At 32.2% G+C, this 72,089-nt stretch overlaps 1 protein-coding gene and 2 pseudogenes across 1 annotated transcript; all 3 read right to left on the bottom strand.

The window, feature by feature from the left end:
• LOC120089869 overlaps positions 1 to 11,186 on the bottom strand; it is a 12,677-nt pseudogene extending 1,491 nt beyond the window's left edge.
• A 26,276-nt stretch (positions 11,187 to 37,462) lies between these two features.
• On the bottom strand, positions 37,463 to 41,189 carry LOC120090669 (agamous-like MADS-box protein AGL62). Its single transcript, XM_039048387.1, has 3 exons — positions 40,943 to 41,189; positions 38,199 to 38,342; positions 37,463 to 37,653 (listed from the first exon to the last, which is right to left on the bottom strand). The coding sequence occupies exons 1-3, from the start codon at positions 41,187 to 41,189 to the stop codon at positions 37,463 to 37,465; spliced, it is 582 nt and encodes a 193-aa protein (XP_038904315.1).
• A 2,416-nt stretch (positions 41,190 to 43,605) lies between these two features.
• On the bottom strand, positions 43,606 to 44,772 carry LOC120090668 (annotated as a pseudogene).
• Between the last annotated feature and the right edge of the window lie 27,317 nt (positions 44,773 to 72,089).

Genomic DNA, 72,089 nt, shown 5'->3' with positions numbered 1-72,089 from the left:
AGAATACTCATCTAATTCGCCACTTCTTTGACAACTGAAAATAGTTTATCTTCACCAAAATTATAAATAGCAAAAACGTACAAACCAAATTTAAGACATTTTAACAAACAACCAACCACAGTACAGTCTGTCCATAGTACGTATTTTACAGTTTCATCTCTACTGTATATGACATCAAACTATAACGCCCATCACCAGCCTCACCAAAAAATTAAGTCAAACTTACAATCCAATATCTCCTCAAAATCTGATCAAAAGAGTCTAACGAATGCAGTGGCAAGTCTTGTGAAATGAGTCAGAAAGAGAATGGATTGAGGGAAAGGACATTGCAAGTTCGTCAATCTTTTTGAGGACGCAACTCAGGTTCCGCTTTCCCTTGGCTTACACCTTTCAGTGATCGGCCGTGTTCTCATATGTCTATGGTGAAATAGGGATGAACATGATGAAGGCAAGGTTGTTTCCATCTCTGGAAATACTTCTCGCTTTAATTAATATATTCTTCCAACCTTCTTTCAAGAGGCGGAATAACATCTTCACTTCTGCTTTCACAGGTGAAGATGCCGTCGAGCATGCTTTAGCTAAACTCAGACGATTTCCTTAACAAGGGTTAACTCACTCGCTTAATGTCACACCCCGCATCAGATTATCCTCCTAACCTGGACGGAATGGTGACTGTAGCAGTTACAACCCTTTTTCTGGCACTTACTGCCTATCTTACCTGTTAAAGATTGCTCAAAACCCTGAATACATTCAAATTAGCTCAGAACTTAACACATTTACATTACAGGGTTTCGCAGCATTATTCATACATGAATATTACAACTTAGTGAACCCCATCTAGAATACTAGTCACTAGTTAGACACATGTGTATTAGCTAATACCTATCTTCAATTACGCTTCCTTTAACCTGTTTTTTTGAGTGGCAGAGCAGTAGCAGAAAAGTCTTCTGGGAACTGACCGCTACTTGGAAATGAAAACATTTGAAAATGTGAGCTAGAAGCCCAGTGAGTGACTTAATAAAACGTAAAACTCATGCTTAAACTGAAAGCTTGAAAACATAATACTGGAACTTAAAATATACCAAGCAAACGTGTACATAAAACCTTTTAAAACATTGTATCTGCAACCTGAATCTTAGTTGAGAATGAACATTCACTGCTTTAATTCCCATCGTCAAGCCATGGCCAGGTGAGTCCTCTACTTCGACCTGTTCATGTTAAACTATGGCTAGAAGAGATCCCTACACCAATCTCTTTAAATATACCGATGGCATCTCAAGCAACATCCTTAAAACATAAACGTTGATAACAACCCTTAAACATCAATAATCATCATTGTTCCTTAGTTGAGAACGAGCATACACTGCTCTAGCTCCCAACGTCTATTATCGGCCAAGAGACCCATACCTTGTCCTCTCATTTAGACCTACCTACATACACATGGAGTTTGCTATGTACCGTCAACACCTTAGATACATTTATTCAGATACCTTCCCTACCTTCAGTATCCTTATTCATTATGTTTAGAAATACCAACACATGTACTTTGGCAACCTTAGGTATTTAAAACATAGTAAGTCAAGCTTCATTCAACCTTAGCTTTAACCCTAACGCATGTTTCATACTTTGTGAAATAAGTTGGCTTAAAACATATTGAACTAGCATGTAAAACCACTAGCATGCGTTAGACATGGTAAACATACTTGGAAAACTCATACATTAGTAAACATCATGTGTTGATAAACATTCGCATTAGAAATTTCAAACTATCCTTCTAGGCTAGAAGAATATACAACTGCCTTTATCCTTAGTTGAGAGTGAACTACTAGTTCTAACCCTCAACGTCAACCTTAGTCGAGGAAACCTCATTTTGCTCAGTCCCTCGACATTGTATTACCGATGTGCACGTGATTATAGCTGAGTACCGTCGTACCTTATGTACTTGACTAGGATACCTTCTCATTGTCCTTTAGTATCCTCAGGTACTTGACTAGGATACCTTCTCATTGTCCTTCAGTATCCTTAGGTACTTGACGAGGATACCTTCTCAAACGTCCTTCAGTATCGAGCTGCTAAGATACCTTCTCAAATGCCTTTCGGTATCAAGTTGGTCCAGTACCTTCTCGAATGTCCTTCGGTACCAAGTTGATCAGATACCTTCTCAAATGTCCTTCAGCATCTGGTTGGGCGGATACCTTCTCAAATGTCCTTCGATATCGCGTTTTAATTAAAACTAGTCATAAACATTTAGTTGAACACTAAGGCTTAGTGCTCAAATCATCATACTAGTTCATTCATCATACTAGATCATCATAAAAATGGAGTTACTTAAACATGCTGAAAGTATTTTGATAAAATAACATATTTAAATCATGCTTTACTTAGCATGAGAAACCATTTGACGAATACGTTGCTTGGCATTTCATTTAAACACTTAGCATGAGAAATATCTTCAAGAAATCACAGTTTCTAAATCATTAAAACAGTAAGTCATCACATAGTCACTCACAGCTCATTGGCCTCTTAATGGGTTATATGCCTCTCCTAGCTCTTCTTTACCTAAAAGAACATAATTCCCAGTTAAACTACTTAGAACTCTTAACAAAATACCTCATATAGTTCATTTATTAATGGAACTTTTATCAACAAAATCAGCATGACTAGCGATCACCCACATGAGCGAGATTTACCATTCCGAGCTAGATTTGGCACTTTCCAGCGAGATTTGGCGCAAAACCAGTGAGATCCAGTGCAAACCAATGAGATTCCTGTCCCTAGCAAGATCCACCTCTCGCTCTCGCTCACTCTCGCTTTTGAGCTGCCTACTTAATCTTCCTAAGTAGCTGTCTGCTTATGCCCAGATCCTTTGTTACAATTTCAAAAATTCATAACTCAAAATCCATCCCTCTTTTGAAGAAACCTCCTTCTACAAACATGTTTAGAATTGAGTTAGCAACATTACTTTGAAATTTCAGCTCAAAATTCCTCGTCGTTTAATCTAGAGATTCAAAAATTCATCATTGGCCCCAATTCAAACAGCTGACTGCTTGTTCAACAATTTCCAGTTCAACCTTCAAAATTATATAACTCGATTTCCAGGCCTCATCTTAAAAAGTTTCATTCTACAAAGTTGTTTATAACTGAGTTAAAAATATTACCTCAAGGTTTTAGCTCAAAACGCTTCGTAATTTGTCCTGGAGCTTCAATTTTTCACTGATGGACTAGATTCACCCAAGAAATGAACCCTTCGTGAGTTTTCCTTCCAGCAGCCCAACCACAAAAAATAGACACACAGAGCTTTTGAATGCCACTAAAATTACACAAATAGCCTAAGTAGTCTGTCCAAACCAACCCAATGAATTCGACCTTCTGGCTTATATTACCGTCCAAAATCCAGCATGAACCCTCCTTGTGCCACCTAACTCACTATTGGTGATGAAGGGCTAGGATTTAGCAAATTTCCTTTTGTAACTTCACTCACAATATTACTTCAGCACTACTCCTCATTAGATGGCATGGTTTCATTCATATGCTTATTATGCATTCCATCTTCTATCCTTCCTGAGACATGGCATTATTTAGCTCATTATAAGACATCACATTACTTAAAGTAATTAGGATTCGGGTTTTACACTTAATCCTTCCCCTTTACCCAGAGGATTAGTTACACATGATGAAGAAAATGGATACTGAATGTATGGAGAAGAACAGAGAGATGATGATGAATACGATAATGATATTAAAATCTAAAGATCAACATTTGTTACAGATAGTGAATGAAAGATTAGAGATGAACATAGTAGATAAATGGAAAATAAGAACAAATACGGGAAGAGTGTCAATATCTTGACACAGATCCCGATCGGAGACGATGTGCTTGCTAGCATGTGGTAAAAATGGAGTGCAAAGCTTCCCTTTCGGCCTTGCTTTCCAGGTAGAAGTGACCTTTTGTGCAGAGCTTCTTCTTCGGGAATGGAAATAATTGGTTGCTCAGAGACTTACCTCTCAGTCTTGTCTCGTCTTTCTCTCGAATTTTCTCTAAATTGTCTCTTCAGACCAACCTCTTTTCATTGAATTTGAGGCATCTATTTATAGACCTTGGCTCCTTCTGTATTAGTGGTCCCGCTCTGAAAATCTGATAATTCCTGCCATGGCTTGGTGAAAATTTTCGCTTTGCTCCATGATTTATTTGTCATAATCATACAACAGAAAAGCTGTACAATGTCAGAAGTCTTTGCGAATGCGTCGCTCTTTACATCTTCGATCGATCGTCGCATGCGGTGTAATTGTTTTGATCTTTTATTGATTGCCGCATGTGGTTGAAATGTGTTGATCATTTGAGTCCATGATTGATCGTCGCATGCACTGCAATTGCGTTGTTCTTTGTCGTTCTTGATTGATTGCCGCATGGAATGTGGATGCGGTGTTCATTTTTGTCCTCGAGCGATTATCGCATGCTGTGACCTATTTCCTGCAAAACCAAGACTTGGACATTTCATTTTGCCATCGCAATGGGGTTAGCGGGTGTGCTCACGACACTTTACAATTTTTGTATTTCTAAGCCAATTTCTATACTGTCGACGCAACTTTTCCTTCATTTTGCCGCATAATCTAAATAAAACAGTATAAATAACTTGTATTTCTACATGTTATCAGGAAGCTCCCACCAACATTGTGCCTATATATATAAAATATTAATTATGTGGTTGTTTATAATTTATTTACTTATTGATTGTTTATAATTTATTCACTTATACTTCTGAAGTCAATAGTAATTTAATAGGAATATTATAAGTTAGAACATTGCATATATTTTAAGGTTGGAGTTGTTTGTTTGATAAGGATTTCAATTTTTCAAAAATTATTCTTGTTTGCTTTAATTTTTTTTCCAAGACCATTTTCACCATATTTAAAAATGAAAAAAAAAAATTTGATATTTGATTTTGAAAATTAAGCTTACAAAGTTTACTTCTATACTTGGAATTTTTTTTCTTTTGTTACCTATTTTTTACTAATGTTTTGAAAAACTTCTCATTTATTTCTTTTTAAAATTTATTAAGGATTGAAATGATTCTTTGAAAATAATGAAACCGTTATAAACAAATTAGGAGAAAATGAAAACAAATTTCAAAGATCGAATAGTTATCAAATGAGGTTTAAAAGCTTTTGAATTTTGAAAACGGTTTAGTTTTAAAACAAACAAATAAAACACAAAATAGTTATCAAATGGAGGTTCTATAATACCTGATTTGCCTTCCGTAGTTTGTTCAACTCTTCACCATGCTTCCGCTCCATTTCTACTCGATTCAACACTTGAGTAAGTTGTGTATTCAATTCTCGAACATTGACATTCCAGTGAGCTTCAATTAACTACAGCGTACTAGAGCTTGGTGGAGGATTTCGAGTCACAAATCTCTTGATGAGGGCTTCAACGCAAAGGTGGCCAAAAGAGAAGACCTTCTTCTCAGGCAAAAAGATGATAATGGCAATCTTAGCACCGTAGAGCTCACTAGCTTTCTTGAAGAGGCCAGACCAGCGCTTCGAGAAGGTGACTTGAAGGTTTCTCTCATTTGGCATCTTTACCATCTCCACCTTTTGCCTCCCTTTGCTCTTCCTCATGATTTTTGAAAAATTAATAACGAGAAAGTTAAGAGAAAGAGAGAAAAAATGGTGTGAAAAATGTAAAGAAGAAAGATGTTTGTTTTAGAATGATGAATGTGTTGTGAATATGAATATATATATAGAGGAATTTGTGGTTGTGGTGCGTTGTACAAAGTAAATGATTTGGTTGTCAAAGAGATTTGTTATTAGCTTATTTATATTATATTATACCAACATGTTAATCTTATTTATATTTTGTTTGTTTTTGTTTGTATTTAAGTATAGTTTATTGTTATGTTTAAAAAGTTGATGTTTATGCTTTAATATTTTTAGTTTAATGCAAAATTATTGTGATTTTTTGAAATATATTTCTAATGATATTTGATTTTTTTAGTATTCACTTTGAAAATATAATTTAAAATAGTTTTAAAAGTTTAATTTATTATTATGTTAAAAAGTTGATGTTCATAAATCCTAATATTTTTAGTTTAATACAAAATTATTATGATTTTTTTAAATATATTTCTCATGATATTTTATTTTTTTAGTATTAAATTTGAAAAAAAAAATAGGTTTAAAAAGTTTATCTTATTGTTATGTTTAAAAAGTTGATGTTCAGAAACCTTAATATTTTTAGTTTAATACAAAATTATTGTGATTCTTTTAATATATTTCTCATGATATTTTATTTTTTTAGTATTAAATTTGAAAAAATAGGTTTAAAAATTTTATCTTATTGTTATATTTAAGAAGTTGATGTTTATAATTTAAAAAGTTTAATATTTTTAGTTTAATACAAAATTATTGTGATTTTTTTAATATATTTCTTATAATATATTATTTTTTTTTGTATTAAATTTGAAAAAAATAGTTTTAAAAAGTCCACCTTATTGTTTTGTTAAGTTGATGTTTATAGTTTAAAAACTTTAATATGTTTAGTTTAATAAAAAATTATTGTGATTTTTTGTATATATTTCTTATGATATTTGAAAAGTTTAATTTATTGTTATATTTAAAAATAGTTTTAAAAAGTTTATCTTATTGTGATTTTTATTGTAATTTTCTAAATATATTTCTTATATTTCTTATATATATATATATATATATTTCTTATTGTGATTTGTTTTTGTTTAAGTTTGATAATTAGTAGAACAATTAGTAATGTATTATTTATATTGTTTTTAGAAAATGGCGGACAAATGTTTGGGATTTATGTTGTTTACAAATGGTAATATGATTCATGGTATTGATGGACTTGACTATGACAAACCGCCAAGTGGGGGTTTTAGCATAAATGTGAAAAGTGGAATTATATTTAAACAATTCATTGAAATGGTTGGGATGTTACTTAGGGTAGATATGAGAACAAATCAGTTAGAAATAATATATAGACATCCTAACCTAGAACCATCAGGATTATTAAGGTTTATGTCATTCCCTATTCCAAATGCACAAGCTATGAACTTGATGTTCTCAGTCGCGATGCCACTCCCGAAATTAGTGCATTTGTATGTAAATGTAAATAGGATAGGGTTGGATATAAACTTGAATGCACCATTTAATCAGTTTGAAGATCCAACCCAATGTATTGATCTTGATCCGAAGTCAGTTGGATCGCCATGTGATAATGAAGATATGGCGACTAACAATCAGTATAGAGATTTCAGAATAGAAATAGACGATGAATTTGAAGAGTTGGATTCCGATGGTCGTAAACATGAGTTACCTTCAAATACATTCAACGATTTGGATATGAATGTACTAGATAACATTCGAGAACATGACCCAATTGTAGCCCCTGTGAACGTTGACAATACTCAGTTGCATAAAGGGATAATTTGTCAAGACAAAGAAATGCTATAACACGCGGTCAAATATTTTGCTATTAAATTTCACGCACTATATGAGGTTGCGAAATCGACACCGACGATTTGGAAAATTTGGTGTAAGAAGTGGGAAGAAGGTTGCAAATGGAAACTTCATGCAATAAAGAAAAAATCGCATGGCTTGTTCGAGATCACTAAGTATGATGAGCAACATACATGTTTTTATTCAGAATTGAGTCAGAGTCATGTGCAATTGGATTCATCAATGATTGCACTAGAGTTCTGTAATGGCATAAGATAAAAACCATCTATTAGCATGACCTAACTGCAGTCCAACATCAAATCAAAGTTTGGATATCATGTTCCTTACCATAGGGTATGAGAGGGCAAAAGAAAAGCATTGACTAAAGTGTTCGGTGATTGGGATGAGACTTACAAATTGTTACCCAGGTGGTTGTATATGGTTAAGCAGTCCAATCCTGAAGTGGAGAGTGAAAGAAATGTTTAGTGAAGGCCATGTTATCTTAACTTCTGTATTTTGGGCATTTGGTCCTCGTATAGAAGCTTTTAATAAATGTCGGCTGATAATTCAGATAGATGGTACCCACTTGTATGGCAATAATCGAGGAAAATTATTGATTGCTACATCAATTAATTCGAACGGGCATCTTCTTTCACTTGCATTTGTCGTTGCAGATGAAGAGTCTGCAGACTCATGGGGATGGTTCCTGAAACACTTGAGATAAATTGTAATACACGAAGAGGTGTGTTTAATTTTAGATCAACATGCTCGTCTTACATGTTGATCCATCATTGTTGAGAAAACCCGGTAGACCAAAAATTTCACGTTATCATAACGAGATGGATTGGAGAGAACTAGTCGCTCAACAACAACAATGTGGATTTTATAAATAGTTAGGCCATAATCGAAGAAACTGTACTTCGTTACTAAGATGGGCTCCAGATAGTTATGGATTGAGAAATAAATATATTTTTTTCATGTATATTTAATTAAGTGTAGATGATACATTTATTGTATACTCAATTTTTTTATTATAATTTATAAAGTTGTACATTATTCTTTTAATTAAGTTGTACATTATTTAATTGAGAAATAAATATTTTTTTATCATGTATATTTAATTAAGTGTAGATGATACTTTTATTGTATATTCAATTTTTTATTATAATTTAAAAAGTTGTATGTTTCTTCTAATTGAGAAAAAATCATGGCTTTAAACCCAGGAGTTGTATATTTCAAAAAGTCATCGGAGTGACAGTGAATCAAAAAGTTGTATATTCAATCATGGTTTTTTTTATCATCTACAAGACATAGAAGTGTTGTTAGGGTTACCTGTTGACAGTGAGTCAGTCATAGGAGTGATGTGTGATGTATGATGGCCTCTCATACTTTTGCAACTATGAGTTTGGGAGCGATTTCCAACAATGGCTCCACAGCTACAACATGTAAATGACGCTCAGGTAGTTGGACGAGCCTACGGTTCTCAGTATGTTATTTTAATTCAATTTAATTTTTATATTACTGATCTAGTTAATTCGGAATCTAAATTATCAATTTAAAAATTTAGGTGGCGAGACAAGTTTTGTGTGACTAGAACAACCATACATGTAGTCAGCCACTACAGATACATGTTTGATCTGCTTCAACCTAATCAGGTATATTAACACTGAACCAAATTGATTATTTTATACATATTTTTATTGTATTTGTCTTTAATGTTTTCCAATATAATATTTTGTGTTTCAGGTTATTTAGGAGCCCTACAAAATTATTATGCACACTTTGTCCAATTTCTATGGAATGGTCAAAGCATATGGCGGACGATAAGTCCTCTCACATGTTTTCACATTGGTGAGTGGCATCTTCCTAACAGAGTGGTGAGAAAATTCGGTTTTCAGTAGGATGTCCCATCGCCATGTAACACTGAATCCTTACTGCATGATATTAACTTAAGGATTGGAGATTGGTCCAAAAAAGTTACACATTTGGTAGTGCGATGGCACTATCGTGCAAGGTTTATTGTATGGGGGTTTCTATTGAACAATTTGACAAGGATGTCACTCAAGACTACATTCATTGGTATAATAATATGACAAGGCGCTACGTCACTAGTCCGGAAGCAACTGTGGGTCATCTGATAAATAATGAATATTATCTAATTATCTTTAATTTAAATGTATTTTAGATATTATCTAATTGGTTTATAATTCACAGAGATCGAACAACAGTAGACTTCGTGATGTTGCAAATGATCCGAACCAGGTTCTTGCTATATGCAGTGATAACTAGAACTATCTGGAGGAGATACATTATATGTACGATATACCTATTGTTCCTCCACCAGCTCCTAAACGTAGAGGACCTGTTCGGGAAGAGGATGAGTTCGATGAGGTTGCCCACAATGTGGAAGAGTTGCCCCCTGTGATGCAGACGCAAAGTTAAACTGATTATGTTAGTACGATGATGATGATGCCAACATTTGGTTCAAGACATTATGACTTAGAGGCTGGTCCATCTCTTCATACGTGCATGGACATGGTCGGGGTCGTGGATAGCATAATGAATATTTATATTATGAAGCGCCTGCAGAGGTACCAGAGCAATATAAAGAAGAACTAGAGCAGCCTCAAGTTTGAAGTCGACGACAACAACCAGCTCAAAATCGACGACGTCCGCCTTGTGGGGACACATTGATTTTTGTAATTATTTTTATATAAATGAGATATTTTAATTTACACTTTATTATTTTTATGAGATATTATTTTTTTTAATTTGTTATTTTTAGAGTTAAGTTAAGATGGTTTAAAAAATAATAAAATAAGAAAAAAAGAAAAAAAAAGGAAATTGTAGAGTGGAATATACTATATGAGAACATAATGGAAAATTTAAAAAAAAACATAGAAAAAATGAGTTCAAAATAATGGAAAATAAAAAAAATTTGCAGGTCGAATTTTCAGGAAGAATTGAATCTATAATTATCACCTACCTATAATTTAATATTCGAATTTATTATTTACCATGTTATTAGGTCAAGTGAGTTGTCATATAAAATTAGTTATGATGAGTGCGAACCGATTCTACATACATAAAAAAAACATACTATTATGTGTAAATGCTTAGATATCATCTTTTAATAATTTTATTAAAAATTTTCTATTTTAAAATTTATATTTATTTTTTCCTAAATTTCTGTTATTGGAAAACCACTTAAATCTTTAGTCAAGTTCTAAAAATAGTAACAATTTGTTAAAAATTAAAAGTGAATAACAAAACAACGAAATTCATAGATGCATTGAACGTTCTTGAGGAGTCTTTGTGTGTGTCTTCGAGGGTCTTCTATCTTCTAGAAGTGCAACTTCAGGATTCTTGTAAGTTTTCTACTTATTGATGAATTCTCTCTTAGCTCTCTAAATATAGAAAATGCTGACACTTGCAAATTAGAGAAGCTTCTCTATTTATAGAGCTCTGATGGGTTTCATGGGCTTGGGCCTGGCCTTGATTGGCCAATGGGCCTAATTTAATTAGACTTGGGTTTGGCCTTTGGGCCTAATTAATTGGACTTGGGTCTGGTTTTTGGGTCTAATTAATTGGACTTGGATCTGACCACCACAAAGTTTGTAGAGCTCGCTAGCTTTCTTAAAGAGGCCGGACCGACGCTTTGAGAAGGTGACCTGAAGGTTGCTCTCATTTGGCATCTTTACCATCTCCAACTTTTGCCTCCCTCTACTATTCCTCATGATTTTTTAGAAGTTAATAAAGAGAAAGTTAAGAGAAAGAGAGAAAAAATGGTATGAAAAATGTAAAGAAAAAAGATGTTTGTTTTAGAATGATGAATATACTGTGAATATGAATATATATATAGAGGAATTTGTGTTGGTGGTGAGTTGTACAAAGTAAATGATTTGGTTGTCAGAGAGATTTGACAACCAAATCATTTAATTTTAATTTAGGAGTTTTGGTAAAGTTGTTCAATGGCCAATTTTTACATTAATCCAACTTAGCAAAAATTGATTCTATTGAAAATTTAGAGAAAAAATTGTAGTTTATTTAATTAGTGGATAAATTAGCAATAGTTAATTTCAGTTTAAAATCTAATTTGGTGAGTAAAGTTTAGGGGAGAAATTTATATGGTTCTTACTTATTTTTAAATCAATAGGTAAGTGTTGACAGAGTTCACAAAGAGAAAAGGAGATAAAAAAAAAAAACGAATTGGAAATTCGATGCAATAAAGTAAATGTAACGTCTTGAGTTTTATATAAATTAATCTAAAAAATTACTTGTGGTACAGATGTTTTATATTTATTTATTTTTCCAATTTTCCATTCAAAAAATTTTATAATTCATTTAATACTCAACGATCTTAATTTAAAGATCAATGAAACAGAAAATGGTAGATTTTAAACAATTTAAATATAATAAAAATCATAGTATCGCGGAAAGGATTTTGAGTTTGATAAAATACTTAGAAGGAAAGAATTCAATCTATAATTATCACCTACCTATAATTTAATATTCGAATTTATTATTTATCATGTTATTAGGTCAAGTGAGTTGTCATGTAAAATTAGTCATGATGAGTGCGAACCAACTCTACATACATAAAAAAAACATACTATTCTGTGTAAATGCTTAGACCTCATTTGGTAATAATTTTATTAATAATTTTTTATTTTAAAATTTATATCTGTTTTTTCCTAAATTTCTGTTATTGGAAAACCACTTAAATATTTAGTCAAATTCTAAAAACAATAAAAAAATTTTAAAAATTAAAAGTGAATAACAAAACAACGAAATTCATAGATAAAAGTAATTATTCACACGAGATTTTCGGAGAAACGTGTGTCGTGGAGTTGAGCTTGGGTTGGTTTTGATGTTGAAGTTGATTTGATGCGCTTTGGTTCAATTTCTAATACTTGATCCTCTTATTCACTCTCGGTTAGGTGAATGTGCTTGACTTGAAGAAGGAAAGCACCAAACATTCTTGAAGTAGAAGTCTTGAAAGAGTCTTTGTGTCTTCAGGGATCTTCTATCTTCTAGGAGTGTAGTTATGAATTCTCTTTGCACTCTCTAAAGAAAATGCTGACCCTTACAAATGAGGAGGGGTTCTCTATTTATAGAGCTCCTGATGGGCTTCATGGGCTTGGGCCTGACCTTGATTGGCCATTGGGGGCTTAATTTAATTGAACTTGGGTCTGGCCTTTCGGCCTAATTAATTTCATTTAGTTCTGGCCTTTGGGTCTGTCACACTCTGCATCAGATTACCCTCCTAACCTGGATGGAATGGTGATTGCAGTAGTTACCAACCCTTTTGCTGGCACTTACTGCCTAACTTACCTTAAAATAATATTGAAACCCTGAATACATACATAATAATATAGAGCAAAAACAGTACAGGGTTTCGCACCATTGTTTTTACATAGATAACAACCTAGTGAGCCCTATCAAGAATACTAGTCACTAGACAGACACATGTGTACTAACTAATACAGGTCTTCGATTACGCTTCCTTCAATTTGTTTCTTTGAGTGGCAGAGCAGCAGAAAAGTCTTTTGGAAAATGACCGCTACCTGAAAGAAAACATTTGAAAACGTGAGCTAGAAGCCCAGTGAGTGGCTTAATAAAATATAAATCTCATGCTCAAAACTGAAAGCTAGGAATCATAATACTGAAACTAAAGTATACCAAGCAAACGTGTACATAAAACCTTTAAAACTATTGCATTTGAAACCTGAATCTTAGTTGAGAAGGAACATTCATTGCTCTAATTCCCAATACCAAACCATGGTCATATGAGACCTCTACTTCGACCTGTTCACATTAAACTATGGTTAAGAGATACCCCTACGTCGATTTCTTTCAATATGTCCATGAGCATCTCAAGCAATTTCCTTAAAGCATTAGCATTGATAACCACTCTTAAACACCATTAAAGTTCATTATTCTCTAGTTGAGAACAAGCATACATCGCTTTAGCTCCCAACATCTGTTATCGGCCAAAAGACCCACATTTCAGCCTTCTTTTGCTGGCGTATGGCCTAGGAGATCCATACTTGGCCTCTCCTTCAAAACTACCTACGTGTATGTGGAGGTTTCAATGTACCGTCAACACCTTAGGTACATTTATTCATATACCTTTCTTACCTTCAGTACCCCTCTTCATTGTGTTTAGGAATATCAACGCATGTACTTTAGCAATCTTAGGTATATAAACATAGCACACCAAGCTTAGTTTTAACCCTAACGCATGCTTCATACTCTATAAAATAAGTTGGCTTAAATTGTGTTGAATTAGCCTGTAAAACTATTAGCATGTGTTAGATATGGAAAACAGACTTGAAAAAACTCATATATTAGTAATATCATGCGTTGATAAACATTCATAAGCATTAGCAATTCCAAACTAACCTTTTAGTCTATGAGAAGATACGACTGCCTTTATCCTTAGTTGAGAGTGAACTACTAAATCTAACCCTCAACATCAATCTTAGTCGGGGAGAACTCTTTTGCTCAATCTCTCGACATCGTATTACCTACGTGCACGTGGTTATAACTGAGTACCGTCGTACCTTATGTACCTGACTAGGATACCTTCTCATTGTCCTTCAGTATCCTTAGGTACTTGACTAGGATACCTTCTCATTGTCCTTCAGTATCCTTAGGTACTTGACTAGGATATCTTCTCATTGTTCTTCAGTATCCTTAGATACTTCTGCTCAGATACCTTCTCAAACGTCCTTCAGTATCGAGCTGCTAAGATACCTTCTCAAATGTCTTTCAGTATCAAGTTGGTCCGGTACTTTCTCTATTGTCCTTCGGTACCAAGTTGGTCATATACCTTCTCAAATGTCCTTCGGTATCGCGTTTTAAATAAAACTAATCATAAACATTTAGTTGAACACTAAGGCTTAGTGCTCAAATTATCATATTAGTTCATTCATCATATTAGTTTATCATAAAAATGGAGTTACTTAATGTGAAACCCGAATCTTCAATTTCCTACTTAAGTAAGTGATTAAGGGGTTAATTAGGAGAAAGTTAAATCCTATGTTATATAAATAATCTAATAATTTTACAATTGTCATAATAACTATAATAATTGTCACCTTCTGTGGATCAATAATTAGTAAAAGTGAATGTAAACTATAATGGTTAGGTATTATAGTTATGATAACCATATTTGATCCTGGAATACGAGTAGAGAGAACCCTAAAAGGATAAAAAGAAGAGAAAACCTTGAAGACTTAAATCCTGAACAGTGAAGAAAGGATTGAAGAACTGAGAAAAATATAGAAAATTATTTGAGAAAATTCATGTGGAAGTTGCATGGAGATAAACCATATTCACAGTAGCTAACGAGATTGGAGAGAAAATGGAGAGAGCGAGATTGGAGAGAAAATGGGAGAAGAAATGGGAGAGAGTGAGAGCGGAGGCAGCGAGATTAATTTGAGCGAGATAATGGGTGAGAGCGAGATTGGCTGAGCGAGAGACTGGGAGAGAGCGAAGTTGAAGAGCCAAATGAGCGAGAAGGCTGGAGAAAGCGAGATCCTTAGCGAGAATGGAGAAAGCGAGAGTTTGAGCGAGAAATTTGGAGAGAGAGAGAGCAACCTGAATGCCTCATTCAAATGTCACGCCCACGCGATCAAAGGAAACCGCCTGTGCATCGAACGATCGGGCATTTATATGTTGAATTTGTCCACGATCTTATAGATTATGCATTGAAAACCCTAAATTGAATACAAATAAAGCTTGAAGATGTAAGGGCAAACGTCAATTAAAATTTAGGTTTTCGATTAAGGGAAATTCTTAAACCCTAAGAAATTGTGTTGGATGCATTTGGGAAGAACACATTTAACCAAGGTGAAGTCAGCTTACGTTGATAAAGGGAGAATTAAACATTTGGCCATGCAGTCAAGTAGGTATTGTCAACACCATAGAAGGTTTGGACGCCTATAAATAGAGCCGTTGGGATTTCATTTTCAAATCACAAATCATAAAATTCGTAAAAAGATGGGGAGAGTAGAGTGCATTGGACAGTGAGGGTGAAGGAGAATACTGACTTGAGACGAGAAGATCTCCTAATCTACTCGAGCGTTTGATGTAATTCCAAAGCCATCTGAAATATAAGAGAGTCTAGTTTTCATCGTGAGGATTCCGAAGAAGAAGCTCTAAGGAACTGGGCTGGAGAATGAGAAAAAGACAGAGGGGTCGAGCTATTTGGTAAGCTGGGCCAGTCTTGATTTTTGGATGATTCCGGCCAAACCATGAAGATTTATGAGCTAATATTTTATGGTAAGATTCTTGAGACATTTTAGAATAGTTTTGTAGAAGAAAGTATCTCAAAATAAGGTTTAGAACTATGAGTGATCTAAGCTATAAATTGGATTTGGATTCTAGGGGTAAAAAGGGAGCCTGAGGTAGAAAAGGGAACTATTAGAAAGGCTCCTAAGCAATTAAGGTGAGTGTTATAGTTTTGATAGTTAACATATGTCGTGAGTGTTATAGCTTTGATCATTAACACATATTGTGAATGTTATAGCGTTATAGTTTCGATATATCGTGAGTGCTAGTTTTCTTAGATAGTAAATGTATATTACGAGTATTCACTTAGCTTTATATTCTGATATTGGAATATATGCATCTGTAGATGCAAATTGCATACTTTGGTAATATGATGTTACCATGATATTGTTTGTGTGTGACTATGGAAACTGCGATTATGCCCAGGATGTGGTTAGCATGCTTAACAAAAGGTACTTGGCGGGAAAAATTAGTCGGCTTCGGTCGGCGGGAAATAATGGTCGGCTTCGGTCAGTGGGAAATAATAGTCGGTGACGACCAGTGGATAATATGGTAAAGTACCTAAGCATGATTAGTGGGATAAATAAAATGGTCGATGTGCACATTGGCGGGAATTGGGGTCATAGGAAGGTTTCCATAGATGATTGTATTGTTTGATGACATGATATGCATGCTACGTGTAGCTTTTGAGATAAAGATTATTGGTTGCATGATTATATCTTTGACTGTGCATGAGTTATAATGCGAGTGTTGGCATGTGATTGATTTCCCAAAAATGATGTTTTTCAAAATGATTTTCATCTTTAAAAGAACCACTCACTGGGCTTAGTAGATCACACTCTTCAAAATGTTTTCTTAATCCCCCCTCTCAGGTAGTGAAAGATGAGGAGTTTCAGGGTGCTACTAAGGTCAAGGTCTGCCACGTGCCCCAATTATACTTCCGGAGGGTTTTTACGGTTGTCGTTGTAAACTTCGTTATTAAGTCCTTAAGTTGTATAAACATTATATCACTGTCATAATAAAAGATAGGCCTACTTAATCCGTTATAGTAATCTTCTTGACTTAATCATTCTGTTGTGTATAAGTTATAATATGGTATCAGAGTTATTCTACAAGAATCATTAGGCAGTAAGTGTCAGCTCAAGGGTTGATAACTGCTGCAGTCGCATCCCTCTCCAAGGCTGAAAAGGTGGTCTGGGGGCGGGGTGTGACACTTAAACATGCTGAAAGTATTTGGAAAGGATAACATATTTAAATCATATCAATTCTATGGAAGACATGCTTTACTTAGCATGAGAGACAGTTTCAGAAATACGTTGCTTGACACTTCATTTAAACACTTAACATGAGAATAACTTCAAAGAAATCATAGTTTCTAACACTTCGCATGAGAAATAACTTCAAGGAATTCATAGTTTCTAAATCATTAAAACATTAATTCATCATATAGTCACTCACAGTTCGATGACCTCTTAATGGGTTATACGCTTCTTCTAGCTCTTCTTGGCCTGAAAGGATATAATTCCCCGTTAAACTACTTAGAATTCTTAGCAAAATACCTCAAATAGTTTATTTACTAATGGAACTTTCATCATCAAAGACTGCTTTACTAGCGAGATCCCCATGAACGAGGTCTGCGAGATCCCCATGAGCAACACCAGCGAGATCCCCTAGAGCGACACTAGCGAGATCTCCATGAGCGACACTAGCGAGATCTTCATGAGCGACACCAGTGAGATCTCCATGAGCGACACCAACGAGACTCATTACCAGCGATGCCAGCGATATCAGCTCAAATTCTAGCGAGATTTCTTTCATTAGCGAGATCCTCTTCATAAAATTAGCGAGATCTCCTTCATATTCTTCCTAAGCAGCTGTCTACTTATTCTTCCCAAGCAGCTGTCTGCTTATGTACAAGTTCTCTATTACAACTTTAAAAATTCATAACTCAAAATCCAGACCTCTTTTGAAGAAACTTCCTTCTACAAACATGTTTAGAATTGAGTTAACTTTCTTACCTCAAAATTTTAGCCACAAATTTTTTATAGTTTGGCCCAGAGCTCCCAATCTTCACCTCGGGCTCTTATTAACCCGAGATTTTGTCTCTTCTGTAATTTCATCACTTTCATTCTTCTTCTCCTGCTGTCTTGGAACAGTCTTTGTGTCTTCAAGGGTCTTGATGAATTCTCTCTGGGGTCTCTAAATTTAGAAAATGTTGACCCTTGCAAATTAGGGGAGCTTCTATATTTATAGAGCTCCTGATGGGCTTCTTGGGCATGAGACTGGCCTTGATTGGCCAATGGGCCTAGCCTTTGAGCCTAATTGAATTGGACTTGGGACATGACTTTTCGGCCTAATTAATTGGACTGGGGTCTGGCATTTTGGCCTAATTAACTGGACTTGGGTCTGAGCACCACAAAGTGTGCAGAGCTCACTAGCTTTCTTGAAGAGGCTGGACCGACGCTCCAAGAAGGTGACTTGAAGGTTGCTCTCATTTGGCATCTTTACCATCTCCACCTTTTGCCTCCCTCTGCTCTTTCTCATGATTTTTGAAAAATTAATAATGAGAAAGTTAAAGAGAAAGAGAAAAAAAAATGGTGTGAAAAATGTAAAGAAGAAAAATGTTTGTTTTAGAATGATGAGTGTATTGTGAGTATGAATACATAAGGAATTTGTGGTTGTGGTGAGTTGAACAAAGTAAATGATTTGGTTGTCAAAGAGATTTGTTATTAGCTTATTTATATTATATTATACCAACATGTTAATCTTATTTATATTTTGGTTGTTTTTGTTTGTATTTAAGTATAGTTTATTGTTATATTTAAAAAGTTGATGTTTATGCTTTAATATTTTTAGTTTAATGCAAAATTATTGTGATTTTTTGAAATATATTTCTAATGATATTTGATTTTTTTAGTATTCACTTTGAAAATATATTTTAAAATAGTTTTAAAAGTTTAATTTATTATTATGTTTAAAAAGTTGATGTTAATAAATCCTAATATTTTTAGTTTAATACAAAATTATTATGATTTTTTTAAATATATTTCTCATGATATTTTATTTTTTTAGTATTAAATTTGAAAAAAAAAATAGGTTTAAAAAGTTTATCTTATTGTTATGTTTAAAAAGTTGATGTTCAGAAACCTTAATATTTTTAGTTTAATACAAAATTATTGTGATTCTTTTAATATATTTCTCATGATATTTTATTTTTTTAGTATTAAATTTGAAAAAATAGGTTTAAAAATTTTATCTTATTGTTATATTTAAGAAGTTGATGTTTATAATTTAAAAAGTTTAATATTTTTAGTTTAATACAAAATTATTGTGATTTTTTTAATATATTTCTTATAATATATTATTTTTTTTTGTATTAAATTTGAAAAAAATAGTTTTAAAAAGTCCACCTTATTGTTTTGTTAAGTTGATGTTTATAGTTTAAAAACTTTAATATGTTTAGTTTAATAAAAAATTATTGTGATTTTTTGTATATATTTCTTATCATATTTGAAAAGTTTAATTTATTGTTATATTTAAAAATAGTTTTAAAAAGATTACCTTATTGTGATTTTTATTGTCATTTTTTAAATATATTTCTTATATTTCTTATTGTGATTTGTTTTATTTAAGTTTGATAATTAGTAGAACGATTAGTAATGTATTGTTTATTTTTTTTTAGAAAATGACAGATAAATGTTTGGGATTTATGTTGTTTACAAATGATAATATGATTGATGGTATTGATGGACTTGACTATGACAAACCACCAAGTGGGGATTTTAGCATAAATGTGAACAGTGGAATTGTATTTGAACAATTCATTGAAATGGTTGGGATGTCACTTAGTGTAGATATGAGAACAAATCAGTTAGAAATAATATATAGACATCCTAACCTAGAACCATCAGGATTAATAAGGTTTATGTCATTCCCTATTCCAAATGCACAAACTATGAACTTGATGTTCTCAGTCGCGATGCCACTCCCGAAATTAGTGCATTTGTATGTAAATGTAAATAGGATAAGGTTGGATATAAACTTGAATGCACCATTTAATCAGTTTGAAGATCCAACTCAATGTATTGATCTTGATCCGGAGTCAGTTGCATTGCCATGTGATAATGAAGATATGGCGGTTAACAATTAGTATAGAGATTTCAGAACAGAAACAGACGATGAATTTGAAGAGTTGGATTCCGATGGTTGTGAACATGAGTCAAATACATTCAACGATTTGGATATGAATGTACTAGATAGCATTCGAGAACATGACCCAATTGTAGCCCCTGTGGACGTTGACAATACTCAGTTGCATAAAGAGATGATTTGTCAAGACAAAGAAATGCTATAACACGCGGTCAAATGTTTTGCTATTAAATGTCACGCACCATATGAGGTTGCGAAATCGACACCGAAGATTTGGTAAATTTGGTGTAAGAAGTGGGAAGAAGGTTGCAAATGGAAACTTCATGCAATAAAGAAAAATCGCATGGCTTGTTTGAGATCACTAAGTATGATGAGCAACATACATGTTTTTATTCAGAACTGAGTCAGAGTCATGTGCAATTGAATTCATCAATGATTGCACTAGAGTTCTGTGATGTCGTAAGATAAAAACTATCTATCCCCAACTGCAGTCCAACATCAAATCAAAGTTTGGATATCATGTTCTTTACTATAGGGTATGAGAGGGCAAAAGAAAAGTGTTACTAAAGTGTTCGGTGATTGGGATGAGACTTACAAATTGTTACCCAGGTGGTTGTATATGGTTAAGTAGTCCAATCCTGAAACATGTAGAGTGGAGAGTGAAAGAAACATTTACTGAAGGTCATGTTATCCTAACTTCTGTATTTTGGGCCTTTAGTCCTCGTATAGAAGATTTTAATAAATGTCGGTCGATAATTCAGATATATGGTACCACTTGTATGGCAATAATCGAGGAAAATTATTGTTTGCTACATCAATTGATTTGAACGGGCATCTTCTTTCACTTACATTTTTTGTTGCAGATGAAGAGTCTGCAGACTCATGTGGATGGTTCCTGAAACACTTGGGATAAATTGTAACACATGAAGAGGTGTGTTTAATTTCAGATCGACATGCTCGTCTTACATGCTGATCCATCGTTGTTGAGATAACCCGGTAGACCAAAAAGTTCTCGTTCTCATAACGAGATGGATTGGAGAGAATCAATCACTCGACAACGGTGTAGATTTTGTAATCAATTAGGCCATAATCGAAGGAACTGTCCTTCGTTACTAAGACGGGCTCCAGATAGTTAAGGATTGAGAAATAAATATATATATTTTCATGTATATTTAATTAAGTATAGATGATACATTTATTGTATACTCAATTTTTTTATTATAATTTATCAAGTTGTACATTATTCTTTTAATTAAGTTGTACATTATTTAATTGAGAAATAAATACTTTTTTAATAATGTATATTTAATTAAGTGTAGATGATACTTTTATTGTATATTCAATTTTTTTTATTATAATTTATAAAATTATACATTATTCTTTTAATTAAGTTGTACATTATTTAATTGAGAAATAAATACTTTTTTATCATGTATATTTAATTAAGTGTAGATGATACTTTTATTGTATATTCAATTTTTTATTACAATTTAAAAAGTTGTATGTTTCTTCTAATCGAGAAAAAATCATGGCTTTAAACCCAGAACCTATTGATCCCAATGTTTTGTACAACCAGTCCATTCATCGATCATCTGTTGTACAACAAGATCGTACTACTGGAGAAATATTTTGCAGGCATCGAGAGGCAATTGTCCAGCGTACTATCCCACTCCACCTTCGAATACTACTGTTATTCCGTACATTTGGATTCATGGAGTTGCAAGATTAGGATTTATTCAATTGGACTGACATCTGATCACAACCTTGGTCGAGAGATGGAGGCCTAGGACGCATATATTTCATATGTTTATTGAAGAGTGCACTATCACTCTACAAGACATAGAAGTGTTGTTAGGGTTACCTGTTGACGGTGAGTCGGTCATCAGAGTGATGTATGATGTATGATGTATGATGGCCTCTCATACTTTTGCAACTATGGGTTTGGGAGCGATTTTCAACAATGGCTCTACAACTACAATATGTAAATGATGCCCAGTTAGCTGGACGAGCCTACAATTCTCGGTATGTTGTTTTAATTCAATTTAATTTTTATATGACTGATCTAGTTAATTCGGAATCTAAATTATCAATTTAAAAATTTAGGTGGCGAAACAGGTTTTGTGTGACTAGGACAACCATACATGTAATCAGCCACTACAGATACATGTTTGATCTGCTTCAACCTAATCAGGTTCATTAACATTGATTTGTCTTTACTATTTTCTAATATAATATTTTATGTTTCAGGTTATTTAGGAGCCATACAAAATTATTATGCACACTTTTTCCAATTTCTATAGGAATGGTCAAAACATATGGCGGACGATAAGTCCTCTCATATGTTTTCACATTGGTGAGTGGCATCTTCCTAACAGGGTGGTGAGACAATTCAGTTTTCAGTAGGATGTCCCATCGCCTTGTAATACTGAACCCCTACTACATGATATTAACTTAAGGATTGGTCCGAAAAAGTTGCACATTTGGTAGTGCGATGGCACTATCGTGCAAGGTTTATTGTAATGGGGGTTTCTATTGAATAATTTGACGAGGATGTCACTCAAGACTACATTCATTGGTATAATAATATCACAAGACACTACGTCACTCGTTCGGGAGCAGCTGTGGGTCATCTGGTAAATAAATGAATATTATCTAATTATTTTTTTAATTTAAATGTATTTTCGATATTATCTAATTGTTTTATAATTCATAAAGATCGAACAATAGTAGACTTCGTGATGTTGCAAATGATCCGAACCAGGTTCTTGCTATATGTAGTGACAACCAGAGCTATTTGGAGAAGATACATTGTATGTATGATATACCTATTTTTCCTCCACTAGCTCCTAGACGTAGAGGACCTGTTCGGGAAGAGGATGAATTCGATGAGATTGTCCACAATGTAGAAGAGTTGCCCCCTGTGATGTAGACGTAGAGTCAAACTGATTATGTTAGTCCGATGATGATGATGCTAGCATTTGGTTAAGGACATTATGACTCAGAGGCTGGTCCATTGTCTTCATACGTGCATGACATGGTCGGGGTCATGGAGAGCATAATGAATATTTATATTATGAAGCGCCTGTAGAGGTACCAGAGCAACATAAAGAAGAACCAGAGTAGCCTCAAGTTCGAAGTCGACGACGACAACCAGCTCGAAATCGACGACATCCGCCTTGTGGGACACATTGATTTCGTAATTATTTTTATATAAATGAGATATTTTAATTTACACTTTATTATTTTTATGAGATATTTTTTTTAATTTGTAATTTTTAGAGTTAAGATAAGATGGTTTAAAAAATAATAAAATAATAAAATAATAAAAAATTAGAAAATATAGAGTGGAATATACTATATGATAACATAATGGAAAATTAAAAAAAAAACATATAAAAAAAGAGTTCGAATTAATGGGAAATAAAAAAAAAGTTGGAGGTCGAATCATAAAATTTCGATCTAGGTTGGTCGAATTTTGAAGACTCGACGACTTAAAAAAAAAAAAAAAACTACAATATTTTTATAAATAGATTTCAATCAACAATATTTTTATACATACCTTTGAAAAGAACAATATAAGTCTAATTTTGCCTTCAAGTCACCCCTCAAAGAAATTATGCAAATAAATAATCTATACAAGATACAAGCTTCTTTTGTTTTTGTTTTGTTTTTTCTTTCTTATTTTTTTCATTCTATGTTTATTTTTTCAAATGAAGCATGATTTCTCTTCTTTTTAAAATTAATTAGAAAAACTTTGGTGTGTCTTTACTTGCTTTCTTGCTGTTAGTTCGTTTGTTGTTACAGTATTTGTCAATACTTTCTGTTTAATATCCGTGTTTCAAGTGACGAGTCATCTTATAACTTTTTCAAAAAGTTATTCTTGTTTACTCGTTATTTTTTTTTTACTAAGACTGTTTTCACCATAATTAAAAGAAAATAAAACTTTTGTTAAGTCTTTTTGAAAATTAAGCTTATAAAATTTGAAAACAGATCGGAGCTAAAATTTTAAAACAAATAAAACTTAATTTTCAAACAAATAAACATATAGGTGGAAGTAATGTATTAAAAGTTAATTTTGAAAAACCCAGATCTAAATTAGACATAAAATTGAATGTTCGGGGACATATAAGATATTTTTAGATTTCTAAGGCCAATTATAAAAATTAAAGATCAAGCATCACACTCCTCAACATTCATCAATCTTTTGAACAAAAACTTGAAAATCTAAATACGAAAATTGCAATTTAACCTAATATTGTTTCATACATTGTGAATTTTAGTTGTTTTTTCTCACTCTCATTAATTAATTTGAATTTTATAGACATGGTTAATGATTTATATATACATACTAAGAAATTATAGAAATATGTGGTTTAGGTTTGATAATTGATTAGTTGGATTTTCATTGAGGTTCTAAAAGTTAAAAAATAGTAAATCCATTACTAATTAAATAATTAGAAATTACTAATAATGATTAATATTAAGAAATTAAAAGTTACAATGGATCATTAAGTATTGAGATCTGGAAGTTACAAAATCTCATTTCCTTAATGCACGAAAAATAAGAAACCGAAATGCTATAAATATGTCAACAATTATCTAAACTTATAAGTTTTTTTTATCGAAATATTGTTAAATAAAAATAGTCACATGAGCTTGGGCCTAGCCTTGATTGGCCAATGGGTCTGGCCTTTGGACCTAATTTAATTGGACTTGGGCCTAACCTTTGAACCTAATTAATTGGACTTGAGTTTGACCTTTGAGTCGAATTAATTGGATTTGGGTCTGAGCACCACAAAGTTTGTAGAGCTCGCTAGCTTTCTTGAAGAGGCCGGACCGGCGCTTCAAGAAGGTGACCTGAAGGTTGCTCTCATTAGGCATCTTTACCATCTCCACCTTTTGCCTCCCTCTGCTATTCGTCATGATTTTTGAAAAATTAATAAAGAGAAAGTTAAGGAGAAAGAGAGAAAAAATGGTATGGAAAATGTAAAGAAGAAGGATGTTTGTTTTAGAATGATGAATGTGTTGTAAGTATGAATAAATATATATATAGAGAGGAATTTGTGTTGGTGGTGAGTAGTACAAAGTAAATGATTTGATTGTCAAAGAGATTTGACAACCAAATCATTTAATTTTAATTTAGGAGTTTTGGTAAAGTTATTCAATGACTAATTTTTACATTAATCCAACTTAGCAAAAATTGATTCTATTGAAAATTTAGAGAAAAAAATTGTAGTTTATTTAATTAGTGGATAAATTAGCAAAAGTTAATCTAAGTTTAAAATCTAATTTGGTGATTAAAGTTTAGGGAGAAATTTATGTTGTTCTTTCTTATTTTTAAATCAATAGGTAAATATTGACCGCGTTCACAAAGAGAAAAGGAGAGAGAGAAAAAACGAATTGGAAATATTATTTTCGTTTTGTTTTTCGATCTTTTTGTACATAGTTTATCGATGCAACAAAGTAAATGTAACGTCTTGAATTTTAAATAAATTAATCCAAAAAATTACTTGTGGTACAGATGTTTTATATTTATTTTTTTCCAACTTTCCATTTAAAATTTTGTATAATTCACTTAATACTCAGCGATTTTAATTTAAAGATCAATGAAGTAGAAAATGGTAGATTTTAAACAATTTAAATGTAATAAAAATCATAGTATTGCGGTAAGGATTTTGAGTTTGATAAAATACTTAGAGGGAAAGAATTCAATCTATAATTATCACCTACCTATAATTTAAAATTCGAATTTATTATTTACCATGTTATTAGGTCAAGTGAGTTGTCATGTAAAATTAGTCATGATGAGTGCGAACCGACTCTACATACATAAAAAAAAAACATATTATTCTGTGTAAATGCTTAGACCTCATTTGGTAATAATTTTAATAATTTTCTATTTTGGAATTTATATTTATTTTTTCCTAAATTTATGTTATTGGTTAAATATTTAGTCAAATTCTAAAAACAAAACAATTTGTTGAAAATTAAAAGTTAAAAACAAAACAACGAAATTCATAAATAAAAGTAATTGTTCACATGAGGTTTCTGGAGAAACGTGTTTCGTGGATTTGAGCTTCGTTTTTTAAAGAGTTTTTGTGTCTTCAAGGGTCTTCTATCTTCTAGGAGTGCAGTTGATTATTTCTTTTGGGCTCTCTAAAGGTAGAAAATGTTGATCAAGAGAACTTCTCTATTTATAGTTCTCCCTGATGGGCTTCATGGGCTTGGGCCTAACCTTGATTGCCAATGGGCCTGACCTTTGGGCTTAATTTAATTGGACTTGGTCTAGCCTTTGGGCCTAATTAATTGGATTTGAGTCTAGCCTTTGGCTTAATTAACTGGACTTGGGTTTGGCCTTTTGGAAAAACCAGCTGCTCAAGTTCGAAGTCGATGACGACAACCAACTCAAAATCGATGACGTCCGCCTTGTGGGACACATTGATTTTTGTAATTATTTTATATAAATGAGATATTTTAATTTACACATTATTACTTTTATGAGATATTATTATTTTTTATTTTTTTATTTTTAGAGTTAACTTAAGATGGTTTAAAAAATAATAAAATAATAAAAAAAGTGTAAAGTGGAATATACTATATAATAACATAATGGAAAATTAAAAAAAAAAATATTAGGTCGAATTAATGGAAAATAAAGAATATAGAGTGAAGGTCAAATCTTCAAAATTCAACCTAGGTCAAATTTTGAAGTCTCGACAACTTAAAAAAAAAAAAAACTACGATATTTTTATAAATAGTTTTCAAACAACAAAATTTTTTTAAATACTTTTGAAAACAACAATATTAGTCTAATTTTACCTTCAAGTCACCCTTCAAAGAAACTATGCAAATAAATAAATAACCACAATCGGTAAGAAAATACAAATATGTGACAAAAAAAAAGTTTAACCTTATTCTCAAGAATTATAGTTCTTTTAATATAGTTAGTTTTTATCTATACAAGATACAAACTTCTTTTGTTTTTGTTTTGTTTTTTCTTTCTTATTTTTTCCGTTCTATGTTTATTTTTTCAAACAAAGCTTGATTTATCTTCCTTTTAAAATTAATTAGAAAAACTTCAGTGTGTCTTTAATTGCTTTCTTGCCATTAGTTTTATTTGTTGTTACAGTGTTTGTCTATGTTTTCTTTTTAATATCCGTGTTTCCAGTGACGAGTCATCTTATATTTTTTCAAAAATTTATTTTTGTTCACTTGTTATTTTTTTTCTACTAGGACCATTTTCACCATAATTAAAAGAAAATAAAACTTTTGATAAGTCTTTGAAAATTAAGCTTATAAAATTTGAAAAACACATTGGAGCTAAATTTTTAAAACAAATAAAACTTAATTTTAAAACAAATAAACTTATAGGTGGAAGTAATGTATTAAAAGTTAATTTTGAAAAACCAAATCAGAGCTAAATTAGATATAAAATTGAATGTTTAGGGACATATAAGATATTTTTAGATTTCTATGGCCAAATATAAAATTTAAAGATCAAGCATCACACTTCTCAACATTCATGAATCTTTTGAACAAAATCTAGAAAATCTAAAGACTAGAACTGCAATTTAACCTAATATTGTTTCATACATTGTGAATTTTAGTTGTTCTTTTTTCACTCTAATTAATTAATATGAATTTGATAGACATGCTTAATGATTTATATATACATAAAAAGAAATTATAGAAATATGTGGTTTAGGTTTGATAATTGATTAGTTGGATTTGAGGTTCTAAAAGTTAAAAAATAGTAAATCCATTGCTAATTAAATAATTAGAAGTTACTAATAATGATTAATATTAGGAAATTAAAAGTTATAATGGATCATTAAGTATTGAGATTTGGGAGTTGGGAAATCTCATTTCGTTAATGGACGAAAAAAGGAAACCGAAATGCTATAAATATGCCAACAATTATCTAAACTAGTTTTTTTTTTAAGTCGAAATATTGTTAAATAGAAATAGTCTCATGGGCTGGTCTTGATTGGCTAATGGGTTTGGCCTTTTGGCCTAATTTAATTGGACTTGGGTCTGGCCTTTGGGCTTGGGCCTAGCCTTGATGGGCTTCATGGGCTTGAGTCTGACTTTGATTGGCCAATGGGCCTGCCTTTTGGCCTAACTAAATTAGACTTGCGTCTCGCCTATGGGTCTAATTAATTGGAGTTAGGTCTGGCCATTGGGCCTAATTAATTGGACTTGGGTCTGAACACCAAAAAGTGTGTAGAGCTCGCTAGCTTTCTTGAAGAGGCCGGACCGACGCTTCAAGAAGGTGAGCTGGAGGTTTCTCTCATTTGGCATCTTTACCATCTCCACCTTTTGCCTTCATCTACTCTTTCTCATGATCTTTGGAAAATTATTATAGAGAAAGTGAAGAGAAGAGCAAAAAAATGGTGTGAAAAATGTAATAATTTGGTTGTCAAAAGAGTTTTGATAAATTAATTGTTGTTAATAAAATGTTTGGTTTGGTATGACAACTAATGCTTTTTTAAAATTCTTATTAAGAAAAAGAAAACATTCAAATTTAATGTTATAGTGGATACAACTTCGTGAAGAATAGAAAATTAGAAAGAAAATAATGAAATATTGAGTTTATCTTATAAATATATAATTGAATTTTGTTTGTTAAATTAGAAATAGTTGAGTGGTTAAATTTTAAGTTTGTGTCCATATAATCTCTGAATTTAACTTTATAAGTAGAGGTTGAAACAGTTCGATCAAACCGAACTGAACCAAAATTTATAATATGTGAAACATATTATCCTTACTTATATACCCATGATCTTCCTCTTATCTAACCAATTTAGGACAATCTAATCAATGCGGGACTTTGGTCGCATTCCCAACATACATAAAAAGAAATTATAGAAATGTGTGGCTTAGTTTTGATAATTGATTAGTTGGATTTTGGTTGAGATTTTAAAAGTTAAAAATAGTAAATCCATTATTAATTAAAAAATTAGAAGTTACTAATAATTATTAATATTAGAAAATTATAAGTTACATTGGATCATAAAGTATTGAGATTTGGGAGTTAGGAAATCTCGTCTCCTTAATGCATGAAAATTAGAAAACCGATATCGTATAAATGTGCCAACAATTATCTAAACAATTTTACATTATTAATTTGTTTGATTATTATCGAATAACTCCTAATTAGTATATTTTCTCTTTAATAAAAATTGGTTGGAAACTTTGATAAATAAATTGTGATTATTTTTTAGGGAAACAAATCAATTTGACTTTACACTTGTTCGATACCATCAATTTTGACTCTAAACTTTCACTTTCATCAACTTCGATATCAAACCTAAATAAGTTTGGTAATATTAACCTTGAAAAAGGTTTTAAATAAGGGTTTTATAGAAATATTGTTAAATAAAAATAGTCTCAAATAAAATATATGCATATCGTACAAAATTGGTAAAATTTCAAGAGAAAACAAAATTAAAGATAGATCTTTAAATTATGAGTTCAGGTAAAGGCATTTAATGGTCAATTTGTGTGTTGATTCAACTTAAATTTGTGCAAAAATTGATTCTATTTTATTTTTTAAAAGAAAAAAATGTATGAAAATTCACTACAAAAATTTTCACCTTTCCCTACGAAAAAAAATATCGGAATGGGTTATGCCAATACATTTTTTTGTATAGACATAATTATCGTCGTATCCATGTCGAGAGAAGTGCCTCTCGATAAAAACTTTTTCATTGGCATAAATACCATTTTGATAACACAATTGTTTTCTTCGGCATATGTGTTTTCGCAACAAAATAAAATTTGCTTTAGCAAAAGCATATTTTTAAACAACAAAAATTTTCAGTTCAACAGACAGATTTCTGCCGAAGTTTATTTGCATCGGCATAAGTTATTTATAATTTTATATATTTTTTGTAACAAACAAAGAACCAAATTTTTATTTCATGAATACTTAATTATACATAAACAAAAATTAATCTTAATACAAATCAATTGGGGACAAATATAATAAAAGTAAGCTTATATAATTAAAAATAAGACTAATATTCAATACATAAATTAAAATTCTACAAAAAAAAAAATTGTGTATACAATTAAATTTGAATTTTTCTATCCCCTACACAAGAAAAAGTTTAATCTTCCCTCCCCCACGCTACGAGCATGTCGTAAATCCACTTAAACAAATACATTAACGCCCTTTAAACCTCCACAACTATCGAATTCCTACAAATAAGCCAAGAAAAAAGTTCCTTTAAAGTACACAATTAAGCTTCAAAATAATCTAAACCACAATTACAACATATACATCTGCTCGCCCAAGCTATGAACGTGTCCTATTTCCACGTAAATGCCATTTAAACCTACAAAGTAGCAACAAATGCATAGAAAGCATCGAAGTGAATTTTCCCCCTCTCCCCCCAAATCCACCTAAATTTCTTTCAAAGATAAATCCGTCATTCGATAGTCCTAAAAGCATATAACTCAACTCTCGGATCCCTACAAATAAGCCAAGAACAAAGTTGCTTTAAAGTGCACAATTAGACTTCAAAATAATCTAAAAAACAATTACAACATATGCATTTCAGCCCCTCCTCCCTCCAATACTATGAACGTGTCCTAGTTCTACCTAAATGCCATTAAAACCACAAAGTAGCAACAAATGCATAGAAAGTGTTGAAGTGAATCCCTCCCTCCTAAATCCACCTAAATTTCTTTCAAGACTAGACCCGTCATTCAAAATGTCCTTGAAGACTAAACTATGCTACAAATGTGTTGTAAAAACTAAAAAAACCATTTTACTATGTCATGAACATGTCGTAAATCCACTTATACAACTATTGAGACTAAATAAATAATTAAATAGTCCTAAAATTATATAGCCCATCTCTCAAAATCTATAACTAAGCCAAAAGAAAGTTCCTAAAAAGTATTGGAACCCCTCCCCACATTGTGAACCCTAAAAAGTATTGGAACCCCTCCCCACGTTGTGAACCCCTCCTTCCTAAATTCACCTAAATTTCTTTGAAGTCTAAAACCGTCATTCAAAATGTCCTAGAAGCCTAAACTATGTTTATTTTTTTCAAACAAAGCTTGATTTATCTTCTTTTTAAAATTAATTAGAAAAACTTCACTATGTCTTTACTTGCTTTCTTGCCGTTGTTTTGTTTGTTGTTATAGTGTTTGTCTATGCTTTCTGTTCAATATCTGTGTTTTAAGTAACGAGTCATCTTATAACTTTTTCAAAAATTTATTTTTCGTTCACTCGTTATTTTTTTTTTACTAGGACCATTTTCACCATAATTAAAAGAAAATAAAACTTTTGATAAGTCTTTTTGAAAATTAAGCTTATAAAATTTGAAAAACAGGTCGGAGCTAAATTTTTAAAACATATAAACTTATAGGTGAAAGTAATGTATTAAAAGTTAATTTTGAAAAACCAAATCAGAGCAAAATTAGATATAAAAATTGAATGTTCAGGGACATATAAGATATTTTTAGATTTTTAAGGACAATTATAAAAATTAAAGATCAAGCATCACACTTCTCAACATTCATGAATCTTTTGAACAAAAACTAGAAAATCTAAAGACTAAAATTGCAATTTAACCTAATATTGTTTCATACATTGTGAATTTTAGGTGTTTTTTTCACTCTCATTAATTACTATGAATTTGATAGACATGCTTAATGATTTATATATACCTAAAAAGAAATTATAGAAATATGTGGTTTAGGTTTGATAATTGATTAGTTGGATTTGAGGTTCTAAAAGTTAAAAAATAGTAAATCCATTACTAATTAAATAATTAGAAGTTACTAATAATGATTAATATTAGGAAATTAAAAGTTATAATGGATACTAAGTATTGAGATTTGGGAGTTAGAAAATCTCATTTCCTTAATGCATGAAAAATAGGAAACCAAAATGCATTAAATATGTCAACAATTATCTAAACTTTTAAGTTTTTTTCATCGAAATATTGTTAAATAAAAATAGTCTCATGGGCTTGGGCCTGGCCTTGATTGGCTAATGGGTTTGGGTCTTGCCTTGATTGGCCAATGGGCCTCGCCTCTCCACCTAACTTAATTGGACTTGGGCCTTGCCTTTTGGGCTTAATTAATTGTAGTTGGGTCTAGCATTTTGGTAATATCAGGAAGAACCAGAGCTGCCTCAAGTTCGAAGTCGACGACGACAACCAGCTCGAAATCGACGATGTCCGCCTTGTGGGACACATTGATTTTTGTAATTATTTTTATATAAATGAAATATTTTAATTTACACATTATTATTTTTATGAGATATTATTATTTTTTAGAGTTAAGTTAAGATGGTTTAAAAAATAATAAAATAATAAAAAAAAATGTAAAGTGGTAATATAATTACATAATGCACAGATATTCCAAAGACTACATTCAGAACTAGATATGGACATTTTGAGTTCCTAGTAATGTAGTTTGGACTGACAAATGCTCCTGCGGTATTTATGGACTTGATGAATAGGATATTCCATTCTTATCTGGATTAGTTTGTGATAGTGTTCATAGATGACATACTAGTGTATTCCAGTAATGCGGAGAAACACAAAGAACATCTAAGGATAGTGTTACAAATTCTAAGGGAAAAGGAATTATATGCCAAATATAGTAAGTGTGATTTTTCGTTAAACCAAGTCGTATTCTTTAGGCATATAGTTTCAGTTGACGAAGTTAGCGTTGATTCCCAAAAAGATAGAAGTAATAGTTAATTGGAAACGACCCCTGAATGTAACTGAAGTACGTAGTTTTCTGGGTTTAGCAGGTTACTATAGGAGATTCGTGGCGGGCTTTTCTAAGATAGCTCTTCCATTGACAAACCTAACCAGAAAAGATGCGAAGTTTGAGTGATCGCCAGAATGCAAGCATAGTTCAGGTATTAAAACAGAGATTAGTGTCAGCACCAGTATTAGGTCTACCTACACCAGATAAAGAGTTTGAGGTCTATTATGATGCATCCCGACAAGAGTTAGGATGTGTGCTGATGCAAGAAGGAAAAGTAGTAGCCTATGCTTCACGGCAGTTAAATAAGCATGAATGTAACTACCCTATACACGATTTAGAGTTAGCAGCAGTTGTATTAGCTCTAAAGTTGAGGAGACATTACCTGGTTGGTGACCGTTGCCATATATTTAGGGATCATAAGAGTCTAAAGCATATCTTTGATCAGAAGGAACTAAACTTGAGACAGAGAAGATGACTCGAGTTGATCAAAGACTATGACTGTACAATTGACTATCACCCAGGTAAAGTAAATGTGGTAGCTGATGCTTTAAGTCGGAAAACTAGATCAGCTAAAGTTAGTGTTAATTCAATAAAGGGTACATTGATCCATGAGTTGTTTAATGCTAAAGCAGCATTATCAGTCGGTCAAATAGAAGGGTTACTAGCTTCATTTCAAGTACATCCTACACTCATAGAAGATATTCTACGTGAACAGTTAAAGGGTTCTGGTCTTCAGAAGTTAGCTGAAGAAGTGGATAAAGGATTGGGGATGGATTACCAATTAGGAGTTGATAAAGTGCTATTAAAAGAAGGTAGAATATGCATACCTAAAGATCTACCGAGGGAGGCAAGTATGAATTTGAGTTATTCTCATTTAAAGTTTGAGATAGAATTGTTATGTGGTAGATAGTTTGGTTCAACATCTAGCTTAGAGATAGCTAAGTAAGGTATCATTGGAAAACTAAGGAATTGATATCAGAGTAGCGCAGTAGAAGCGTGGTAATAGACAAGACTATGAAAGGTTACAACAGTAGTTGTTGTGAAACCTTAAACGAGAGTTAGTTCGAGTAAATTTCGAGGACGAAATTTTCTTAAGGGGGAAGTAAATGTGAAACCCGGATTTCTATTATCCTTATTTAAGCAAGTGATAAAAGGAACTAACAAAGTGAAAGTTAAATCCTAAGTTAAGGGGAAGGAAATTTTTAAGTGTTAAGTAGATTTTCCTTGAATAATTTAAGTTGAGCTTTAATTGGTAAAATTGTAATGAAATTTGTATAATAAGTAGGATGATGAGAAAGTTAGTATGGAATGGTGAAGAAGGAATGGGGATTTGAAAAGAAAAATATGAAAATTGAGTTTGGGAAATTTCGGCTAAGTATAGAGAAGTTATGTGAGATGCGTTATGGCTGAAGAAAGGATTGAAGAACTGAGAAAAATATGGGAAATTATTTTGAGAAAAATCTGGAAAACGTGTAGAAGTTGCACGAAGACAAACAATTCACGTAACTAAGAGTGAGATCGTTGAAAGTGAGAACAGCGAGATCATTGAGAGTGAGAACAGCGAGATCGTTGAGAGCGAGATCATTGAGATTGAGACCAACAAGATTGGAGAGAAAATGGGAGAAAGTGACACCAGCGAGATTGGAGAGAGCAAGATTATGAGCGAGAAAGTGGAAGAGAGCGAAACCAGCGAGAGTGGAGAGAGTGACACCAGCGAGAGTGGAGTGAGCGAGAGCAGCTTCTGCATTAGCCACGCCTTGTCTGGTGTTGCATTTGAACGTCACGCCCACGTGATCGAAGGGCCTCGCCTATGCATCGAACGGCCGGGCAAGTATTTATGCGTTGAATTTGGTCACGTTCTTGTAGATTATACATTGAAAACCCTAAATTGAATAAAAACAAAGGTTGAAGACGCAAGGGCAAACGTCAACCAAAATTAAGTGTCTTCATAAGAAAAATTCTTAAGGGCTAAGGAAATTTGGTGGACGCATATGAAGAAAACACCTTAGGACAAGGTGATGCAAGTTTGCGTTGATAAGGGGAGAAATAAACATTTGGCCATGCAGCCAAGTAGGTGCTGTCAACACCACAAGAGATTTGAACGCCTATAAATAAAGTTTTGGGATTTCATTTTCAAATCACAAAATCATAAATTACGTAAAAAGAGAGGGAGAGTAGAGTGCATTGGACAGTGCGGGTTGAGGAGAACGCATCAAATTGAGACAAGGAGATCTCCCAATCTACTCATGTGTTTAGAGTGATTCTAAAGCCATATGAAATCTCTAGAAGTCTAGTTTTCATAGTAGGGCTGCCGGAGGAAAAACCTCAAAGGAACCGGGCTGGAGATTGAAAAGAATGCAGAAGGGTCAGACTGTCGGATCAGTCTGAGCCAGTCTTGATGATTCTATGATTCCGGCCAAACCACGAGGAGTTCTTAGCTCAAATTTTATGGTAAGCTTCCTGAGAAATTTTAGAATAAGTTTGTAGAATGAAGTATTTCAAAATAAGGTTCAAAACTATGAGTAATCTAAGTTGAAATTTGAATTTGAATTCTAGGGGTGAAAAGGAGCCCGAGGAGCCACTAGAGTGAAAAGCTCCTAAGAAATCAAGGTGAGTGGCTAAAATGTTTTGACTAAAACGTTTTACTTAAACTGTTTTGATTACACCGTTTTACAGAAAGCATGTTTGCAAAAATATTCTCATGCCTACTAGTTTTATGAAGTGGTTTCCAAGCAAGTTTTGAATTATGGTTTGAACGCATGCATATTGTTGAAAAACTATTTACATATGTTGATTTTATCCAGCATGCGTTAACATCTTTAAAGCCATGTTTTATATGTGTTATACTTTACATGCTTTAAAGAGAAAATTCGTTTATAAATAATTTTGGTAAAATGCGATACCGAAGGACACTTGAGAAGGTATCCGCCCAATTAGATACTGAAGGACATTTGAAAAGGTATCTATTGGTACTGAAGGACGTTTGAGAAGGTACCAAGCCAACGGGATACTGAAGGACGTTTGAGAAGGTATCCTAGTAGCTCGATACTGAAGGACATTGAGAAGGTATCTGAGTAGAAGTACCTAATGTGTGGGGGTACTTAGTGTGGCCACAGGTGAATAGAGTCAGAGATTGAGCAAAAGGGTTCTCTCTGAACTAGTAGTTGGTGTTAGGATTGTTTTACCCACAGTGGGGTACGTTGGATTGAGAAATGATTTTACTGTTTTATGATTAAAACAACTTTATATGTTTTACGCTTGGAAATTGTTTATGTTGCATTAAATTATATTTCAGATAAAACTATCTTCTGAAATTATGCATAAGAATTTACTATGTTTTCTCGGTCACTCACTGGGCATAAGCTCACCCCGTGTTCAAATGTTTTTGTTCCCCCCCCCCCCAGGTAGCGGTCAAATCCTCTGAAGATAGCTCTGCATCTGCTCTGCCACTAAAGGACTAAAAGACTTGTAACCATTTGCTAAGTGGTTACAGTTAATATTGGACACATGTTACCATTGTTCATATAGGGACTAGGGTTTGTGGGTTTTGGGACTTATAAATCTAGTGTTGTAATGACTCTAAACATATTATGTTTCTAAGTTAATAAATTGTGGGCCTAAAGACGTCCCGTTGCATATGAATTATAATTGGTATCAGAGTTATTTTGCAAGAGTTATTAGGCAGTAAGTGTCAGCTCAAGGGTTGGTAACTGCTGCAGTCACGCCTTTCTCTAGGCTAAGAAGATGGTCTGGGGCGGGGTGTGACAGTTTAACATCCGTCTTTCAAGTGACGAGTCATCTTCTTCTTGGGCAACATGATGATGATGGAAATCTTGTAGGTGCCATAGAGTGTTTCCTTCTAGAAGGTGAGCTGAAGGTTGCTCTCATTTGGCATCTTCACTATCTCCAACCTTTTGCCTGCCTCAACTCTTTCTCCTGGTCTTTGGAAAATTATTAAAGAGAAAGTTAAGAGAGAGAAAAAAATGGTGGAAAACGTAAAATAGAAAATTGTTGTTTGTTTGCAATGTTGAGTGTGTTGTGGATGAATATGTATACATAAATTTGGGTCGGTGGTGTGTTATACAAAATAAATGATTTGGTTGTCAAAGAGTTTTGACAAATTGATTAGAGTTAATAAAATGCTAGTTTCGGTATATCATACATGATCTCAATTTGCTTAATATAAATGACAATTAATGCTTTTTAAAAAGAGAAAAAAAACTTCAAATTTAATGTTATAGTGCATACAAATTGGTGAGAAATAGAAAATTGCAAAGAAAAAAATATATTGAATTTTTCTTATACATATATAATTGATGAAGTTTTCTATAATTTTGTGGTTAAATAAGGAATGGTTGAGTGGTTGAATTTTAAGTTTGTTTCTAACAAATCGCTTATTAATTGAATGATTAGGAGTTACTAATAATGATTAAGATTAAGACGTTATAAGGACCAATGGATCATTATGTATTGAGATTTGGGGGTTAGGAAATCTCATTTCACTTAATGCTTGAAAAATAGAAAACAAAAATGTTACAAATATGCCAACCATTATCTAAACATTTTTACATTATTAATCTGTTTTGACATTTACAGAATAATGAGAGAAGAAGTTCAATTTTATGATTGATCATATTTCTTTTGATATAATTTTAGTTTAACACTTTGTAAACTGAGAACACGTAAATTTTAATTTAGCTTAATTAAGCTAAATTGAATTTCTTCTTCCTTAAGTTCAAAAGAAACCACATGGTCTATAGGAACCATAGTTATTGTAGGAAAGATGGGAGATGATGTTCTTCAGATCGACGACGAAAAGGCCAACTTGTTAGTTAGAATTTATGGGTGTCGGTGTCGGAGTTGGAGTTGGGAAGAACTGCGGCGGCAGATTGTCATTAGAAGTCTGAATCAAAATCTGATCAGCTTGTTGTGTGACATTCTTCTTTAACTCATTCAAGGATGCTTTGAGTTGTTCTAATTGATTCATTTCCATTTCTCCTATGGGAAGCTCCCACCAAATATTAAATATGTGATTGTTTATAATTTATTTACTTATTGATTGTTTATAATTTATTTACTTATACTTCTGAATTCAATAGTAATTTAATAGGAATATTATAAGTTAGAACATTGCATAGATTTTGAGGTTGGAGTTGTTTTGTTTGATAAGGATTTCGATTTTTCAAAAATTATTCTTGTTTGCTTAAATTTCTTTTTCAAGAACATTTTCACCATATTTAAAAATTTAAAAAAAACTTTTGATATTTGATTTTGAAAATTAAGCTTACAAAGTTTACTTTTATACTTGGATTTTTTTTCTTTTGTTACCTATTTTTTACTAATGTTTTGAAAAACTTCTCATTTATTTCTTTTTAAAATTTATTAAGGAGTGAAATGATTCTTTGAAAATAATGAAACCGTTATAAAAAAATTAGGAGAAAACGAAAACAAATTTCAAAGATCAAATAGTTATCAAATGAGGATTAAAAGCTTTTGAATTTTGAAAACGATTTATTTTTAAAACAAACAAATAAAACAAAAAGTAGTTATCAAATGAAGGTTCCATAATACCTGATTTGCCTTTCGCAGTTTGTTCAACTCTTCACCGTGCTTCTTCTCCATTTCTACTCGGTTCAACACTTGAGTAAGTTGTGCATTCAATTCTCGAACATTGACATTTCGGTGAGCTTCAATTAGTTGTAGCGTACCTGTGAACCCCGAATCCCAGTTTTACACTTAAGTGTGTTTTCTTATTTAAATTATCTTAGTTTTCTACTTAATTGTGTGTCTCTATTTAAATTTGTACAAATAAGTTGAGTATGTTGATGAGAAAGTTAGTATGAAATGGTGAAGAAGGGATGGGGATTTGAAAAGAAAAAAAAATGGAATTTATGTGAAATGCAAAAAATATGGGAAATTACTTTGGAAAAATTTGGAAAATCCATGTAAAAGTATCATCAAAGTGGTGAGCAAACGTATACAGAGAACAACGTTCGCAGTAACTAAGAGCGAGATCGTTGAGAGCGAGATCATTGAGATCGAGACCAGCGAGATTGGAGAGGAAATGAGAGAGAGCGAGATTGGATAGAAGATGGGAGAGAGCGAGACCAGCGAGAAAGCTAGAGAGAGCGAGAGTGGAGAGAAAAGTTAAAGCTGGAGAGAGCGAGAGGGAGAGCGAGATTGGAGAGAGCAAGACTAGTGAGATTGCTGGAGAGAGCGAGATTAACGAGAAAGTGGGAGAGAGCGACATTGCCGAGAGTGGAGAGAGCGACACTGCCGAGAGCGGAAAGAGCGAGAGCGCCTATGCGTTAGCCTTGCTTTGTCCGATTCAAACATCACGCCACGCCTTGCCTATGCATTGAATGGCCGAGCAAGCTTCTTGGCAATGTATTTGGACGTGTTGGGGTAGATTATGCATGTAAAAACCCTAATTTGAATACAAACAAAGCTTGAAGACGTAAGGACAAATGTCAATTAAAATCTAGGTGTCCGATTTAGAAAAATTCTTAAACCCTAAGAAATTGTGTTGGATGCGTTTGGGAAGAACACATTGAATAAAGGTGAAGTCAGCTTACGTTGATAAAGGGAGGATTAAACATTTGGCCATGCAGCCAAGTAGGTGCTATCAATTCCACGAGAAATTTGAACGCCTATAAATATGGAGTTGGGATTTCATTTTCAAATCACACAAAAATCATAAGTTTCGTAGAGAAAGTAGAGGGCAGTGAGGGTTCAGAGGAATGTGTCAAATTTGGACGAGGAGATCTTCCAATATACTCGTGCGTTTAGAGTGATTCCAAAGCCATCTAAAAGCTCTAGAAGTCTAGTTTTCAAAGTAGAGCTATCGGAGGAAAAGGCTCAAAGGAACTTGGCTGGAGGTTGAGAAGAAGGCAGAAGGGTCAGACTATCGAATCAGTCTGGTCCAGTCTTGAAAATTTTGAGATTCCGGCCAAACCACGAGGAATTTTGAGCTAAAAGTTTAGGGTAAGATTCCTAAGACATTTTAGAATAAGTTTGTAGAAGAAAGTATTTCCAAATAAGGTTCGAAACTATAAGTAATCTAAGTTGTAAATTGAATCTGGATTCTAGGGGTGAAAAAGGGACCCAAGGAACTTCTAGAGTGAAAAGTTCCTAAGAGTTCGAGGTGAGTGGCTAAAATGTTTTCGAATTAAAACGTTTTTAAACTGTTTTGATTATAACATTTACAGAAAGCATGTTTGCAAAAATAATTCTCATGCCTACTAGTTTTATAAAGTGGTTTCCAAGCAAGATCTGAATTGTGTTGTGAACGCATGCCTATTGTTGAAAAACTATTTACATATGTACATGTATTGATTTTATTCAGCATGCGTTACCATCTTTAAAGCCATGTTGTATATGTGTTATACTGTACATGCTTTAAAGAGAAAAGTTGTTTATAAATAGTTTTGATAAAATGCGATACCGAAGTACAAGGAGAAGGCATCCACCCAACTAGATACTGAAGTACAAGGAGAAGGTATCTATTAGTACTGAAGTACGTTTGAGAAGGTACCAAGCCAACGGGATATTGAAGTACGTTGGAGAAGGTATCCTAGTAGCTCGATACTGAAGTACAAGGAGAAGGTATCTGAGTAGTAGTACCTAATGTGTGAAGTTACTTAGTGTGGCCACAGGTGAATAAAGTCAGAGATTGAGCAAAAAAGTTCTCTCTGGACTAGTAGTTGGTGTTGGGATTATTTTACCAAATATACAGTACTTTGATTTGAGAAATGATTTTACTGTTTTATGTTTAAAACAGTTTTATATACATTACGCTTGGAAATTATTTATGGCGCAAAAGTTTATATTTCAGATAAAACTATTTTCTGAAATTATGCATGAGAATTTACTATGTTTTCTCGGTCACTCACTGGGCGTAAGCTCATCCCTTTTTCAAATGTTTTTGTTTTTCTCTCCCACAGGTAGCGGTTAAATCCTCTAAAAATAGCTCAGTATCTGCTCTGCCACTAAAGGACCAAAAGACTTGTAACCGTTTGCTAGGTGGTTACTGTTAATATTGTACAATGTTACTATTGTTCATATAGGGACTAGAGTTGTGGGTTTTGGGACTTGTAAATCTAATGTTGTAAATACTCTAAATATATTAAGTTTCTAAGTTAATAAATTGTGGGCCTACAGCCGTCCCGTTGCATATAATTTGTATTTGGTATCAGAGTTATTTCGCAAGAGTTTTTAGGCAGTAAGTGTCAGCCTAAGGGTTGATTACTGCTACAGTCACGCCCTTCTCTAGGCTAAGAGGGTGATCTGGAGTGGAATGTGACAATACCAAAGCTCGGTGGAGGATTTCGAGTCACAAATCTCTCGATGAGGGCTTCAACACAAGGGTGGCCAAAAGAGAATACTTTCTTCCCAGGCGAAAAGACGATAATGGCAATCTCAGCGCCGCACAGCGTGCAGAGCTCACTAGCTTTCTTAAAGAGGCCAGACCGGCGCTTCGAGAAGGTGACTTGAAGGTTGCTCTCATTTGGCATCTTCACCATCTCCACCTTTTGTCTTTCTCTACTTTTTCTCATGATCTTTCGAAAATTATTAAAGAGAAACTGAAGAGAAGATAAAAAAAAATTGTGTGAAAAATGTAAAAAAGAAAGATGTTGTTTGTTTTAGAATGATGAGTGTGTTGTGAGTGAATATATTTATACAAGAATTTGGGTATGTGGTGCGTTATACAAAATGAATAATTTGATTGTCAAAGAGTTTTGTCAAATTAATTGGTGTTAATAAATTGCTTTGTTTGGGCTGACAACTAATGCTTTTTTTAATTTCTTAATAAGAAAAGGAAAACATTCAAATTTAATGTTATAGTGGATACAACTTCGTGAAGAATAGAAAATTGGAAAGAAAATAATGAAATATTGAGTTTATCTTATACATATATAATAGAATTTTGTTTGTTAAATTAGAAATAGTTGAGTGGTTGAATTTTAAGTTTGTGTCCATATAATCTCTGTATTTAACTGTTATAAGTAGGGATGGAAATGGTTCGATCAAACCAAACTGAACCAAAATTTATAATATAAAACTGAACCGAACCGAACCGACCCACATATATAGGATTCGGTTTGGTTTTAAATTCGATTTTGGTATTGTTAAAAAATCCATGTTATATTTTTTTCAATTAGAAAGTGGTTCATTTCGATTCGATTTTAAATTCGGTTTTGTTCTTTAAATTGAAAACAGTTGGATTTTAAATTCATTTACTCTTTTTTTAAATATATAAATATATATTTGTTAAAAATTGTTCGATTCGGTTTTAAATTCAGTTTTTAGAATTGAAACTGAACCGAACTGATAATTGATAATTGATTAGTTTGGATGTCTGTTGAGGTTTTAAAAGTTAAAAATAGTAAATCTATTATTAATTAAAAAATTAGAAGTTATTAATAATGATTAATTAGAAAATTATAAGTTACAATGGATCATTAAGTATTGAGATTTGGGAGTTAGGAAATCTCGTCTCCTTAATGCATGAAAATTAGAAAACCGATATCGTATAAATATGCCAACAATTATCTAAACATTTTTACATTATTAGTTTGTTTGGTTATTACCGAATAACTCCTAATTATTATATTTGTTCTTAAATAAAAATTGATTGGAAACTTTGATAAATAAATTGTGATAATTTTTTATGGAAACAAATCAATTTTACTTTACACTTGGTCGATACCATCAATTTTGACTCTAAACTTTCACTTTCATCAACTTTGATATCAAACCTAAGTTTGGTAAAATTAAAACTTCAACACCGTGTAATTTTTTATGGACATACATTTTGAATATGTCAAAGATACATTAGATATAAAATTAAAACTTCAACGGCGTGTGAGATATGTTTTTTAACGTTCTAAGGCCAATTATAAAATTGAAAGACCAAGAATACATAACACTTCTTAACATACATTGTGAATTTTAGTTTTTCTTTTCACTCTCATTAATTAATATGAATTTGATAGGCATGGTTAATGATTTATATATACATAAAAAGAAATTATAGACATGTGTGGTTTAGGTTAGATAATTGATTACTTAGATTTTTGTTGAGATTTTAAAAATTAAAAATAGTAAATCCATTATTAATTAAATAATTAGAAGTTACCAATAATCATTAATATTAGGAAATTAAAAGTTACAATGGATCATCAAATATTGAGATTTGGGAGTTAGAAAATCTGGTTTCCTTAATGCATAAAAAATAGAAAATCAATATGCCATAAATATGCCAACAATTATCCAAACATTTTTACATTATTAATCTGTTTTGATATTTACAGAATAACTCCTAATTTTTTTATGAAGTATAATAACTCTTATATAAAAATTGGTTCATTCTACTCATTAGAGAAAGGGAAACTTCGATAAACCAATTTGACTCTAACACTTATCCTGATAGCATCAATATAATTTTGATTCTAAACCTTCGCTTTCATCATATTTTTACATTCTTTTTTTTGTTAAAATTAGTTGATAAACTGGTAACAACTCATCTAAGTTTAGAACATAGTTTGATAAAATTAAAAGTTATAAAGAAAACTAATCTTTGAAATTGATTTTGTTTTTTCTTATTTTTAAATCATATAATGAATGGAAGAATTAGGTACAACTGTACTAGATTTTTTTCTACCAACATATAGTATGTGTGTGTTCAAATCAAAATCAGCAGTCACATTTTGTTCATTAAACAAAACTATATGCATGATACATGAAACAAAATAATTAAGATTTGGATTAAACTAACCATAATCCAATAATTACATAAACACAAAGCTATATTATAACGAGAGAAGAAGTTCAATTTTACGACAGATAATATATCTTTTGATATAATCATCAAATTGTATGACAAATTTTAATTGAACACTGAGTAAACTTAAAATAAATAGATTTTAATTTAGCTTAATTTAGCTAAATTGAATTTCTTCTTCCTTAAGTTCAAAAGAAACTACATGGTCTATAGGAACCAAAGTTATTGTAGGGAAGATGGGAGATGATGTTCTTCGGATCGATGACGAAAAGGCCAGCTTGTTGGTTAGAGTTTATCGGTGTTGGTGTCGGAGTTGGAGTTGGGAAGAACCGCGTCCGTTGATTGCCATTAGATGTCTGAATCAAAATCCAATCAACTTGTTGTGTGACATTCTTCTTTAACTCATCCAAGGATGCTTGGATTTGTTCTAATTGATGCATTTCCATTTCTTCTATAGGAAGCTCCCACCAACATTGTGCCGATATATATATATATATAAAATATTAAATATGTTATTGTTTATAATTTGTTCACTTATACTTCTAAATCAACAGTAGTTTAATAGGAATACGTTTTGTTTGAAAACGATTTCAATTTAAAAAATAAAAAATTATTTTGGTTTGCTCATATTTTTTTTTACCAAGACGATTCACCATATTTAATAAAGAAAAAAAAACATTTGATATTTGATTTTAAAATTAAGCTTATAAAATTTACTTCTATACTTCGATTTTTTTCTTTTGTTACCTATTTTACTAATGATTTGAAAAACTTATTTTCTTTATCTGTTTTTAAATTGATTAAAGATTCAAATGATTCTTTAAAAATAATGAAACCTAAGAGAAAACGAAAACAATTTTCAAAGATCAAATGGTTATCAAACGAGGTTTAAAAACTTTTGAATTTTTAAAATGATTTAGTTTTAAAACAAACAAATAAAACTCAAAATAGTGATCAAATGGAGCTGCTATAATACCTGATTTGCCTTCTGCAGTTTGTTCAACTCTTCACCGTGCTTCTGCTCCATTTCTAGCTGGTTCAACACTTGAGTAAGTTGTGCATTTACTTCTCGAACATTGGCGTTCCGTTGAGCTTCAATTAGCTACAGTGTACCAGAGCTCGGTGGAGGATTTCGAGTCATAAATCGCTCTATGAGAGCTTCAACACATGACCAAAGGAGAAGACCTTCTTCCCGGGCAAAAAGACAATGATGGCAATCTCAGCACCACAAAGCGTGCAGAGCTTGCTAGCTTTCTTGAAGAGGCTGGACGACACTTCGAGAAGGTGACCTGAAGGTTGCTCTCATTTGGCATCTTTACCATCTCTACCTTTTGCCTCCCTTTGCTCTTCCTCATGATTTTTGAAAAATTAATAAAGAGAAAGTTAAGAGAAAGAGAGAAAAAATGGTGTGAAAAATGTAAAGAAGAAAGATGTTTGTTTTAGAATGATGAATGTGTTGTGAGTATGAATATATATATAGGAGAATTTATGTTGGTGGTGAGTTGTTCAAAGTAAATGATTTGGTTGTCAAAAGAGATTTGACAACCAATTCATTTAATTTTAATTTAAGAGTTTCGATAAAGTTATTCAATGACTAATTTTTACATTAATCCAATTTAATTTTAATTTTTAGCAAAATTTGATTCTATTGAAAATTTAGAGAAAAAATTGTAGTTTTTTTTTAATTAGTGGATAAATTTGCAAAAGTTAATTTTAGTTTAGAATTTAATTTGGTGATTAAAGTTTAGGGGAGAAATTTATTTTGTTTTCTCTTATTTTTAAATCAATACGTAAGTATTGATAGTGTTCACAAAGAGAAAAGTAGAAAGAAAAAAAAAAAAAAAACGAATTGGAAATTTGATTTTCATTTGGTTTTTCAATCTTTTTGTACACAGTTCATCGATGCAATAAAGTAAATTTAATTTCTTGAGTTTTAAATAAATTAATCCAAAAAATCGATTTTTAAATAAATTAATCCAAAAAAAATACTTTTGGGTATAGATGTTTTATACTTATTTTTTTTTCCAACTTCCAGTTTAATAAATTGTATAATTCAATTAACATTCAACGATTTTAATTTAAAGATCAATGAAACAGAAAATGGTAGATTTTAAACAATTTAAATGTAATAAAAATGATAGTATCGCGGCAAGGATTTTGAGTTTGATAAAATACTTGGAGAGAAAGAATTCAATCTATAATTATCACTTACCTATAATTTAATATTCGAATTTATTATTTACCATGTTATTAGGTCAAGTGAGTTATCATGTAAAATTAGTCATGATGAGTGCGAACCGACTCTACATACATAAAAAAAAATATTTTATTGTGTGTAAATGCTTAAACCTCATTAGGTAATAATTTTATTAATAATTTTCTATTTTAAAATTTTTATATATTTTTCCTAAATTTCTGTTCTTGGAAAACTACTTAAATCTTTATTCAAATTCTAAAAATAATAACAATTTGTTAAAAATAAAAGTAAATAACAAAACAACAAAATTCATAGATAAAAGTAACATTATAAACTTAATTTTAAAAATCTAAATAGTTATCACACCAAAATTTTAGTCAATAAATCATTTATAAAATTCTCACTATTATTCTACAAATTCTCTCTTTATCGTCTACATTATTTTTTTAAGTAACAGAATCACAAGAAATCAGAATACTCATCTAATTCGCCACTTGTTTAACAACTGAAAATAATCAGAGCACTAGCTAGGTTGATGTTCTCCATAACCACTGCAATAGAAAGATCTTCCTCAAGTTATTCTTTCATAAGTCAGATTACATGAAAGGTAAAAAAAATCTAAGAAAGTTTTCAAGTCACCCTCAAAGAAATTATGAAAATAAATAAATAACCAGATCCAGTAAGAAAATACAAATATGTGACAAAAAATATTTTAACCTTATTCTCAAGAATTATAGTTCTTTATTTTTTCAAACGAAGTTTGATTTCTCTTTTTTTAAAAAAAAATTAATTAGAAAAACTTCGGTGTGTCTTTACTTGCTTTCTTATCGTTAGTTTTGTTTGGATTTACAATGTTTGTCTATACTTTCTGTTTAACATCCGTGTTTCAAGTGACGAGTCATCTTCTTCCCAGGTGACATAATGATGATGGCAATCTTGTAGGTGCCATAGAGTGTTTCCCTTCCAGAAGGTGAGCTGAAGGTTGCTCTCATTTGGCATCTTCACTATCTCCAATCTTTTGCCTGCCTCTACTATTTCTCTAGTCTTTGAAAAATTATTAAAGAGAAAGTTAAGAGAGAGAAAAAAATGGTGAAAAACGTAAAATAGAAAATTGTTGTTTGTTTGCAATGTTGAGTGTGTTGTGGATGAATATGTATACATAAATTTGGGTCGGTGGTGTGTTGTACAAAATAAATGATTTGGTTGTCAAAGAGTTTTGACAAATTTATTAGAGTTAATAAAATGCTAGTGTTCTTTACATTTGTAAAAAAAATCCACTGGGCCGACATCTTCACCATTTTTTGTTGTCTACAATTCAATAAAAACAATTATTAGTCAGAAATCATTTGATAATGAATAAAACAACAATGAATTTGTAACATATTAATTCATTTTACACTTTTAACAAAGGATTAGGACCCACAACAATGGTTGAAATTGAGACCTTTTCTACACTTCTTATTCGTTTCCTTTTTTTGCTACACAAATTTAAAATTTATTAGTACCTAAGTGAAATTTTGACTCTAAAAAAAACGTAAAAAGTTTCTAAAAGTTACTTTAATCTCAAAACCAGCTAAAAAGGCTTCTAAGGAGTGTCCAAGAAGCACTTTCACTCTTAAAATAATCTGAAAATGGCTAAATGTCACTTTGATTCTCAAACCCAAACTAAAAAGTTTCCAAGTGTCACTTTCACTCTCCAACTCAAACTAAAAAGCTCCTAAAATTTGTTTAAGTGACACTTTGACTCTAAAAAAAACTTAGGAAGTTCCTGTAAGTCACTTTCAGTCTCAAAGCCAAATTAAAAAAACTCTTAAAAAGTACTCAAATGATACTTTGACTCTTAAAGCAACCTAAAAATTTTCTAAAAAATATGAATAACAAATGTACTACCCTAAGAAACTGGATAACAATTAAAACTCATCTTATAACTCCATGTTCACAAGAATAGTTTTTGACATGCTTTCTATATACGATATTTTTTTACAAGCTTTTTGAACTCTAGCAAGTTCCAAAACACACCCTTTTATATTTAGTTAAATAAGTAATTGAGTTTCTCTTTAACTTTGTTAATCTTACTTTCTATTTTTTCCATCAACATAAATCACATAATAATGGAATGTTAAAATTTTAATCATCCATGTAGTTCAAATCTTTTCACCCCTTTTTTTTCAACTATTTGTAAAAAAAACAACAATTACAAAATAAGTGTTTAAAATTGATGCTACAAATATAAGTAAGATAGAGAAAAAAGAGTATATTCAACTACAAGTTACTACCTGTAGTTAAAACTCACCAATATAATGTAAAAAGTGTGTTCTTTTTTTTTTTTTCCATTTCTTTTCTAATACATTCATTTTAATCATTTGAAAATAACATTTGAAAAGGAGGAGAAAAAATTTGTTGGAAACGAGCTAATGTACCATTTAGAAGTTTCAATTAGATCTTTATTTTAGTCAATGACACTCTAATAACCACTATTGAATTTGTTGTTTTCTTTCAAGAAAAATCAATGTTAATCAACAAAAAAAAAGCCTTGTGTTAACACAATAGTTAAACTTACAACGTGCAACTTCAGAGTTGGAGGAGGGTATGGCGCTAGTGACAGAGGAGTGTACGGCTGCCAACATCGGAGGAGCAGTCGCTAGACCTCCAAGCTTGCAAAGAAAAAACTTAATGGAGGAGGTGGAAGAAAAAAAAAAGTGGTAGAGTGGGAGGAAAATGGTGGAAAAGTGGAGTGAGAAAGGAAATAGAGGGAAAGAAAGTGGGAATTAGGAAAAAAAGGGAAGGAAAAAATGGGGGGAAAGGAAAATTAGATTTTTTAAAAACTTTGACCGACGCGTTGTGCATCGGGATAACTGCCTAGTTGCGTCGACATATATATGTAAAAAAACGTAGCTCCTTCATTTTGGCCGACGAACCAAAATTACATCGAGAAAAACCAGTTTATGTCGATAAAAATTGATGCGTCGGGGAAAAAAACATCGAAACAAATAAAAATTGTTATAGTGTTCTTTACATTTTTTTGGTTAAAATTAGTGGATAAACTAGTAAAAACTCATCTATGTTTAGAATCTAGTTTGATAAAAGTGCCAAATCTCGCTGGGAATGGTAAATCTCGCTCATAAGAGTGGTCTCGTTCATGTGGATGATCTCGCTCATGATGATTTTCTCGCTAGAAATACTGTTTTTGTTGATAAAAGTTCCATTAGTAAATGAACTATTTGAGGTATTTTGCTAAGAATTCTAAGTAGTTTAACTAGGGATTATGTTCTTTCAGGCAAAGAAGAGCTAGAAGAGGCGTATAACACGTTAAGAGGCCAACGAACTGTGAGTGACTAAGTAAACTTTAAGTTTTTTTAATATTCACGCATATATGATCAAGTAAAGCACAATGACATTAACAATGTATTTACACTTCTTCAAGCAACAAATTGTTGAAGAATAATTTAATGCATATCTCCTGGAGTGTATGTGTGTAGCACCGGCCAAGGTATGTTGTGTAACCGTTACAAAAGCTATGTTCTGATTTGATTTATGCTTTCTAAAGGAAGGTTACGGGAGAACGAATTCCTGTGTAAATGAGTGACAATGGAATAGCTCTTGTGTAATATTAGGCTATGGAACTTAATTTGTTGTTATAAAATACACATTTGATACCGAAGGACGTTGAGAAGATATCTAACCAATTTGGTACCGAAAGACACTTGAGAAGGTACCTAGCCAATTTGATACCGAAATACTTTTGAGAAGGTATCCGGCCAATTTGATACCGAAGGACGTTGAGAAGGTATCTCACCAAATTGGTACCGAAGGACACTTGAGAAGGTACTTGGCCAATTTGATACCGAAGGACTTTTGGGAAGGTATCCGGCCAAATTGATACCGAAGGACGTATGAGAAAGTATCTTAACAGCTCGATACTGAAGGATGTTTGAGAAGGTATCTAAGCAGAAGTACCTAAGAATATTGAAGGACAATGAGAAGGTATCCTAGTCAAGTACCTAAGGATACTGAAGGACAATGAGAAGGAATCCTAGTCAAGTACCTGAGGATACTGAAGGACAATGAGAAGGTATCCTAGTCAGGTACATAAGGTACAACGGTACTCAGTTATAACCACGTACACGTAGGTAATACGATGTCGAGGGATTGAGCAAAAAAGTTCTCCCCGGCTAAGGTTGACGTTGAGGGTTAGATTTAGTAGTTCACTCTCAATTAAGGATAAAGGCAGTCGTATCTTCTCATAGACTAGAAGGATAGTTTGGAATTACTAATGCTTATGAATGTTTATCAACGCATGATGTTTACTAATGTATGAGTTTTCCCAAGTATGTTTTCCATGTCTAACGCATGCTAGTGGTTTTACAAGCTAGTTCAATATGTTTTGAGCCAACTTATTTCACAAAGTATGAAGCATGCGTTATGGTTAAAGCTAAGGTTGAATGAAGCTTGACGAACTACGTTTTAAATACCTAAGGTTGCCAAAGTACATACGTTTGTATTTCTAAACATAATGAATAGGGATACTGAAGGTAGGGAAGGTATCTGAATAAATGTACCTAAGGTTTGACGGTACATAGCAAACTCCATGTGTATGTAGGTAGGTCTGAATGAGAGGCCGAGGTATGGGTCTCTTGGCCGTTAATAGATTTTGGGAGCTGAGCAGTGTATGCTCATTCTCAACTAGGAATAATGATGATTATTGATGTTTAATAGTTGTTAACAACGTTTATGTTTTAAGGATGTTGTTTGAGATGTCATCGGTATATTTAAAGAGATCGACGTAGGGATCTCTTTTAACCATAGTTTAACATGAACAGGTCGAAGTAGAGGTCTCATCTGGCCATGGCTTGACGTTGGGAATTAGAGTAGTGAATGTTCATTCAAAATTAAGATTCAGGTTGAAGATACAATGGTTTAAAAGGTTTTATGTACACCTTTGCTTGGTGTATTTTAAGTTCCAGTATTATGTTTTCAAGCTTTCAGTTTAAGCATGAGTTTTACATTTTATTAAGTCACTCATTGGGCTTCTAGCTCACGTTTTCAAATGTTTTCCTTTCCAGGTAGCGACCAGTTCCCAAAAGACTTTTCTATTGCTGCTCTGCCACTCAAAGAAACAGGTTAAAGGAAGTGTAATTGAAGATTGGTATTAGTTAGTACACATGTGTCTGACTAGTGACTAGTATTCTAGATGGGGCTCACTAAGTTGTAATATTCATGTATGAATAATGCTAAGAAACCCTGTAATGTAAATGTGTTATGTTCTGTGTTAATTTGTATGTATTCAGGGTTTTGAGCAATCTTTAACAGGTAAGATAGGCAGTAAGTGCCACCAAAAGGGTTGGTAACTACTGCAGTCACCATTCCGTCCAGGTTAGGAGGATAATCTAGTGCGGGGTGTGACACATTCTCCTTAACTCATTCAAATAATGCTTTAAATTGTTCTAGTGGATGCATTTCCATTTCTTCAATGGGAACCTCCCACTAACATTGTTCCTATATATGTATGTAATATAAAATATATTAGTGTTTATAATCTATTCACTCATACTTTTAAATTCAATTGTAATTTAATCGGAATATCAAATGATAGAACATTGCATAAATTTTGTGGTTGGAGTTGTTTTATTTGATAACGATCTTGATTTTTTTTTTAAATGTTAGAGATTTGTGAAGGGATTGAATCCCAAGTCGAAGCGTGTGAATGTCATATGATTTTAATTTCAATTTTAGAAACAAACAAAAAATCCAGAGGAACAAGAATTTTACAAGATAAACAAGAATTGCTAATTTGTACAGCATGCTTTCAAAGAAAAATAGAGAGGAAGATGGGGATTCATGGATCTTACCCTTGGAGACAAAAAAAAATCTTCATGAATCCTCTCTCATTATGAACAAATGGGACTCTCTCTCAAATTTACCAACACACAATCACAGCAACATCAATGGATACCACCAAGAGTTCTTACCCGTTATTCTCAAGGGTTGAGAATCGACTAGTTGTCACTCTCACTCATGCAGATCAAAGGACAATCTTCATTTGCAGGAGTTCACAACTCACACAGGATCAAGTTAAGTCATCTATGGTCATTCTTGTGAAATATAAGTCTCTTCAACTAATAGTGTTATATAGAGAGATTATTCATCGTGGTCCGGTCTTATATAAACTCTCTGTATATAATACATTTGCTCATATATCTCCACATGAATGATCAGAATTAGATCACTTGTAGCACTTTACAACAATTGTAACAACTACTAAGCGGGCCATATTCGTAGTGTCACTAGGATAAGGTACCCAACCTTATCTATCTATTACAGATCGTTAGTTTATCACTTAAACATGGATCCACCTGTATGTCTCCACATACATATTTAATGTTTAAGTTATAGTTGATAACCTTAGATCTTAGTTTATTGGTTTTTGGGTTAAGGTAGCGATAACTCCAAAAAAAAAACTAGTTTTCTATAATTAACACTATCCATTTTATACAATTATTATGCATAAAATGTTCATTTCATAGGTAAATTCGTCTCGGAAGGGCAAAAGGTCATAGGAGAAATTATGAAAATGTCATCCCAACAGTGTCACAACCCCACTCCAATGTTGTTGTGTAACGTTAAAAGGCAGTAGATGCATAAATAGGGAAGTGCCAAGACACTACCCTTAGTGTCACGACACTATTAGTTTTGACGAGAAAAAAGAAGAAACACGTGCTCCTTCCAAATTTGTCCAAAGTTGCAACGCTACCTCAACCCCACTCCAACGCTTGAGGTCTTGAATCGACAAGAGAGTTGCAACACTCTCCTTACCATTGCAATGCTACACCTTAAATATAAAATGAAAATTTAGTCATTTTCACGGAAAGATTAGAACTTCACTTGATTTTCTCCAATTTTTTTTATCTTTCTGCACTTTTTCTTTGTTTCTTACCTCATTTTTTATGCATCCATGCTAATCCTTGATAAAATTTTGAAGGACATTCTTCATTAAGGTGAGTGATCTAGTTTAGTTTAGGTTACATTCTTAATTTTCTTGGTATGAGGTTGAATTTTCTATAATCTTTCACGTAGTTGCTTGAATTTCTGTAATAAATTCTTACTGAAATTAATTCTTGTATGTGAAATAATTTCTATACATTAGATTTAAGAATTTTTGGCCAACTTTCTTTTATTCAATGATTGCTAGAAATAATAGCATGTCTATATTCTTAATTTCTTAGGGCAACCATAACTAAAAATTGCAAATGTGTGAATTTGGATTATTGGAAAATTAATCTTGTTCACAGTTATGCATGATTAGTAATTCAAGAACAATTGGGCTAGTAACTTAAGCTTTCTGAACTAGTAATCCAATCTTAGTCAAGAACTGCTCTTTCTTAATGAAAATAAACAATTAATTAGGCCGCTATCAATTCTTATTAATTGAGTCATTTTCTATTTACACAACCAAGAATATTAAGGATTTCCACCTGGTATGCGATGGGATGCATCCTCAAGGAGTTACCCGAGAATAACTAAATCTTAGAACCTTTCCCTTTTCTTTAAAGGATGTGACTAAAGATTGGTCTTACTACTTGCCCGCCAGTTCAATAACAATTTGGAATGGTCTGTAACAGAGGTTTATGGAGAAATTCTTACCGGCTTCTAGAGCCCTATAGATTAGGAAGGAAATTTATGGGATCAAGCAATTTTTTGGAGAAACCTTCTTTGAGTATTGAGAACGCTACAATTAATTTATTCAGGTTTGCTTCCTAATGACATAAGCAACATCGATGCGACATTGGAGGTGCATTAGCCGATAAAACACCCTCAAAGGTGAGCCAACTCATTTCTACCATGGCAGATAATTCCCAACAATTTAACTCGAGGCCCACTAGACCTAACTCTTTTGTAACACAAGAGGTAAAAGAGTTACGTTCTCAAATTACTTATCTCACTACTCTTGTGCAATAAATGGCTCAAGCACAGTTGAAAACTCAAGTTCACGTGGAATAAGTCAATTACCTTGGAGGGTAAAGACGAGATCCTTATAGCAACACTTGCAATGAAGGGTCATGAGGTCATCTTTATCTTAAATGTGGAAGAAAAGGTGACCAACAAGGGAGTTCATCTAATTCTAGTGCACCCTTAGAAAATATGGTGAAATCATTGGCAAACACTATGCTAACATTTCAAAAAGATATAAATACCTTCCAACAAGAGTAAAAAAATTTACAAGAAGAAAATGCTCTTTTCCAAAAAGAGACAAGGCAAGGTATGCTACATCTAGCCAATCAAATTTCTAAGCTAGCCACCACGGTAAGTAAACTTGATATCAAATATGGTAAGCTCCCGGAACAACCTGACACTCATTTAAGAATGTAAGTGCTTCTACTACAATTAGTGTCTCTGCTTCTCCTAAATCTTCTAAACTCGAATCTTCTTGTTTTGTGAACAATGAATCTTTTGAATCACTCGAATGTCCTGAATCTTGTAAATTTGAATCCTTTGAATCTGTTAATTCTAAATCCTTAGAATCCCCGATAATTAAATTCATGAAAATTTGAATCTGTCAATTGAATTCTCTGAAGATCAATTTAATCAACTTTGTTGGTTTTGGTAAATGCGATAATAGACCCCGAGCATCTAGGAACTCTAGGAAGATTAATTCTGTTTCTTTAGAAAAACCCGATCTTAAAGCATGTACTTCTATTTCTCTTTTTCCAAATGGACTCTTAGACACTTAGAAGAAAGAAGAAAAATATAAACAAACTGAGAACCTTGGAAAATAGACTGCTAACTCTCCTGAAACAAGCTCAAAGTAGTGGGACAAGAAAAATGAAGAAATGATTATAGCTCAAGCAATAGTAATATCAATTAAGCTACCTTGAAAACAAGATCATCCAGGTATGTTTTGCTTACCTTGCACTATAGGTAAGAAGAAGCTGCAAAGTGCTCTGATAGACCTAGGAGCAGCTGTGAGAATTATGCATGCATCTTTGTTGTATGAACTTAGGTTGCTAGATCTTAAAAGTACAAATATTGTGACCCAATTGGCAGACTGTAGCATGAGATGGCCATTAGAAGTAGTACACGATGTTTTATTAAATGTGGATGGCTTGATCTTCTCAACAAATTTCTATGTTCTTAATTACAACCAAAACACTTATTCTCTTTGGAACTCTATCATTTTAGGTAGATCTTTCTTATGAACTTCATTAGCCAAAATCGATATAGGCGAAGGGTTACTATCAGTCGAATTTGAAGAAATTGTCAAAAAAAAAAGTTTTAAATGAAAATGCCTCCATTAATCCACTTGCTCAAGTGAATTACTATTTCCACAGGATGATGGAGAAGCAGCATCAGTAAAATGGATGGATGGAGATGGTCAATCAACTCTAATCTAGGAGGAAGTCGATCAACTCTGGTTAACTATGTCTATATTTTTATAAGAGTTATAAAATGAGCTAGACATTTAAAATCTATAACAAAGATCAAATGCATGCTCACTTAGATTTAATGACAACTTGTTTTAATAGTTAAAATAGGTTGTTATCTTATAAAACACAGTTACAAAATAAATCGATCTATAATTCTGTCTAAGGTTGTAGGTACTTAAGTTGACGATCTACGGAACAATTTCTACCTGGGGAATATAACCAAAATACTGAACATTGTTATCCGGTTTTATGAGCATGCGTGAGCGGTGTAAGGTAATGAAATGGTTTCATCACTTAGACATAGTAGGTTAAATCCAAATATAAATGTTATACTTGGATAAACTACATAGACTTAGGGTGTTTATTAGCCGAATTATGCCTATGTAAAAGTATATACCCAAACATTTAGAACACTTCAGTAGAGACTAATAACATATACGATATATTGTTCATAGCTCTCATGTCCCTAAGAGTTCTCACCGTGAGATTCATACTTGGCTTCGTGTCACTCTGGGAGTGACCTTCATTCGAAAATTGTTTGTATGAGTAAATAGCAAGGTGAATAGGGGAAGTAGTTCATAGTAAGTGTGTGAAGGATATGTGTCAACATGTCCTACGGTCTCTTCCATTAGTTTGGATTGTGAGCTTCCTATGTTGCACCTACTTGTTGACTTTAGGCAATCTACACTAATCATTTAACAAACGGCTATCCCCTTTGAGGGTCGTAACATGGGATTTGGAACAACTAAAACTCCAGGAATGGATAAGATTTCTTAAGTCAATACCGAACCTTGACTATCCAATTTAGAAGCATCATTGGGGTCGAGCTCTGAATTCTGAAAATGGAGGGTTACACTTATAGAATTACTAAGTGTTAGTAATTTCTTGACCGAAATCGGTAGCTAAATAACTATAGGAATAAGAGTTATTATAGAGATAGTATTTAGTCAAGAATGTCTTGCATTAGTGAAAGAGTATTTGGTTGCCCCTCGGTAGCACTTATTCTGACTCACTATAGTATTGTTACAAACAAATAATGAATTTTGGGGACATTATTTAGATATTATTTATTTTTGCTACAATAGAATTGAATTTAGAAACATTTTACTAATGAGAATTTGTTAAAGTTTTAGCATGTTGAATTCCTCCACATTACTCATTTTCGATATGTTTAACGGTAATAATTATTCAACATGGAAATCAAATATAGTAGCAAACGATGATTTAAAACTTGTTTTAACAGAGCAATGTCCTCGATCTTCCAGGTCATTTGCAGACCAAAATGGTTGGAATGCATATGATAGATAGACTAAGGCAAATAAAATGCCTGAAACATTATTCTAACAAATATATCTGATATATTAGCTAAGAAAATTAAGAACATGGCCTCTGCTAAAGAAATCGTGAATTTCATAGATGAAGAGACAAAGAAAGCATAACAAAGTAAATATGATTTGTTTGTCATTGAGACGTGCTTAGTGAACATGATAAAAAGACTTGGATAATAGATTCAGGTGTCGCTAATCATATTTGTGCTTTCGCTCAGTAAACTAGTTATTGGAGACAACTTACAGAAAGCGAAACAACTTTTAAGGTAGGGACCGGGGAAGTTGTTTAAGCTAAAGTAGTGGGAGATATGAAGTTATTTATTGGAGATAAACACATTTTACTTGAAAATGTCTATTATATTCCTTCTATGAAAAGGAATTTAATATATATCTCATGTTTACTTGAACAAAATTACAAAGTATCTTTTGAAAATAATTGAACAAAATTACAAAGTATCTTTTGAAAATAATGAAGTGTTCATTATTTCGAAAGGGCATTTCTTCATTAAGGTGAGTGAATCTAGTTTAGTTTAGGTTACATTCTTATATTTTCTTGGTATGAGGTTGAATTTTCTATAATCTTCACGTAGTTGCTTGAATTTCTGTAATAAATTCTTACTGAAATTAATTCTTGTATGTGAAATAATTTCTATACATTAGATTTAAGAATTTTGGCCAACTTTCTTTTATTCAATGATTGCTTAGAAATAATAGCATGTCTATATTCTTAATATTCTTAGGGCAACCATAACTAAAATTGCAAATGTGTGAATTTGGATTATTGGAAAATTAATCTTGTTCACAGTTATGCATGATTAGTAATTCAAGAACAATTGGGCTAGTAACTTAAGCTTTCTGAACTAGTAATTCCAATCTTAGTCAAGAATTGCTCTTCTTTAATGAAAATAAACAATTAATTAGGCCGCTTATCAATTCTTATTAATTGAGTCATTTTCTATTTACCAACACAAGAATATTAAGGATTTCCACCTGGTATGCGATGGGATGCTTCCTCAAGGAGTTACCCGAGAATAACTAAATCTTAGAACCTTTCCCTTTTCTTTAAAGGATGTGACTAAGATTGGTCTTACTACTTGCCCGCCAGTTCAATAACAAATTTGAGATGGTCTGTAACAGAGGTTTATGGAGAAATTCTTACCGGCTTCTAGAGCCCTATAGATTAGGAGGAAATTTATTGGATCAAGCAATTTTTTGGAAGAAACCTCTTTATTGTAGTATTGAGAACGCTACAATTAATTTATTCAGGTTTGCTTCCTAATGACATAAGCAACATCGATGCGACATTTGAGGTGCATTAGCCGATAAAACACCCTCAAAGGTGAGCCAAACTCATTCTACCATGGCAGATAATTTCCCAACAATTTAACTCGAGGCCCACTAGACCTAACTCTTTTTAACACAAGAGGTAAAAGAGTTACGTTCTCAATTACTTTTATCTCACTACTCTTGTGCAATAAATGGCTCAAGCACAGTTGAAAACTCAAGTTCAACGTGGAATAAGTCAATACCTTGGAGGGTAAAGACGAGATCCTTATATAGCAAACACTTGCAATGAAGGGTCATGAGTCATCTTTTATTCTTAAATGTGGAAAGAAAAGGTGACCAACAAGGGAGTTCATCTAAATTCTAGTGCCACCCTTAGGAAAATATGGTGAAATCATTGGCAAACACTATGCTAACATTTCAAAAAGATATAAATACCTTCCAACAGAGGTAAAAAAATTTACAGAAGAAAATGCTCTTTTCCAAAAAGAGACAAGGCAAGGTATGCTACACTCTAGCCAATCAAATTTCTAAGCTAGCCACCACGGTTAAGTAAACTTGATATCAATATTGGTAAGCTCCCGGAACAACCTGACACTCATTTAAGAATGTAAGGTGCTTCTACTACAATTAGTGTCTCTGCTTCTCCTAAATCTTCTAAACTCGAATCTTCTTGTTTTGTGAACAATGAATCTTTTGAATCACTCGAATGTCCTGAATCTTGTAAAATTTGAATCCTTTGAATCTGTTAATTCTAAATCCTTAGAATCCCCGATAATTAAATTCATGAAAATTTGAATCTTGTCAATTGAATTCTCTGAAGATCAATTTAATCAACTTGTTTGGTTTTGGGTAAATGCGATAATAGACCCCGCATCTAGGAACTCTAGGAAGATTAATTCTGTTTCTTTAGAAAAACCCGATCTTAAAGCATGTACTTCTATTTCTCTTTTTCCAAATGGACTCTTAGACACTTAGAAGAAAGAAGAAAAATATAAACAAACTGGAGAACCAAAACATAATGAATAGGGATACTGAAGGTAGGGAAGGTATCTGAATAAATGTATCTAAGGTGTGACGGTACATAGCAAACTCCATGTGTATGTAGGTAGGTCTGAATGAGAGGCCGAGGTATGGGTCTCTTGGCCGATAATAGACGTTGGGAGCTAGAGCAATGTATGCTCGTTCTCAACTAGGGAATAATGATGATTATTGAAGTTTAAGAGTTGTTAACAACGTTTATGTTTTAAGGATGTTGCTTGAGATGCCATGGTATATTTAAAGAGATCGACGTAGGGATCTCTTCTAGCCATAGTTTAACGTGAACAGGTCGAAGTAGAGGTCTCATCTGGCCATGGCTTGATGTTGGAAATTAGAGCAGTGAATGTTCATTCTCAACTAAGATTCAAGTTACAGATACAATTGTTTAAAAGGTTTTATGTACACGTTTGCTTGGTGTATTTTAAGTTCCAGTATTGCGTTTTCAAGCTTTCAGTTTAAGCATGAGTTTTACGTTTTATTAAATCATTCACTGGGCTTCTAGCTCACATTTTCAAATGTTTTCCTTTCCAGGTAGTGGTCAGTTCCCAGAGGACTTTTCTGCTACTGCTCTGCCACTCAAAGAAACAAGTTAAAGGAAACGTAATTGAAGATCGGTATTAATTAGTACACATATGTCTGACTAGTGACTAGTATTCTAGATGGGGCTCACTAAGTTGTAATATTCATGTATGAATAATGTTGCGAACCCTGTAATGTAAATGTGTTAAGTTATGAGTTAATTTGTATGTATTCAGGGTTTTGAGCAATCTTTAACAGGTAAGATAGATAGTAAGTGACACCAAAAGGGTTGGTACCTACTGCAGTCACCATTCCGTCCAGGTTAGGAGGATATTCTGGTGCGTGGTGTGACACATTCTCCTTTAGCTCATCCAAATAATGCTTTAAGTTGTTCTAGTGGATGAATTTCCATTTCTTCTATGGGAACCTCCCACTAACATTGTTTCTATATATATATGTAATATAAAATATATTATTGTTTATAATCTATTCACTCATACTTTTAAATTCAATTGTAATTTAATCGAAATATGAAATGTTAGAATATTGCATCAATTTTGTGGTTGGAGTTGTTTTATTTGATAACGATCTTGATTTTTTTAAAAAAAATGTTAGAGATTCGTGAAGGGATTGAATCTTAAGTGGAAGCGTGTGAATGCCATATGGTTTTAATTTCAATTTTAGAAACAAACAAAAAATCCAGAGCAACAAGAATTTTACAAGATAAACAATAATTGCTAATTTGTACAATATGCTTTCAAAGAAAAATAGAGAGGAAGATATAGATTCATGGATCATACCCTTGGAGACAAAAAAATCTTCACGAATCCTCTCCCGTCATGAACAAATGGGACTCTCTCTCAAATTTACGAATACATGATCACAGTAACGTCAATGGATACCACCAAGAGTTCTTACTTGTTATTCTCAAGGGTTGAGAATCGACTAGTTGTCACTCTCACTCATGCAGATCAAAGGACAAACTTCATATGCAGGAGTTCACAACTCACTCAGGATCAGGTTAAGTCACCTAGGGTTATTCTTGTGAAATATAGGTCTCTTCAAGTAATGGTGTTATATAGAGAGATTATTCATTTCGTGGTCCGGTCTTATATAACCTCTTTGTATAGAATACATTTGCTCATATATCTCCACATGAATGATCAGGATTAGATCACTTGTAGCACTTTACAACAATTGTAACAACTACTAAGCAGGCCATATTCGTAGTGTCACTAGGATAAGGTACTCAACCTTATCTATCTATTATAGATCGTTAGTTTATCATTTAAACATGAATCCACCTATATGTCTCCACGTACATGTTTAATGTTTAAGTTATAGTTGATAACCTTGGATCTTAGTTTATTGGTTTTTGGGTTAAGGTAGTGATAACTCTAAAAAAAACTAGTTTTCTATCATTAACACTATCCATTTTATACAATTCTTATGCATAAAATGTTAATTTCATAAGTAAATTTGTCTTCGAAGGGCAAAAGAGTCATTAGGAGAAATTATGAAAATGTCATCCCAATAGTGTCACAACCCCACTCCAATGTTGTTGTGTAACGTTAAAAGGCAGTAGATGCATAAATAGGGAAGTGCCATGACACTATCCTTAGTGTCGCGACACTATTAGTTTTGACGAGAAAAAAGAAGAAACACGTGCTCCTTCCAAATTTGTCCAGAGTTGCAATGCTACATCAACCCCACTTCAACGCTTGAGGTCTTGAATCGACAAGAGAGTTACAACGCTCTTCTTACCATTGCAATGCTACAGCTTAAATATAAAATGAAAATTTAGCCATTTTCACGGAAAGATTAGAACTTCACTTGATTTACTCTCAAATTTTTTATCTTTCTGCACTTTTTCTTTGTTTCTTACCTCATTTTTTTACATCCATGCTAATCCTTGATCAAATTTTGAAAGAGATTCTTCATTAAGGTGAGTGATCTAGTTTAGTTTAGGTTACATTCTTAATTTTCTTGGTATGAGGTTGAATTTTCTATAATCTTTCACGTAGTTGCTTGAATTTCTGTAATAAATTCTTACTGAAATTAATTCCTAAATGTGAAATAATTTCTATACATTGGATTTAAGAATATTTGGCCAACTTTCTTTTATTCAATGATTGCTAGAAATAATAACATGTCTATATGCTTAATTTCTTAGGGCAACCACAACTAAAAATTGCAAATGTGTGAATTTGGATTATTGAAAAATTAATCTTGTTCACAGTTATGCACGATTAGTAATTCAAGAACAATTGGGCTAGTAACTTAGTCTTTCTGAACTACTAATCCAATCTTAGTCAAGAATTGCTCTTTCTTAATGAAAATGAACAATTAATTAGGTCGCTATCAATTCTTATTAATTGAGTCATTTTCTAATTACACAACCAAGAATATTAAGGATTTCCACCTGGTATGCGATGGGATGCGTCCTCAAGGAGTTACCCAAGAACAACTAAATCTTAGACCCTTTCTCTTTTCTTTAAAGGATGTGACTAAAGATTGGTCTTACTACTTGCCCGCCAGTTCAATAACAAATTGGAATTGTCTTTAACAGAAGTTTATGGAGAAATTCTTCTCGGCTTCTAGAGCCCTATAGATTAGGAAGGAAATTTATGGGATCAAGAAATTTTTTGGAGAAACCTTCTTTGAGTATTGAGAACGCTACAATTAACTTTATGCGAGCTTCCCACATCACCAAATTTTTTACCTTGACTTTATTCAGGTTTGCTTCCTAATAACATAAGCAACATCGATGCGACACTCGGAGGTGCATTAGCCGATGAAGCACCCTCAAAGGTGAGCCAACACATTTCTACCATGGCAGATAATCCCAAAAATTTATCTCGAGGCTGGTCCGGACCTAACTCTTTTGTAACACAAGAGGTAAAAGAGTTACGTTCTCAAATTACTTATCTCACTACTCTTGTGCAACAAGTGGCTCAATCACAGTTGAAAACTCAAGTTCACGTCGAATAAGTCAATTACCTTGGAGGGTAAAGACGAGATCCTTATAGCAACACTTGCAATGAAGGGTCATGAGGTCATCTTTATCTTAAATTTGGAAGAAAAGGTGACCAACAAGGGAGTTCATCTAATTATAGTGCACCCCTAGAAAATATGATGAAATCATTGGCAAACTCTATGCTAACATTTCAAAAAGATATAAGTACCTTCCAACAAGAGTAAAAAAATTTACAAGAAGAAAATGCTCTTTTCCAAAAAGAGACAAGGCAAGGTATGCTACATCTAGCTAATCAAATTTCTAAGTTGACCACAACGGTAAGTAAACTTGATATCAAATATGGTAAGCTCCCTGAACAACTTGACACTCAGTTAAGAATGTAAGTGCTCTTACTACAGTTAGTGTCTCTGCTTCTCCTAAATCTTCTAAACTCGAATCTTCTGGTTTTGTGAACAATGAATCTTTTGAATTACTTGAATGTCCTGAATCTTCTAAATTTGAATCCTCTGAAACTGTTAATTCTAATTCCTTAGAATCCCCGATAATTGAATTCATGAAAATCTGAATCTGTCAATTGAATTCTCTAAAGATCAATTTAATCAACTTTGTTGGTTTTGATAAATACGATAATAGACCCCAAGCATCTAGGAACTCTAGGAAGATTAATTTTGTTTCTTAAGAAAAACCCGATCTTAAAGCATGTACTTCTATTGCTCTTTTTCCAAGTGGACTCTTAGACACTTAGAAGAAAGAAGAAAAAGATAAACAAACTAAGAACCTTGGAAAACAGACTGCTAACTCTCCTGAAATGAGCTCAAAGTAGTGGGACAAGAAAAACGAAGTAATGATTATAGCTCAAGCAATAGTAATGTCAATTAAGCTACCTTGAAAACAAGACGATCCAGGTATGTTTTTCTTACCTTGCACTGTAGGTAAGAAGAAATTGCAAAGTGCTCTGATAGACTTAGGAGCAGTTGTGAGAATTATGCATGCATCTTTGTTTTATGAACTTAGGTTGCTAGATCTTAAAAGTACAAATATTGTGACCCAATTGGCAGACTGTAGCACGAGAAAGCCATTAGGAGTAGTACACGATGTTTTATTAAATGTGGAGGCTTGATCTTCTCAACAAATTTCTATGTTCTTAATTACAACCAAAACACTTATTCTCCTTGGAACTCGATCATTTTAGGTAGATCTTTCTTATGAACTTCATTAGCCAAAATCGATATAGCCGAAGGGTTACTATTAGTCAAATTTGAAGACATTGTCAAAAAAAAAATGTTTTAAATGAAAATGCCTCCATTAATCCACTTGCCTCAAGTGAATTACTATTTCCACAAGATGATGGAGAAGCAGCATCAGTATAGATGGATGGATGGAGATGGTCGATCAACTCTGATCCAGGAGGAGGTCGATCAACTGTGGTTAACTATGTCTATATTTTTATAAGAGTTATAAAATGAGTTAGACATTTAAAATCTATAAAAAAGATCAAATGCATGCTCACTTAGATTTAATGACAACTTGTTTTAATAGTTAAAATAGGTTATTATCTTATAAAACACAATTACAAACTCAATCGATCTATAATTCTGTCTAAGGCTGTAGGTACTTAAGTTGACGATCTATGGAACAACTTCTACCTGGGGAATATAACCGAAATACTGAACATTGTTAACCGATTTTATGAGCATGTATGAGTGGTGTAAGGTAATGAAATGGTTTCATCACTTAGACATAGTAGGTTAAATCCAAATATAAATGTTATACTTGGATAAACCACATAGACCTAGGGTATTTATTAGCCGAATTATGCCTATGTAAAAGTATATACCCAAACATTTAGAACACTTCAGTGGAGACTAATAACATATACCATATATTGTTCTTAGCTCTTATGTCCCTAAGAGTTCACACCGGGAGATTCATGCTTGGCTTCGTGTCACTCTAGGAGTGACCTCCATTTGAAAATTGTTTGTATGAGTAAATAGCAAGGTGAATAGGGGAAGTAGTTCATAGTAAGTGTGTGAAGGATATGTGTCAACATGTCCTACGGTCTCTTCCATTAGTTTGGATTGTGAGATTCTTATGTTGCGCCTACTTGTTGACTTTAGGCAATCTACACTAATCGTTTAACAAACGGCTATCCCCTTGGAGGGTCGTAACATGAGATTTGGAACAACTAAAACTCCAGGAATGGATAAGATTTCTTAAGTCAATACCCAACATCGACTATCCAATTTAGAAGCATCGTTGGGATCGACCTCTAAAGTATGAAAATGGAGGGTTACACTTACAGAAATACTAAGTGTTAGTAATTTCTTGACCGAAATCGGTATCTAAATAACTATAGGAATAAGAGTTAGTATAGAGATAGTATTTAGTCAAGAATGTCTTGCATTAGTGAAAGAGTATTTGATTGCCCCTCGGTAACACTTATTCTGACTCACTATAGTATTGTTACAAACAAATAATGAATTTTGGGGACATTATTTATTTTTGCTACAATAGAATTGGATTTAGAAACACTTTACTAATTAAAATTTGTTAAATTTTTAGCATGTTGAATTCCTCCAAATTACTCATTTCCGATATGTTTAATAGTAATAATTATTCAACATGGAAATCAAATATAGTAGTAAACGATGATTTAAAACTTGTTTTAACAGAGCAATGTTCTCGATCTCCCAGGTCATTTGCAGACCAAAATGGTTGGAATGCATATGATAGATGGACTAAGGCAAATAAAAATGCCTGAAACATTATTCTAACAAATATATCTGATATATTAGCTAAGAAAATTAAGAACATGGCCTCTGCTAAAGAGATCTGAATGTCATAGATGAAGAGACAAAGAAAGCACGACAAAGTAAATATGATTTGTTTGTCATTGAGACGTGCTTAGTGAACATGATAAAAAGACCTGGATAAAAGATTCAGGTGTTGCTAATCATATCTGTGCTTTCACACAGTAAACTAGTTCTTGGAGACAACTTATAGAAAGCGAAGCAACTTTTAAGGTTGGGACCGAGAAAGTTGTTTAAGCTAAAGTAATGGGAGATATGAAGTTATTTATTGAAGATAAACACATTTTACTTGAAAATGTCTATTATATTCCTTCTATGAAAAGGAATTTAATATATATCTCATGTTTACTTGAACAAAATTACAAAGTCTCTTTTGAGAATAATGAAGTATTCATTATTTCGAAAGGTATTAAAATATGTTATGCAAATTTAGAAAATAACTTATACGTGTTAAAACTGACTGGGGTAAAAGCCATTTTAAATATAGAGATGTTTAGAACTGAAACTCAAAATAAGAAACAAAAGATTTCTCTAAATGCCTATCTTATTTACTTAAGATTAAGACACATAATCTCAATAGGATTGGGAGATTCGTTAAGTGTGGACTTCTAAATAAATTAGAAGATAACTCATTACCTCCATATGAATCTTGTCTTGTGGGTAAGATGACCAAAAGATCTTTTACAGGGAAAGTTCTTACAGCCAAAGAATCCTTAGAGCTAGTACATTCAGACCTTTGCGTTTCGATGAATGTTAAAGCTGGAAGAGGGTATGAATATTTCATCATCTTTATAGATGATTATTCCAGATATGACTATATTTACCTAATGCATCATAAGTCTGAAACACTTGAAAAGTTCAAGGAATATATGGCAGAGGTTGAGAACCACCTAGGTAAAAAGATTAAAACACTTTGATCAAATCGAGGTGGTGAGTTTATGAACTTAAAATTCCATGACTATTTGATAGAACATGAAAATTCAATCTCAACTTGCAGCACCTGGTACACCACAATCAAATAGTGTAATGGAAAGAAGAAATAGAACCCTGTAGGACATGATTCATTCAATGATGAGTTACGCTCAATTGCCTAGTTATTTTTGGGGTCATGCAGTAGAGAATACAATGTATATTTTGAACGTAGTTCCCTCAAAAAGTGTTTCAGAAACATCTTACGAGTAATGAAGATGACGTAAAGGTAGTTTATATCACTTCAAAATTTGGGGGTGCCCAACACATGTGTTGGTGCAGAACCCAAAGAAATTGGAGCACCATTCAAAAGTATTCCTAGAGGAAGATAAAGTGCTTGTATCAATAAATGTAGCATTCCTAGAGGAAGACCATATTAAAAATCATCAGCCTTGTAGTAAGCTAGTATTGAGTGAGACATCCAGAAAAACTACAGATAAATCAACAAATGTTATTGATCAAACTGGTCCTTCAATAAAAGTTGTTGATGAAACTAGTACTTCACATTATTCTCAAGAGTTGAGAATGCCTCAATGTAGTGGGAGGATTGTTTATCAGCTTGACTGTTAAATGGGTTTAATAGGAACTCAAATCATCATACCTAATGATGGCTTAGATGATCCTTTGACTTTTAAACAGGCAATGGTAGATGTGGATAGAGACCAATGGATAAAAACCATAGACTTCAAAATGGAGTTAATGTACTTCAATCCAGTCTGAGAACTTGTAGATCAACAAGAGAGGGTAAAAGCTATTGGTTGCAAATGGATCTACAAGAGAAAACGAGACCAAGCTGGTATGGTACAGACCGATAAAGCTAGAATTGTGGTAAAAGGGTTTACTCAAAGAGATGGGTAGACTATAAAGAAACTTTCTCTCTGGTTGTCATGATCAAGTTTATTAGAATAGTCTTATCCATTGCTGCCTTTTATGATTATAAATCTTGAAAATGGATGTCAAGACAACTTTTCTAAATAACTATCAAAATCCCTCGCCCACTACATGAACACTATTTGAAGTGTCAAATTGTTGAAAGACTTAGTGCTTGCATGTTTATGTTGAATAAATACTTCAATTTCTAAAATTGAAGTAGATGAATTCTGAAATTTTGGAAATTTCTGCAAAATTTCATTGAGTTCTCAAATCCTCTACAAATTACTTCCAATTCCCTCTCAATTCAAAGTTCCACAACTCAAATCCAAGGCTGATAGTAGAGAAGATTCTTTTGATGGTCTACTATAAATTTGAAGGTCAAATTCGTGGAAAGCATAAGGATTAAGGTGGAATTCATCAAAGGTAATGAACTGAAACCCTTGTATGTGAAAAATCTGTTTTTAAGCATGCTTGTAACTCAAATTAAGTGTGATTAGATTGTTTAATAATTCTGTTTGTTTCTGCCTTATGCATGTTTAATCCATCAATTGGTATCAGAGAATGATTTAAGCACTCATTAATCTTGGGATCAATCCATTAAAATGTTGGATTTTTCCACTAAAGTCAAATTTTAAAGTGTAATTAGATTGTTTAATGACGACAACCAACTCGAAATCGACGACGTCCGCCTTGTGGGACACATTGATTTTTGTAATTATTTTTATATAAATGAGATATTTTTATTTACACATTATTATTTTTATGAGATTTTTTTAATTTTTTATTTTTAGAGTTAAATTAAGATGGTTTAAAAAATAATAAAATAATAAAAATATGTAAAATGGAATATACTATATAACAACATAATGGAAAATTAAAAAATAAAAAATAAAAAATTAGGTCGAATTAATGGAAAATAAAAAATATAGAATGAAGGTCGAATTTTGAAGACTCGACAACTTAAAAAAAAAATTACAATATTTTTATAAATAGTTTTCAAACAACAATATTTTTATAAATTATTTTGAAAAGAACAATATTAGTCTAATTTTTCCTTAAGGCCACCCCTCAAAGAAATTATGCAAATAAATAAATAACTACATTCACTAAGAAAATACAAATATGTGATAAAAAAATATTTTAACCTTATTCTCAAAAATTATAGTTCTTTTTATATAGTTAGTTTTTATCTATACAAGATACAAACTTCTTTTGTTTTTGTTTTGTTTTTTCGTTCTTATTTTTGCCATTCTATGTTTATTTTTTCAAACAAATTTTGATTTATCATCTTTTTAAAGTTAAGTAGAAAAACTTCAGTGTCAACAATTATCTAAACTTATAAGTTTTTTTCTATCCCCATAAAGTCAATCCCCCATTAAATACCTCACAGTAGGCCTGGCTTGATTGGCTAATGGGTCTGGCCTTTAGATCTAATTAATTGGATTTGGGTATGAGCACTACAACGTGTGCACAACTCGCTAGCTTTCTTGAAGAAGTCGGACCGACGCTTCGAGAAGGTGACCTGAAGGTTGCTCTCATTTGACATCTTTACCATCTCCACCTTTTGCCTCCCTCTGCTCTTCGTCATGATTTTTGAAAAATTAATAAATAGAAAGTTAAAAGAAAGAGAGAAAAAATGGTGTGAAAAATGTAAGGAAGAAAGATATTCGTTTTAGAACGATGAATGTGTTGTGAGTATGAATATATATATAGAAGAATTTGTGTTGGGGGTGAGTTATACAAAGTAAATGATTTGGTTGTCAAAGAGATTTGACAACCAAATCATTTGATTTTAATTTAGGAGTTTTGGTTTGAATTAAATGAATCCAAAAAAATTACTTGTGGTACACATGTTTTATACTTACTTTTTTCCATCTTCCCGTTTAAAAAATTGTATAATTCACTTAATACTCAACGATTTTAATTTAAAGATCAATGAAACAGAAAATGGTAGATTTTAAACAATTTAAATGTAATAAAAATCATAGTATCGTGGTAAGGATTTTGAGTTGGATAAAATACTTAGAGGGAAAGAATTCAATCTATAATTATCACCTACCTATAATTTAAAATTGGAATTTATTATTTACCATGTTATTAGGTATAATATTTAATTTTATACCTAATATTTCATTTAATTCTTAAAATTTCATCTGGTAGTGATTTTATTTTTATTTTTATATTTTTAAAATTTATATTTATTTTCTCCTAAAATTTCATAATATGGTACTCATATTCTTGAAGAAACACTTGAACTATTAGTCAAATTATAAAAACAAAATCATATTTTGTAAACTTTTTTTTTAATCTGACATGATTTTCCAAAACATTAGGGTTTACCGGTGTCGGTGTTGGAGTCGGAGTTTGGAAGAACTGCGGCGGCAGATTGCCATTAGAAGTTTGAATCAAAATCCGATCAACTTGTTGTGTGGAATTCTTCTTTAACTCATCCAAGTATGCTTTGAGTTATTCTAATTGATGCATTTCCATTTCTTCTATAGGAAGCTCCCACCAACATTGTACCTATATATATATATAATATAAAATATTAAATATGTTATTGTTTATAATTTATTCACCTATAATTCTAAATTCAATAGTAATTTAATAGGAATATTAGAAGTTAGAACATTTAATAGATTTTGAGGTTGGAGTTGTTTTGTTTCATAACGATTTCATTTTTTTTAAATTATTCTTGTTTACTCATTTTTTTTAACTGGACCATTTACCATATTTAATAAAGAAAAAAGAAAAAAAAATTGTAATTTGGTTTTAAAATTAAGCTTATAAAGTTTACTTCTATACTTGAATTTTTTTTCTTTTGTTACCTATTTTTTACTAATGTTTTGAAAAACTTATTTTCTTTTTCTTTTTTAAATTGATTAAAGATTCAAATGATTCTTTAAAATAATGAAACCATGATAATCAAATGAGGTAAAAAACAAAGACAATTTTCAAAGATCAAATGGTTATCAAACGAGGTTTAAAAACTTTTGAATTTTGAAAATGATTTAGTTTTAAAACAAACAAATAAAACTCAAAATAGTGATCAAAATGAAGGTGCTATAATACTTGATTTTCCTTCCGCAATTTGTTCAACTCTTCACTCTGCTTCTGTTCCACTTCTAGCTTGTTTAGCACTTGAGTATTCAATTCTCGAACATTGGCGTTCCGATGAGCTTCAATTAGTTTCAAGAAGGTGATCTGAAGATTGCTCTCATTTGGCATCTTCACCATCTCCACCTTTTGCCTACCTCTGCTCTTACTCATGAGTTTTGGAAATTATTAAAGAGAAAGTTGAAGAGAAAGAGAAAAATGGTGCAAAAAATGTAACAAAGAAAAATGTTATTGGTTTAGAATGATGAGTGTGTTGTGAGTGAATATATATATATATATACATGCAGATACATGTACAAGGGAATTTGGGTTGGTGGTGTGTCGTACAAAATAAATGATTTGGTTGTCAAAGAGTTTTGACAAATTGATCATTAGAGTTAATAAAATGCTAGTTTGGGATATCATACATGATCTCAATTTGCTTAATATAAATGACAATTAATGCTTTTTTAAATTTTTTAAAAAGAGAAAAAAACTTCAAATTTAATGTTATAGTGCATACAAATTCGTGAGAAATTTAAAATTGCAAAGAAAAAATATATATTGAATTTTTCTTATACATATATAATTGATGAAGTTTCCTATAATTTTGTTGGTTAAATTAGGAATAGTTGAGTGGTTGAATTTTAAATTTGTATTTAACAAATCGCTTATTGATTGAGTAATTAGGAGTTACTAATAATGATTAAGATTAAGACGTTATAAGGTACAATGGATCATTAAGTATTGAGATTTGGGAGTTAGGAAAAATAGAAAACCAAAATGCTACAAATATGCCAACCATTATCTAGCATTTTTATGGAGTATAATAATTCTTAAATAAAAATCAGTTCATTCTAGTTATTAGAAAAGTGAAACTTCGATAAACAAATTGTGATTATTTTTAGGGAAAAAAAATCATTTGACTCCACACTTATTTGATACGATTAATTTTGTCTCTAAACTTTCACTTTCATCGACTTAAATCTCAAACCTAGATAAGTTTGGTAATATTAACTTTGAAAAATGTTTTAATTTTAATCCCCTATAAGTTTTTTATCAAAATATTGTTAAATAAAAATACATATCGTACAAAATTGATAAGATTTCTAGAGAAGACGAAATTAAAGCTAAATCTTTGTTAGAAATGATGAGTTCAGGTAAAGTTATTTAATGGTCAATTTGTGAGTTGATTCAACTTAAATTTGTGCAAAAGTTGATTGTATTGAATTTTTTAAAAGAAAAACGGTATGAAAACTTTTACATTTTTTTTTTGTTTGTTAAAATTAGTAGATAAACTAGTAAAAGCTCATCTAAGTTTAGAATCTCGTTTGATAAAATTAAAAGTTTTAAAGAAAACTAAACTTTAGAATTGGTAATGAATGGAAGGATTATGTACTTCTATACTAGATCTTTTTCTGAATCGAAATCAATAATCAAATTTTGTTGCTTAAACAAAACTATATGTATGATACATAAAACAAAATAATTGAGATTTGTATTAAATTAACCATGATCCAATAATTACACAAACACAAAACTATATGATAATGAGAGAAGAAGTTCAGTTTTATGATTGATCATATATCTTTTGATATAATCATCAAACCGTATGAAAAATAATTTTAGTTGAACACTCTATAAACTGAGAACACGTAGATTTTAATTTAGCTTAATTAAGCTAAATTAAATTTCTTCTTCCTTAAGTTCAAAAGAAACCACATGGTCTATAGGAACCATAGGTATTGTAGGGAAGATGGGAGATGATGTTCTTCGGATCGACGACGAAAAGGCCAGCTTGTTGGTTAGAGTTTATCGGTGTCGGTGTAGGAGTTGGGAAGAACTGCGGCGTCAGATTGCCATTAGAAGTCTGAATCAAAATGAGATCAGCTTGTTGTGTGACATTCTTCTTTAACTCATCCAAGGATGCTTTGAGTTGCTCTAATTGATTCATTTCCATTTCTTCTATGGGAAGCTCCGACCAACATTGTGCCTATATATAAAAAATATTAAATATGTGATTGTTTATAATTTATTCACTTATTGATTGTTTATAATTTATTCACTTATACTTCTAAATTCAGTAGTAATTTAATAGGAATATTATAAGTTAGAACAATAGATTTTGAGGTTGGAGTTGTTTTGTTTGATAAGGG

The sequence above is a fragment of the Benincasa hispida genome, chromosome 11 (assembly GCF_009727055.1).
Source record: "Benincasa hispida cultivar B227 chromosome 11, ASM972705v1, whole genome shotgun sequence".
Classification (NCBI taxonomy): Eukaryota; Viridiplantae; Streptophyta; class Magnoliopsida; order Cucurbitales; family Cucurbitaceae; genus Benincasa; species Benincasa hispida.
The sequence above is the reverse complement of the archived record's forward strand: the minus strand, read 5'-3'. Positions and strand labels throughout refer to the sequence as shown.

What these genes read in the sequence shown, in the direction of transcription:
- LOC120090669 (XM_039048387.1), bottom strand. Translation starts at nt 41,189, where the DNA reads ATGAGAAAAAGTAGAGAAAGACAAAAGGTGGAGATGGTGAAGATGCCA. An exon ending in AAATCCTCCACCGAGCTTTG is followed by an intron (nt 38,343 to 40,942) that starts GTATTGTCACAT and finishes CGGGGTTCACAG; the next exon opens with GTACGCTACAACTAATTGAA. An exon ending in AAAGGCAAATCAGGTATTAT is followed by an intron (nt 37,654 to 38,198) that starts GGAACCTTCATT and finishes ACATATTTAATA; the next exon opens with TTTGGTGGGAGCTTCCCATA.